At 41.0% G+C, this 72,089-nt stretch overlaps 2 protein-coding genes across 9 annotated transcripts; both read right to left on the reverse strand.

Moving 5' to 3' along the window:
* Nucleotides 1-4,401: 4,401 nt before the first annotated feature.
* synrg (synergin, gamma) lies at nucleotides 4,402-38,779 on the reverse strand. Of its 7 annotated transcripts, none has more exons than XM_028420594.1 (23): nucleotides 38,735-38,769; nucleotides 35,328-35,368; nucleotides 34,361-34,500; nucleotides 33,900-34,027; nucleotides 33,459-33,564; nucleotides 33,238-33,349; nucleotides 31,737-32,105; nucleotides 30,350-30,628; nucleotides 29,219-29,299; nucleotides 28,902-29,098; nucleotides 27,944-28,189; nucleotides 27,728-27,867; nucleotides 25,709-25,836; nucleotides 25,252-25,314; nucleotides 22,599-23,555; nucleotides 17,299-17,853; nucleotides 16,141-16,304; nucleotides 15,960-16,013; nucleotides 15,572-15,668; nucleotides 14,882-15,030; nucleotides 14,148-14,258; nucleotides 13,990-14,028; nucleotides 4,402-5,302 (listed from the first exon to the last, which is right to left on the reverse strand). In XM_028420594.1, the coding sequence occupies exons 1-23, from the start codon at nucleotides 38,767-38,769 to the stop codon at nucleotides 5,171-5,173; spliced, it is 4,323 nt and encodes a 1,440-aa protein (XP_028276395.1). In that variant the 3' UTR covers nucleotides 4,402-5,170. The 7 variants fall into 7 exon arrangements, with proteins under 7 accessions (XP_028276395.1, XP_028276401.1, XP_028276400.1 ...); XM_028420595.1 differs by having other exon boundaries at nucleotides 5,171-5,302; nucleotides 29,219-29,296; XM_028420599.1 differs by lacking the exon at nucleotides 30,350-30,628 and having other exon boundaries at nucleotides 4,408-5,302; nucleotides 29,219-29,296; nucleotides 38,735-38,779.
* A 5,975-nt stretch (nucleotides 38,780-44,754) lies between these two features.
* Nucleotides 44,755-57,427, reverse strand: hnf1ba (HNF1 homeobox Ba). Of its 2 annotated transcripts, none has more exons than XM_028420460.1 (10): nucleotides 56,796-57,427; nucleotides 55,068-55,267; nucleotides 54,632-54,899; nucleotides 54,315-54,550; nucleotides 49,986-50,140; nucleotides 48,913-49,039; nucleotides 48,649-48,831; nucleotides 48,188-48,306; nucleotides 47,857-47,901; nucleotides 44,755-45,796 (listed from the first exon to the last, which is right to left on the reverse strand). In XM_028420460.1, exons 1-10 carry the CDS (start codon nucleotides 57,167-57,169, stop codon nucleotides 45,776-45,778), a joined length of 1,728 nt encoding a protein of 575 aa, XP_028276261.1. In that variant the 5' UTR covers nucleotides 57,170-57,427; the 3' UTR covers nucleotides 44,755-45,775. The 2 variants fall into 2 exon arrangements, with proteins under 2 accessions (XP_028276261.1, XP_028276263.1); XM_028420462.1 differs by having other exon boundaries at nucleotides 54,327-54,550; nucleotides 56,796-57,426.
* Between the last annotated feature and the right edge of the window lie 14,662 nt (nucleotides 57,428-72,089).

Here is a 72,089-nt window from a genome sequence, read left to right on the forward strand (position 1 = left end):
TAACAGTGTTGCTGAAGACCTTTGATCTGAAGAGCTCCCCGAGGAACTTGATGTAGTTGAGTGAGTGGCTGGATGCTCTGATTTCCTCTAGTTCTCTCCTCAGCCGTTCCATTTCCTTGTCTTGTCCCTTTGCAGCCTCCAGGCGTTCCTGTCTCTCTTCAAAATGATTTGATTGTCCGTGAATCTTGTCAAATTCAGCCAAGCATTGTTGGACAATCACCGTTTGGAACTTCACAGAACATGAGCTCTTGACTTTCAGCAGACAGCGGCACATGTTAGCGTACTGTGCTGACAGGCTTGGGGTCAGTGTGGCTCTTTCAATGATCATATCAGCCACTGTCTTCAAGCTGTCCTCAGTGTCAAGACGCAGGTCCTTTAACTCGGACATCAAATTCTGATAGGTTCCAGGTGTCAGTCTGTTCAGGATGGACTGAACATGGCTGATGGCATCTTCTGGTGTCACAGGTTCTTCCTGTGGTCCATCAGGCTGTAGTGGATAAGTTTTCTTGATGTCCTTTATCTTGTGGGTTTCGGTGGCAGCTGGCTGCGGGGCTGAGGAGTGTCCAACTGCGATATGGTGGTTGCTCTCCATGGGCAGCCAGTTCCTGCTTCGCAGGTCTGCTGTGTTTCTTAGCAATGTTAAAACCCTGGAAGATGTTTTCCCCTCGTTCACAAATTCATCCATCCTGGTGAAGAATGAATCCATTCGTGTCTTCTGTGTGGACATCTCCAGTTCATTGCCTACAACGCTGAACAGCTCACACAGGCACTCGAGGGATTCCTCGTCTCTGTTATCCAGGAGTCTTCTGATACAGGTCTGAACAACAGTGTTGCTGAAGACCTTTGATCTGAAGAGCTCCCCGAGAAACTTGATGTAGTTGAGTGAGTGGCTGGAGGCTCTGATTTCCTCCAGTTCTCTCCTCAGCCGTTCCATTTCCTTATCATGTCCCTTTGCAGCCTCCAGGCGTTCCTGTCTCTCTTCAAAACGATTTGATTGTCCGTGAATCTTGTCAAATTCAGCCAAGCATTGTTGGACAATCACCTTTTGGAACTTCACAGAGCATGAGCTCTTGACTTTCAGCAGACAGCGGCACATGTTAGCGTACTGCGCTGACAGGTTTGGTGTCAGTGTGGCTCTTTCAATGATCATATCAGCCACTGTCTTCAAGCTGTCCTCAGTGTCAAGACGCAGGTCCTTTAACTCGTACATCAAATTCTGATAGGTGCCAGGTGTCAGTCTGTCCAGGACGGACTGAACGCAGCAAATGCCCTCCTCTGGAGACATCATTGTCTCCGATGGTGCCTCTTGCTGCACAATAGGTTTCGCAGGGTGTGCTACAGCTCCGAATTTTCTCGGTTTGACCATCTTCTCTGCTCTCTTTTGGGTAGATGAACCTTCTGTCTTGTTTTCAAAAAAATTTATTTATCTGGGAAATTTTTTCTCGGTGAGTGAAATGATCCAAGTTATCCAAATCCAGCTGATACTCTGAGTTATCCGATAAGCTGTCTGTTCTCCGCTGTGTGTGAATACATAATACTCGATGTGACCGTCTGACGTGCCAGATATACCTTTTGGCCCCGCCACGGATGACATCAGTTAAAAGATCAATCAAATGACATAAATTATGATGTCATCACAATGGGCGTGGCTTACACGTATTTATTTAATTATTTATATTCCCCGCCGTCATGTGACGTCACAAAGCGTTCGTGGCACCGTGATCAGAACCAAGCGTGTGTGCCAGTGGTGCTGGTGGGCTGTGATCACAAAAAGTCTTAAAGAAATGGATAAACTTGATCAAATGGATTGAGCGTCGTCAGAAATCCATTGTTGCCATCAGCAGAGCGCTCCAGACTGTACAGGAAGCTCTGTGTTTCCGGTAAGTAAGGTATCGCTGGCGTTAGCAAACGTTAGCTATGCTGACATTAGCACCTGTCTCATCAGTGTTTATAGACAGATTTAAATAGATCGCCTGCGTCGCCGACAAAGTAAAAATAGATCTTTTCTGCTGCTCTATAATGTTATCTATGCTGTGTCCACTGTTAGCTTAACTAATTCTAACAAGGTGCTGTGTTATTGGCGACTTGTTCTACAACTTGCAGTGCCAATATTTGTAGTTCGTGTAGTTTGTATCGTTTGCACAGTTTGAAGAGCTCCAGTGTCCACTGCAGTTTGTCAAAAGTATTCACAAAAGACCTGGAATGAAAGCTCAGTGTGTCCGCTTGATGAATGATACCAGTTCAGAAGTTAAAAGACTGAACTCCAGCTATAGGCAGAAATCGAAGCAGCCTTCTAAATACCCATGTTAAAATGTCTCTAGCTGTACCTTTGTAATATAACCCATTTCTAATTTTTAGTTTTAAGGTTATTGTGCATCTTATAATTTAGTTTCTGTAAAATAACATTTTCTTATTTTCATTTTTTTAATTGCTGACATCAGCCTTTGAATTTACATTTTTATAGTATTCTATAATGTAGATGTACAATATGCTGTGTTAATTATGACCAACTGTTGAAAATATATCAATATTCTTAAGTGAATTATGCTGTCGCCATAATTTAATCTCGTAAACATTAAATTGTTTTTCCAAACATGAATAAATGGAAAGCACAAGAATATTCTCAAAGGTGAAGGTAATCAGTTAGAAGCAGCTGTTTTTAATCAATAATGTATGACAGACCATGGGCCATGGAAAAACCCAAGTAGCAGCAGCAGTCAGTGCAGCTGAGTATCAGTTCAATCTCACAGCTCTCCCAGAGTGATCGCTTCAGCCGCAGACAATAGGCGTGAAGATGACAGGCATAAGGAGAGAGACGGGCTGCAGTTTGAATCACGCAGCTTTACTCAGTAATTGATTTGAGCATTTGTAATTTTCTGTAATCCCGGTGTTCAGCGTGAGAGCAGGAGAGGAATTCATTTTCTGCAGGAAATAAATTAAGGAATGGCGAGAGATAAAATGGATGTTGGAGAACACACCTGAAGAGTGTGAGAATGATAATGAGACTGGTTTCATGGAGCCACCCCCCCCCCCCCCCCCCCCCCCCAGACATCTCATTTGATTGGATGAGCTCAACCGCCAGCGATGGCCCGGCAGGCTTTGTCGTAGGAGAAATTATTCCATTTTGTGGCCAAGTGATGGAGATGAGGCCTCTCTGGCCTGAGAGAAAGTACATTATTGAGTGAGATGATAGCAGGAAAATGTGCAGCAACATTCAAGCATTTGGTAGAGGAAGCGTCAGTGGAAGGCCAAACACAGTAAGATCACAAAGCAGCGCAAATAAAATGACCAATTCACAGTTTTACTTGTGCTTGAACAGAAATCCTGGAGTAATTAATTCAGAATTGATGCTAAAAATGTATTTAACACAGACTAAAATGTAGCTACTGAGATTAGAATAGTTTGATATTTCACTTGTGAGAGGAATATAGACTCTGCCTTATAGTGTGCTGTCTGATGTGGTGATGAGTGGTGTAGTAGCCCCACAGGGCACTGTGCTTTCTCCATTCCTGTTCACCTCATACACCTCAGACTTTCAGTACAACTCAGAGTCACTTACAGAAGTTTTCTGATGAATCTGCAGGAGTATGGAGGAGTACAGGAGGCCGGTGGACAGATGTGTGGAGTGGGCTAGAGAGAATCACCTGCTGCTTAATGTGGACGAGACCAGAGAGATGGTGATTGACTTCAGGAGGAGGGGAACAGCTTCACAGCCCCTTTGCATCCTAGGTGAGGATGTGGAGGTGGTGAAGGAGTGCAGGTAACCTGGGAGTGACTATCAACAGCAGCCTGAGCTGGAGGACCAACAGCACAGCTGTGTACAAGAAGGCCTGCAGCAGGAGGCTGAGGTCCTTCAGCGGGTGCAGCAGCAAGATGCTGGAGACCAGTCTGTTGTTGCCAGCACTCTGTTCTCCTCTGGCTCTGTCATTGGCTGCATTTCAGGATATATGAACAGGTAATACAAACATGTTAAAATGATTAAGAAAACATCTTCAAATTAAAAACAACATGTAGTTAACTTTTCAGTGTAAGCGTCTTACAAAGGTACCCATAACCTGCTCTGGGTGACTAGTCGGGTCTGCGCCATGGGGCAGCCTGTGGCTATGAAGTGAAGAGAGAGGCTGCTAAATGATGATAATAAACCCAGTAAAAAATAACAATCCCTATTTTTACTGAGCTCTCAGTCCAGCATCAGGCTGCAGTCCTCTGTCTCTCCGCCCACAGCATTCAACTCTGTCTGGTTTGTCGTCATGGCCCAAATCATGTTGCTTATAGGTCTTGTATTGGCGATAAAGGCTCTCACTCCTTCCATTATTATCATCTTAATAGTGACGTATTGGGCACCCCTGGATTCGAAGATTGTTTTAAAGAGTTTTTAATCTTAAAAAAATGACTTAACACTCTGCGCACACACAATGGATTTATTTACATCACATTTCATTTGGTCATAAATACAATGCTACAGCGTGACACTGTAATATACAGAAAACTCTGCTGTAACTCCTTCTAGTTTTAAACTCTGCACACAACAGAACACAGAAAACCACAACGTTCAAGTCGAAAACCTTTCACCCGCCTTCCCCTTATAACCTATAAAATACAATTTAAATACATCAAGGGGTCCCGATGTTTATCCCCCAGCAGTGCAAACAGTTCATTCAACACAAAGCGTAAAAAGAGAGACAGCTTCTATCAGAGCGGTTTAAGATTTTATAAAAGATATTAAAACCAAAACAGCCACAGAGCTTCAAACGGAGCCGACGCACAAATATAATTCAAGTATTACAATAGTAGACTTATGATTCAACACGTCTGCTTCAGTGGGAATAGAGTCATGAATAAAATTCAAACAGAAGAGACATTATGATCTCCGGATGTGTGCAGACGTCCTCAGCCAGTGTTTTTGAATAGTATTGCACATCTAATAATTTAAATATGATTAATATTTGCAGTGATAACTTAGGCAGCATTAGTTATACGTGTACATATAACCTCCACAGCTGACCTATAAGTGATTTGTATGGATGAGGAAAATGAAACAATAACACCATGTAGAGGGAAAACAAAAGAGTGACAGCTGATTAAAAAACAAATACAGAGGGTTCCAGTGACTTTAAACGTCCTTCTTTCTGATGTTAATTAGCCCATGCCCTGTTGTTACCATGGCACCTCAGAGCAGGTCTGGCAGGATGAGGCCAGGGGGTTTAGGCTCCACACAGTTGATCCAAAAATTGGCACAGCTGGCGTGGTACTGGTGGCCCCCGTACAGCAGCTTGAAGTTGTCCGTCTCCGAGTTGAAGGCCTGTCCGAGTGAGAAAATATAGTGTTAGCGATAACAGACCTGTCTGTTCACACGGGGAGAATATGTCTGCTCCCACCACAGTACTAAAGAATAATTCTGCTTTATTACGACTACAAAACAGCATATGTCAGGGCAGGAACCAGCAGGCGTGGATGAATACAACTGTGATTAGGTCAGACAGCAATTATCCACAGACGGAGCTCCCTAATGCAGTTAGCAAAATGGGAGTTTCAGGTGGCTAATTAATGTTTATGTTCAAGCAATTCATGTAAAAATCACATTCAGGCTTTTTGCTTCAAGTCGTGTTCAACACAAGAGCAGCAGCTTTAAAGGGACAGTTCACTGAAAATCAACCATTATATCAGCACATTTATCTGATTTGGAATGAGTCGGTGGCCACTGGTGGTACAGATTTCTGTCTTCTGCCCAAAATAATATCAAAGCAGTATATGTACCAGGATTACTATGAAAAACTCAGTGTCTCTTTCCATAAATTATGACACGTTTAAGAAAACCCACAGACTTTGTTGTGATAAATTTCAAAGGACCTTTGGAGGATAATTAACAAACCAGCTCCAAGTCTAGGGGCTCACTCGCTGTGCAGAAGGCACCACGCATCCCCCCATGACAAGCATTACAGCTCAACTGAATACCCCATTAACGTTTACATCCAGTCACGCTGTCACAAGCACAGGGCTGTTGTCATGGGTCGGTGCACACTGGCTTCTCAGCAGTGACATCCTTCCTTAGGTAAAAAAAAATTCTATATGAAACTGCTCTGTGGATTTTATTAAGGTACCAGGTCATGATTTTTGGAAGGAATCATCACTACTGAGGTTTTTTTTTTTTTTTTTAAAATGGTATCTTTAAAAGTGCTTTGAGTTCCACAAGCAAAGTGCTGTCTGTATTTTATTGTAACCACCAAATCTCACACTAACAAAAGATGAACAGCAGTGAAGGCAACAGGATGAATATAAATATATGATCTGGCAGGTGTAAGTTCTCTAAAATTGTTAAAATTGTACACAAGAAAAGAACTATAAAATACAAACTTCTATCCGCATAAGTGCAAAGCATACGGCCACATGCTGCGAACATCTTCACATCTAAATGTGACTGTTTACACAGAGCCTAAAGATCGTCAGTCTTTGAATCAAAGCAGAGAATCCTGCACGCTGAGACACATTTAAGCTGTTATATAGACAGACTGGAGGCACCACAGTCTGCTGTTATTCCTGTGACTGTGGCGGAATAAATAAATACAAACCATGTGGTATTTTAGAGGGACCTGAGACGATGCAAAGGTAGAGAGCCAGGCATGTCTTTGCATTTATGAATTCAACATCCATTTAACCATTCCCACACTAAAAAAAACACCAAGAGATTTATCTCAATCAAAACAGACGAGCATCACAAAGATTGGCTCTGGCTGTGTGTCCAATCCTATGAAGCCATGTCAGTGGATTTTTATGATGTGGAGCTAAATGTAAGCTAATTCTGTAGAAAGTAAATAAATCAAGAATTTGCCAGTAAGTGTAAACACAAGAGCAGATATGCTAAGTTAGATAGCTAGTTAGTTAGCCACAACACTGAGACAGTACTTTGTTAGAGATAACATCAGCCAGCTAGCTGTAACACAGCCATCGATCATCAATCTGACAGAAAACAGGGCTTAGTGGCCAGACTGTATCAGAGATGAAGTGCAGTTGTGTGTTGAGCCATTTTCTCATCTGTTGCTGTTCAGAAAGTGACCCCCCCCCCCCCTCCCAACAACAACACCAGGGCTTGTATTTCCACTGGGTCCAGCTGTAGCAGTGTGTGTGTGTGCAATCAGCAGATGCTAATGTGTGTGATGTGCAGCTTACGAGTTTGCATCCCTGGTGAAAAAAAAATGGAGCTGAAGCCAGAGAAAAGGAATGAGTCATGTGCAGTGAATCATAGCCTCCCACACAGAAGCAGAGGGGAGACGCATGCAGAAAGCAAAAAAAAAAAAGACACACCGCCACAACACACCATTAAGTCAAATTCATCACCACCTGCCAGAATACAGTCTGCAGCACAGATGCTCTACTAGATGACGAGCTTTCTCGAGCACACCGAGTTACACATCTCCCCTCCTTGCCTTCTCACAAAAACTTTCATGTTAGAGCTCTTTTGTGCCCTGGCCTAAACTTGGTTTTAGGCTTGCCAATGCTGGAAATGAAAGGTTGGGTCACACAAAGACGAGCTGTGAAACCTCCTCATTCCACTGCGGAGCCCTCTCAAACTCTCTATCTCCACTAATTTCACCTGTCTTTCCTGGATGGCTGGTAATGCCACAACAATGAGGCCATTCAGGCACTCAAGCTGGAGATGTCAGATAAAACAGCAGTTCTGCTAATTCACCTGACCTTTGTAGCAGCATGTAAAGGTTAGACTGGTTCCAGACTGGGCTCAAATCTGAATACTATCTACCCTGAATGCTGATTTTTTTTGTTGTTTTTTGTTTTTACACTAATATTTTCATAAGAGACATAAATAAAACAAATGAGGCATAATTACCCTTAACTTCCTGTCACTGTCTTTATTCAATGCCTGTAAGCAAAGGAGCAGTCGGAAGGGTGAGGAGTGTTCATGCAAAGAGAAGCAAGCGTCCACACCGGCCGTTTCACCAATAGTGAACACATCAAAGAGTCCGAGCTATTACCCTCAGGGCTCCCACACACGTTCTGTCTCAGAATGCAACACATTCAGCCTCAATTGGTCTGAAGTATTGATTTAGGATTTCTGACTGAGTTTTACGTTTACAATAAAAGATCAGCTCAGTTTGTTAGACCACTGTTTAAGTTCATAGATGAATTTGGCCTCTTAATTTTTATATATCAAATTCCTTTAAAATGAAAGTGATCATTTAAATTTTAGTCCAGTTTGATCAGATGTTGTCAGTGAAAGTTTCTGCTCCATTACATCCTCACATATCTACAGATCTTTTGCTAGCTCAGCTCTTCAATACCATCTAAAACGGTTAACTGATAATAAACTGACTGCTGTTTTTAATAACTGGTTAATCCCTCTTGATTTTTTTAAGTTTTTTTTAAGCAGAAATTTGAATCATTTTGTAAAATATGTTTTCTTTTCTGTGTAGGAACCCTGCTACCCACACTAAAGCATGCTTTGACAGAGACGGGCAAACTAACATCAGATTTATAAACACTGAGGGAAAAACTGACAAAGCTTGAATTCAAACGTTTGTTACACACATGCAACTCGATCAATCCAGATCCTTGAGACACTTCATGAATCAGTATTAATACAAATAGCTAGAAACTTTAAATAAATTAAACTCCTTTCCAGTGCTTCTCCTTGTAATTGCCTGAATTGGCATTTATCATTTAGCAGAAGAGCTTAAGCATCATAAGTTAAACAAGTATCACTCAAAGTGAAACTGATTTCCTGGTAGACACCCATCTCTGTCTCCTGACCCGAAGAACGGCCAGCATCACAGAGCTGTTCATTAAACAGGAACAAGGTGAGGCTGACTGATTTTTGGCTTTATCTAAATACCCAAAAGGGATTTAAAAAAGAATTGAACTGAAGAGCAGCCACTTTTCACATTTCTCTGATGCCACGTCAACATCTCCACCCTTCTGTGCCTCTGGGTTGAAAAATAAATCAGCACCTCTTCACTGCAGGACAATGCAACAATCAGCGGCGTCTGCTGCAGCCAAAGCTGTTCATTGTGCTCAGAGGGGGAAGCTATTCTGCACTTGGCTTTCATGCATTCTTACCAGTGTGGCTCTGCCAAAAAATGTAATTAACCCTCATGCGTTGTTCGGGACATTTTTGTCCTCTGAGAGAAATTTTTCTGTTTATTTTGGCCATAACTTTGTCAATATGTGGACAAATTGAATCATTTTTCCTCAATAAGCTTAATTTTACATAAATTTTGTTAATATGATTTTAAAATTTTTCATAGGTCAACGGTACACTGTGGGCAAATTTTACCCCCTAATGTGTTGTTCGGGGACAAAAACGTCCCCTAACTTTAACGGTTTTAAAAATATATTAGATAAATATTTTTTTGAAATTTTTTTGCATAGACCTTTTAATTAACTTCAGTTCTAATCAACAGTAGTGAAAAAATCATTTTCCCCCAGGATTTTAACCCTTTAATCACCAATTTTATAAGGGGTGGTGCTGAAAATTGAAAAAAAAACACACAAAATGGCTCATTTTTAATAGAAAAGGTGAATGTGGACTGGATTCTTTTTAACCTTTATTATAGTCTTGGTCATGTCAAACATCAGTAAAAAAATTGACTTTATTGCATTATTAGTTTTTGCACAGCACTGGATTTTCTTTTTTTCTCCCATTTTGTCCCATAGACTTACATTATAAACACACTTTTTTTGACTGCACAGCCATGGCACTAAATAATCATGCATTCTTGATTGTTGGTGGTTTACCCTGTTGGTAGGAGGTAACATTTGTGATTTTTACAGTTAACAACTTAATTACCATATTAACCCTTTACCTGCAGGCCTGTGCTCATGTAGTGTAGTTTCTGGCTTGTATATGGAGTTATAGGGAGTATTTTAGCACATAATTGTGTGTCTACACACTGTGTGTGTATGTTAGAGAGGAAGAGAGCCATTTGCACACTGTCAGGGAAGGAAAGTCAGGAAAATAAAGTTACTAAGTAAGTGAAGTGTACCTAATTCAGACGTACAACGGCAATGCATAAGCATGTAAAATGAAAACATCCAGGAGTTCTGGCGTCTGAAGTTGTGGATGGGTAAAATAGCTGTTTTTTTTTTTTTTTTTAGCTTTCGGAAAACACGTCCTCCAGTAGAGTGACTTTACTTTTAGGTTAGTGTCTCAGTTGAGATCACTGAATTAGTCTAAGTGAGGTCTAAGTGCCCCTTTTCCATGGTGTGTTGCGCTCCACACGACCATACGTACATGTGCATGTTACTAAATAGACACCATAGATAGATAACTTGATAACATAATAAATAATCATTGACTAACCAAATCTAATCTACAGTTTAGTCCCCTACTAAAATTAGTATTAAAAGTAGTTTAGTAAAGTAAAGTAAAGTAAATTTGTTGCAGCCCTAAAAGTAAGTGCCGGGCCCTTTGATGCTGAGAGGTTCAGACTAAACAAAACAAAAACACTAGTGGACTTGCATGCATCCTCCTGGTCATTTAATGGTGACAAGAGCAGCAAGCAGCATGAAGAGAGGATTCACCTGTGCATGAGTGAAGGATTCACTTGTGAACGAATGAAGGATTCGCTTGTGAACAAGTGACGGATCTACTTGTGCAGCCTTCACAGCTTCACAGCCTGGCCCTTCATAGAGCCAGGCTGCACAATCATTTCCAGAGATTGTGCACAAGTGAATCCTCTCTTCATGTTGCTTTCTGCTCTTCTCACCATCAAATGACCACAAGGTCACATGTAAGACCACTTGCCTTTTTGTTTTGTTTAGTCTGCACCTGTAGACATCAAAGGGCCACACGTGCATAGCAACACTTTCTTTGTTTTTGTTTACTATGAAGACTCTGTGGTTGTGTGTACTCACAGACAACAAGATCAGTGTGCAAATGGCTCTCTTCCTCTCTAACATACACACACAGTGTGTAGACACACAATTATGTGCTAAAATACTCCCTATAACTCCATATACAAGCCAGAAACTACACTACATGAGCACAGGCCTGCAGGTAAAGGGTTAATATGGTAATTAAGTTGTTAACTGTAAAAATCACAAATTTTACCTCCTACCAACAGGGTAAACCACCAACAATCAAGAATGCATGATTATGTAGTGCCATGGCTGTGCAGTCAAAAAAAGTGTGTTTATAATGTAAGTCTATGGGACAAAATGGGAGAAAAAAAGAAAATCCAGTGCTGTGCAAAAACTAATAATGCAATAAAGTCAATTTTTTTACTGATGTTTGACATGACCAAGACTGTAATAAAGGTTCAAAAGAATCCAGTCCACATTCACCTTTTCTATTAAAAATGAGCCATTTTGTGTGTTTTTTTTTTCAATTTTCAGCACCACCCCTTATAAAATTGGTGATTAAAGGGTTAAAATCCTGGGGGAAAATGATTTTTTCACTACTGTTGATTAGAACTGAAGTTAATTAAAAGGTCTATGCAAAAAAATTTCAAAAAAATATTTATCTAATATATTTTTAAAACCGTTAAAGTTAGGGGACGTTTTTGTCCCCGAACAACACATTAGGGAGAAAAAAAGAAAATCCAGTGCTGTGCAAAAACTAATAATGCAATAAAGTCAATTTTTTTACTGATGTTTGACATGACCAAGACTGTAATAAAGGTTCAAAAGAATCCAGTCCACATTCACCTTTTCTATTAAAAATGAGCCATTTTGTGTGTTTTTTTTTCAATCTTCAGCACCACCCCTTATAAAATTGGTGATTAAAGGGTTAAAATCCTGGGGGAAAATGATTTTTTCACTACTGTTGATTAGAACTGAAGTTAATGAAAAGGTCTATGCAAAAAAAATTCAAAAATATATTTATCTAATATATTTTTAAAACCGTTAAAGTTAGGGGACGTTTTTGTCCCCGAACAACACATTAGGGAGAAGAAAAGAAAATCCAGTGCTGTGCAAAAACTAATAATGCAATAAAGTCAATTTTTTTACTGATGTTTGACATGACCAAGACTGTAATAAAGGTTCAAAAGAATCCAGTCCACATTCACCTTTTCTATTAAAAATGAGCCATTTTGTGTGTTTTTTTTTCAATTTTCAGCACCACCCCTTATAAAATTGGTGATTAAAGGGTTAAAATCCTGGGGGAAAATGATTTTTTCACTACTGTTGATTAGAACTGAAGTTAATGAAAAGGTCTATGCAAAAAAAATTCAAAAATATATTTATCTAATATATTTTTAAAACCGTTAAAGTTAGGGGACGTTTTTGTCCCCGAACAACACATTAGGGAGAAAAAAAGAAAATCCAGTGCTGTGCAAAAACTAATAATGCAATCAAGTCAATTTTTTTACTGATGTTTGACATGACCAAGACTGTAATAAAGGTTCAAAAGAATCCAGTCCACATTCACCTTTTCTATTAAAAATGAGCCATTTTGTGTTTTTTTTTTTCAATTTTCAGCACCACCCCTCATAAAATTGGTGATTAAAGGGTTAAAATCCTGGGGGAAAATGATTTTTTCACTACTGTTGATTAGAACTGAAGTTAATTAAAAGGTCTATGCAAAAAAATTTCAAAAAAATATTTATCTAATATATTTTTAAAACCGTTAAAGTTAGGGGACGTTTTTGTCCCCGAACAACACATTAGGGTAGTGTTTGCGAACAATGCATGAGGGTTAAAAGATGGGTTATTAATCTCATGCTAGTGGCACACAGACAAAATAAAACTGAATTAATTTCAGCCTGCGTAGTGGAATGAGAGGTGTGTTTGTGTGTGTACGTGGGTCTATTATCTGTTGTACTCCCAGCTTATGACTAATGTTTAAGCCACATCTGCTCGCAGCCTAAATGCCTCTCAGTCAGCCACATCTTGCCCGAGCCATCCGTCTGGCTGAGCGGCAGAGAGAAATCTTAGGAAACAATCAACACCGCCATCTCTTCATCTAAACTGCAGAGAGTAAGAACACTGTTAAGGTCCCACATCCATGAAAAATCACAGCCATCTTAAGCACGAAGGTGAACATACAGCCAGTCTACCCCAGTCATCACACAGTTGTTAGAAACACAGATGACTTGTTAGCTGAGATCTGCTGAAAGGTAAGCAGTTACCTCGAGATGGAGGTGACAGAATAGAAAATGAAACCCGCCTAAGCTGAGGTAACAACCCGTGTTACTTTAAAGAATCAAACCCAGAAACCCAGGGAAGCCAAAGTGACGACTATCCTCCCACTGATTTCAGGGCTGAACACTGTTATCACAGGACAAAAGCTGGGACACACACAACAACACAAGGAACAACTGTGACTGTTCAAGGCAGGTCTGTCAAGGTTTCACTTTCTTCACATCATGGGTCACTGACATAAGGACTCCTGACATAAACAGGGTCTGATGAGTCTTCTAAAGAAAGGGTTGATTTAGTCTCATCTAAGGTGATGTTCACATTACAAGCTACATTGTTCATTTTTTAAACAATTGCCCATCTTTAAGGTTCACATTCATACATTTGATTCACATTTCCTCAACAATAGACATTTGTGAGGCCTGTCAAAAGAGGATTAAATCTAGTTACACTCTAGTAACATTTAGCATATGGTCATATGTGAATGTGTAATTTCAACACTTGTAGGGCTCTGTATGTAATCAACAAAAACAGCTGGATACAGCATTATCATCAAACCAGTTTAACTAACTGGCACAGCCAACAAAGCCTGCCAGTAACAGCTGTCACTTCAGCTACAAAGTTTTGATCATTTCTGCCTGTAATTACCTGCACTGTGAGAAGGAAAAGCCCGACAGCCTGACAGGCACGGCGACTGTAACAAAGAACGGAGGGACTTCCTGGTTTTTTTCATGTTTGATTTTGTGTCTGTGTGAGAGAGGATCAGTGGAGAACCCTGTCACTTTGGCCCCCGGCAGGGTTCGTTGTTAAAAGGATAACCACCGCACCCCCCTACCCCCCCAACCCTGAGGCCTCTAGTGGGAAAGAGTGGATTGAGATTTGACAACCGTCTCATACTCGTTTAAACAGACGTCCAATAGGGCTGTCTTCTTTGTTCTGCAAAATGTTTCACATGTAAAGAAATGTTAGCCATTATCCACTGCGCACAAACACAACAGCATTTATGTAAAAAAAAAATGGATGCACAAACATGTTGTGTGTGTGTTTGTACGAACCTTGCTGCGAGCTTCCACATTGAGCAGACAAACCCCACAAGCCAGTTCCTTGGCATTCTTGATGCCGTGCCTCAGAATACAGGAGGAGAAATCTAAGGAGCTTTCATCAGGCTGCAAACACACAAGACACAAAAACAGACACACACACAATTTACTTCCTGCCACAAGGCAAAATGTAGTCAATTCTATCCTTATAATAGCCGCAGTGAGAACAAGTCTGCTTACAGTAAACATGTCTGAGCATCATCACATTTTTATACAGACTGTGCACCTTTTCTTTTAGGGAGGAAAAAAACAATCTGCTGCAATTAAACATTAGTTTTATTTATTTTATGCTTCTCTCCTCAACACACTTTGTTAGTTTTATCTTCTACAGTCTGAAAACAATATTCCTCCTGTGCTACTCTCTGTTTGTTATACAGATGCCAGGGTAAGTAAATCTATACAGTCCTTGTCATCCCTGTGGATCTGAACAGCTGCCTACCGAAACACTCCCATCCAAATCAATGAATTATTGATTTTACCATAATGGACTGACAATACCAGGTCCACTAACACTTCATCATGTTATTGGAAGAATCTGGATTGTGAATTGACCTTCAGTGTTCTATTATGTTGTGAATCTGAACCTGCATGTGAACGTGTCTGGGTGATAACAAGAGCCAGTGAGACCAGCTGTGTATTTTGTACATATCTGTCTATTGGCATATTAATATGTTTTTTGAGCATCTTACCACAAGCTTAGCCAGTGACATGAAGCCGATGAGGTTGTTCCAGACGCGGCTGATGTCCTTCAGCAGCTGCTGCAGCTTCTCGGAGCACACTGCTGTCGCCTTGATGCCCAGCTCCACACGCCTGGTGACGCGATACACTTCCACCACACCTGACAGGCAAAACAAACACATCAGGACAGCATGTTTTGTTGGTCTGTTTGTTCCATTATTACAAGGCACACGTTATCATTTATAGCTCAGACAAAGCAGAGGAAGAAAATAAGGGGGAAGGACCATCTTTTTCCTGTTCTTCCTCTGTCGGCCTGTTCCTTTCCTCAGAGTGCAAGGCCACACAATTGCTTTTTTTAATAGGCTCATTGAAAGGTAGCCCTATAATAAGGTTTACTAGCAGCAAAGAGCCAACTTTGCAGCACTTTGAGTTTCAGTTTGGTATATGTTGTAAGCAGGAAAACAGCTTTACAGGCGCTTTCACACAGTCTGTTCAAGGCAGGTATGTTTCACCTTTAATGTGTGTCATTGTTAGGAACTATTTTTGCATTTCCAAAGACACGACATGGGAACAGACGCACCACAAAAGACATAATGACATGCCCCTGATTATGCCAGCATGTTCTTCGATGTTTGTAAATGAGCAAAGCCATAAAGCATGCGTCATTTTTGCAACTTTATGTGTTGTGTGTGTTTCCTTACCTAGCAGGTACTCCATGCCCTGAGCAGACTGGATGACCTCGGTGCAGACAGAGGAGCTACTAATGCTGTTCAGGGTGTTGTTGGCTTTGGTGATGACCTTAATGGGAAAAGACAGAAGCCAGTGTAAGACACATTGTTTTTGCTCATCAGAATCATCGTTAGCAGTCAGCCTGTGTTTGGACTGTCTGTCTGACATTTGGAGGTTTCTGACATGTCCTGCAGAGGGTACTGACACAAACAGAGTTTGCTGTTGAGAGACACATGAGACACACTGTCTGGACTTGTGATGAAATATGCAGTAATTTATGATATTTGGGATTTTTGAAACAAACTAAAAATCATTCAGTCTTGCTTGTCAGTCAGACGCTGAACACAAAGGAATACAAACCTCCAGAGCACTTTCCAGACACCTTTGCCACTCGTATGCGTAGCGCTCACTTTCCTGCAACAACAACAGAGGAAAAGATCTCTCATTAACACAAAGGGACATTGTCCTATGTTGCAATCTTTAACAGTACTTGTGCTGAAACTGTTTACAAAGACACTAATGCGTACTGGGCCCTACTCACCTCCACTTCCCCAGTCAGGTCTTTGTACTTGTCTCTGATGACAGGCAAGGCGGGCTTCTCATTAACGGTGTTGGATCGGTCTCTGAAGGGCTGCTCTGGAGCTGGAGATGGTGGTGAGCGGCCGATCTCCTTTTCACCAAGACTGTGACTGCGTTTGTGGGAGCCTGAGGCAAAAACAGGGACAGAGAAGAGGGAGATTTCAGAGGGACAATCACATACACACAATCTAGCAGCTCATGGTGATGAGTCATTTTGAGATATGCACCTGTGTGTTTTGCAACCATTATATGTTCATTCTGTTGAGGCTAATTTCTCACAACAAGGACAGCGTGAGTAAATACTTACTTTGTGACAATAATTATGTACAAACGGAGGCACAAATATGCAGGAATTAAGTATTTACTCACAGACTGACAAATCCTGGCAGGATACCATAACAAACACATGCTAAGCCTAGACTGTTCCAGGGGGGGCTGCCAGTTAGTGAATGTGTCTATGAGGGTCACCCACACAGGTAAACCCACCCCCTGCTTCATCAGCTCCAGCAGAGATGTGCCTCATCCTCCCCACAGCTTTGCAAAGCCCCACCACAATCAGATTACTGCTCCACAGGGTGAAGATGCAGTTAGTAAAACCCCCTTCTTCACAAATTAAATACAGCACAGGAGGATGAATCTATGTCGTCAATATTTTTTATCACAGTGCAGGAAGTAGTAATGAATTATTTGTGGAGCATAACAGCAGTTTAAAAAATGAACAGCCTCTAAGTGGATACGCTTAATTTCTGCTCATAGATTTGTCAGCCTCTGCTAATCCATCTCACCAGTCACTGCCATTAGAGCTGAGCAGTCATCTCAACACCACCATCTAATGTCTGGCAGCTTTATTACACATCTGATTGGGCCAGTGTGTGGGCGTAGGCCAGGACAATAGGTTGAAGTGACTGGTGTCCAATACAACTACTTGGTTCAGAGGTTGGTTTATCTGTGAGGAACGTCATATACGCTGATAAACTAACCAACATGTTCTATAATCAGCTGATTTAAGGTAGCAACTAGTTACTGCTATTATAAATTAATCAACCCTTATTTTCATTGTTTGTTTAATAAATTTCTTTTAATTTATTTCTGCTTACAGAGAATCAAAATCACAACTTACCTTGAACAGACAGGTCAAAGGTCGCCAATTCATTCTTGATCATCTCCTCGCTGGACTTGACTTTGGCCTGAGTGCTGGCTTTCAAGAAGTCAGACTTGCCAAACTTAGGCTTGTCCCCCTGGAAGGCGCCAAACTCGTCGGAGGCTTCGCTCTGATTTCCCTCTGACCCCACCTCGGCAGTGGCAGCAGGTGAGTCGGACTTTTCAGACACCGTGCTCGCAAAGTCTCCAAAGTCATCCTCGTCGTCAATGCCGCCGCCCTGGTCACTTGGGCCAAAGTCAGCAAAGGCTTCAAACTTGTCATCAGCAGATGAGCCATCGTCTGTGGTGAGCGAGGGGGGGATCTTTGCTGCAGAGCTGCTCGTGACGTTTTCTGTGCTGCCAAAGGCCAGTTCCTTCCTCTGTGCCGGGAGCAAAGATGGAAGGGAAGCTCCCTCTAAGCCCTGTGGCTTTCTGACCTCACCAGGTAGACTTTCTTCACGGTCCGACCAGTCGTAGCTGGCCAAGGTGCTGAGGGCCGACGTCCCAAAGGGGTCAAATTTCATGTCGTCTCCTTCTGTAATGACAACACAGACATACCAGTGGTTCCTAGATATAGCACAGATAGCTGTCATGATAGGAGGAAGACAAACAAGCCTGGATCTGGGATTTCTGCTAGATTATTACTTTGTCACATATGTGCAGTTTGAGTGAGGGTGTTGAGAAAATTATATACGCACATTCTAAATCATATTCTCTCACCTACCTTTCAAGGTGCACACAAGATAAAAAGAAATACATTTTAGACCAATCTGTTCTCATTGATTTCTTCTTATATTCTGCACACACCTGACTGTAGACAATATGGCAGAATAAAGTCCTTTAGATACACTACTATATCTCCTGAATACTGCTGTCATTTTTTAAATCTTGGCAGCACCACAAATACAATTCAAATCACTGTTACAACACTCAAAAGAAGGCAACAATCCCCTCTAAACTATCTCTGTGATGAGGTGCCAAACCCTCGCTGAATTTTTTACACAATTAATTATCTCCTGGGAGAAAATCATGGCCTCAAAGTTGTGCTGACAAGTGGAGAATTTTTTTAACAGAATCTTATTCATCTTCTTTGATGGAGTTGTACATTGCATAGGAAGCATTCAGAAAACATTGGAAAGTGTAAATATTTGGGCAGATAACCTAATAAACCATCTGTCAGTCACAGAGGTTACCATGTGGTAATCTTTCTACTTTATACGGAAAATATGTACCGTACATGAAAAGGAATTGTCTTATTTGCGTATAAAACAAAATACCAACAACTAACTGGACGACAGGACAGGTGTTTCCGAACCAGCATTCACTTCTATTCACACTATAACTGCCAAAACGTCCTCACAGAACAGTGACTGATGACAGGGTGGATTTGCATGGGTGGATTCTATTTGATAAACGATCGCTTCCTATTTCTCCGTATAAGCTATGTTTATGCTGCTGCCTGCTTATTTTTTGTTTCTGTGGTCTTCACTGGCTTCGCCACAACACTCGCAGTGATGAGAAACAGCTTTGGTAACAATAACAGGAGTTGATCTCTTTATACTTAATGCAACCTGAAGGATTTTGTCTGAAGGCTGACGCTTTAACAACATCAATAAAAGATCCTTCCTGTCACTACATCTGCTCGGCCTCTTACGCTGTCTTCTGATCACTTTCTCTATGACTAATACTCGCTGACAGCTCCACAGCCTCCACAGATTTGTCAACTACCTTCTTATTTTTCAGGATAAAACCCTCACACACACACACACACAAAACACAATTTGTGAAATTGACAAGGATCTAGTGCTGTAAAGCCTCATGTCATTAGATCATGTTGTTACGCCTCTCAAAGGAAAGGAAAGGAGAAAATAAGACGGTACGCGTTTCAGCAATACCAACAGTAATATTTATTACGACAACATGAGTAGAGAGAAAGAGAGAAAGGTCACAAAGTACTGTGAAAGAGCTCTATCATTACAAGAGGTTTGTCAAACTAACACTTGTAAAATTAGATTTCAGTCATTTAGAATACAAGGGCATGCAGAGTCAGGAGAAAAGGAAGAAAACAAACAGCGAGAAGGTAAAACAAAGATTATCCGAGAATATAGAAGCAGAAACCAGAATGAGAAGGCACATTCACAGACTAGAATCAGTATTTCTGGGGAGATGACAAATTTTCTATTAGGATGTAAAGAAACAGGTTTTTTTTTTGTTTGTTTTGTTTTTGTTTTGGAAAAAAAAGACTAGAATACAGAACACCAGATTGAAAAAAAGAACAAGGCAGGAAGCATTAACCCTTTGAGGACCTGAGGGGACTTGCAGGGCCTCCCAAAAATCAATGCTTGTTTGTTTAGGAGCAGTGAGAGGGCTATCTTTGTACTTTAAGTATGAAACAAGATAATTACTAAATAAATGGGAAGATATTGTGATATCTGCCTGTAAATGTGATCTTGTTCAAGCACTCAAAGGGTTACAAAAAACAAAGAAAGGGCCATTCTTATAAGTGACATCCCAGAAAGGGCCTTAATTACATCCAATCAAAGTCAGGAATAAATTTAAAGAGACAGTATCCTTTTTCTCTTGCTACAGTGATTGTTTGTCAAAGCAGGCTTCTTATGATTCCTTAAATAACAGCTGATCATTTTTAACCATTCAGATCCATTATAACTTAAAATACTTGAATAGTACTAAACACTGTTGGGCTACATTTAATTTAGTTGGCAAATCACAAGATCTAGTCTTAAAATAAAGAGTTCATATTCCTGTAATAAAAATACACTATTAAATCTGTATACATTTTTCCTTAAAAACAACTTGCAATACTGTTATGCATAAAATGGTTATTTTGTATTAGGTTCTTGTCAATTTCACAAATTGAAAAGGCAGGCACACTGCAGCGGAAAGCAAGGCAGGAAGGGTAATACTAACGTCATTACAGTATGTTCTCAAAGAGCCAGACCGTAGAGCCACACGTGATTAATTCATGCTGTGATATCACAGATAACGGTAAAAATAAATAATAAATAAATAAATACAAAATAATTAAAAGAGTTTCCTTTCAAAAGGAACCTCTCAGAAAGAAATACTGTCTCTTTAAGATTACATACATTTCCAGAAACACAGTGCAAAAGCATGGTGAGGTGCTCAAATTGCTCGGCCTGCTACACTTTTAACAACAAGTTTAATCCTGAAGCTCTTAAAGAACAAGAGCAGCAGATAAATAAGAGTGAAATGGAAACAGTAGCAGAAAAGCTTCTTAGGAATGTTTAATGATATCAAAGAGGGCAACATCTTTGCCTGTTCTGCAGTCACTGAACAACTGTTTGGCTGCAGCTCTGTCGCCTATTTTGTTTGTACAAAGGGACCAAAATCTGACCACTGCACAGAAACTGAAATAAGGCAATGGGAATGTTCATAATTTCCTCCAGGCGAGGAAATGATTACGAGTTCCTTGAATAGTGATATGGTGCTCATTTTAATTAACTGGCTGTGTTGTTGTCAGGTGAGGACTTTCTGCAAACCGTCTCAGTTTTCACCTGACGACAACTGTGCAGGTAAAAGAATGGTCTGAAATGTTCTCCATGAAACATGAGTCATGACATGGAAGGTGAGATGCTTAATGAATAAATGATAAGTGGTGGAGAGAGAAGACGGAGAGGGACTGCTGACAAGGAGAGTCTGATTATTAAAGAAACTAGGTTGATTTTCTATAAATAAATAGCAAACAACAAAGTTTTAAAGGGACTGTTCACCCATTTCTATCTTTTTCCAGCAATGCTATTTATTTATCTAGATTGTTTTCATGTTGTAACATCCGACACTTCTTCCTTATCTTTACTACAATGGAACTAATCTTGGATTATGGTGCACAAAGAACCAAAAATCATGACCCAATAACTCAAGAAAATTCACAGACCTTGATCATGTAGGGACTATTTACTACCAAACTACATCCGGAGAAGACAGCATGGAGGTCTACGGGTATCGACTCACTTTTGGAGCCAGCCTCAAGTGGGAGCTGTAGTTCTTGGCACTCTATTTTATTTTTTAAATCAATCAAGCGCCACGCTTGATTAACCATGACAAACAGTTCTAGTGAGGACAATGTAACTGATGGTAACCTTGCTTCGAGATCTTTTAATTAAACTGTCCTGGTCAAGTGAGAATCTGCATCATGTTACCAGGTGTAGTTTGTTGAAAAATAATTGTGAAACTTTCAGAGGAACCAGGTCACGATTTCTCCAAACAAACACTGCTACTGAACACGACAAGTTAACCATCGTCCATCTGAATGAAGAGAGGGAAACTGCAGCCAATATCTCCAAAACTCTGCAGCTCACTCAAAAACTACCCAGGTGTATAAATAGCACTGCGGTCTACAGGTGACATGAATATTTGAGTTTGGGGTGAACTGTCTACATTATAACTCCACTTTTAAGGGCATAAGGTTTAGGAGAAAATCATCTGTACAGGGCCATTAGATCCAAATAATAGTGCATGACTAGTTAGAAAATACTGCAGGGTAACACAATACCTGGCAGACATGCACTCACATTCAACTGCTCTGGTCTGAAATCTGCACTGCATCCAGCAATAATGAGCCTAGGTTCCAGGTTTGCATGCAAAATTTCCTATTAATTGCACCATTTCATCTCCAGCTTGTCAAATCAATATAATTTGATATGCATTCAGCATACAAGAGTTAAAAAAGGTGAATTCACAGATAGTGGCTTTGGTAAAACTGCAGCCTATTGTGCGAAACAAACAAGAAGATCATCACTGTAACGCCCTTCTGGACTCATCTGTATTCAGCCGCAGCTTCTGTTTGCATTGCTCAACACATCAACAACACACACACACACACGCACGCTGAAGATTTCTCATCTGTGGACTATAACTGCCAACCCATCAGAGCCAGATGTTTATCACTTGTAAATAAATAAGAGATATGGGCCAGGTCTTTTCTGTCATTACAATGACAATATACGCAAGTCAGGAGGACGAACATGGAAATAAAAAGGGAGGAGGAAACTAAGGGATTTAAATAAATATAAAAATAAATAGATGTTGAGATGAATGATGAGATGTTGAATGAAGGATGTGATCTGATATCAAATTTGATATGTCTATCTTAGCATATTCATTCCAATGAGGACCTCATTACTTGCCCTTTGACCCCTTGTTTGTTGGCCACTGAGGAGGAGAGGCTGGCTGGCCTTGTAGTTAATACTGTGTGTGACTGTATAGAGCCTCACCAGAGCAAGCGCACAAGTTCCTCACCTGTAGCGGGTGGCTGGTGAGCCGAGAGACCTGGCAAATCCAGAGAGCTGTCTGACATCACGTGCTTTAGGTCGCCACCCATGTCTGACAGCTTCATGTCCAGCTGCACTGAGAGTGCATCCTCTGAGTCATCCTTTCCGACGCTGCTTCCGCCGATGGACGGCAGATCCAGGGACTTGACAGAAGCAGAGTCTTCCTTGGCCTGTTTGAAAGCAGCCACCTTGTCCACAAGAGTCTTTTCTGAAGCCCCAAGTGCGGTGCAGAACTTTGAGGATTGGAAATCGGCAAAGTCATCCGTATCACTCTTGGGAGAAGAAAAGGAGCCTCCGCCGCTCTCCTTGGTGTCGTCGTAGACGAGGCCTCCCTCCAGAGAAAGCTGCTTAAACACATCATACTTGTCTGAGCTTTGCTGAGGCAGCTGCTGTGTGGACGTATCCCCTTGCAAACCTACACTGCTCTCGCCTTTAGGCTCGCCACCAGAACTGCCAAATGCCATGAAGTCTGCAAAGTCATCCTGAGGTGCTGCTGCAGCTCCTCCTGCTGCTGAAGCTTGAGTGGCACCAGAAGAGGAGCCAAAGAGGGCAAAGTCACCAAAATCATCTGGCCCTCCCCCCGGAGGTTTGGCTCCACCTGGCAGGAGCACTAGAGAGGGGGGCACAGATACAGAAGGGAACGAGGTGGATTTTGTCTCAGTTGGGGCAGGTACAGAAGGAGCCATAGAAGAGAAAAGGTCCAGGTCGGCCATGTTGAGAGGATTTTTGGACTGGGAAAGAGACACTGCTGGCTGTTGCTGTGGAAGCTGCTGTAGAGATTGAGAGTTTGGAAAAGCAGAGGGGAAGGCAGGCTGAAAGATCTTGGCCTGATCTGAAGGGTCTAGTGGAGAGATGCTGTCGGCGGTTTTAAAGTCTGTGAAGCCATCATCAGCGCTGACAGACTTGAAATCTGCAAATCCTTCCCCTGCAAACCAAAGAGAACAAGAAAAGATCAGTAAAAAGTCAAAGCAGAGAGACATTATGGGATTCTAATGTAGAGAGGAGAAATTCTTAGCCATGAATCTGCCATTTTACAATCCTATGAGAGAAGAAACTGCTAGATTAGATGGCTCTGCTCTGTTTCTGGTAAACTTCCAGTCATCTGATGGGCTGTCAGCTGCAGTGTCCAAAAAAAGCACACATCACTGCACAAAAGAGTCTGTCATACAAAGACACTTTGAGAATACCATGCAATCAGTCATTCTGCAGAAAATGTCCATCTTAACAAGTTACTGTGCATCAGAAAACGTCACTGAATCAATGGTGGCTAACTGGTAACTGAGAGGATTTAAATATTTAAAATTACTCCCTTGAAAACAAAATTAATTTGACACACGTCAGATGTAGTATATGGAAATGTGTTTTTGATATCTAGCAAACCCAGAACTGGCATTTTCAGTTTGCCTTTTAAGGGTCACATATCTTTCAGCAAAGCAGGACAAAAAACAATTTATTTTATACTGTTGGCCAGCTGTGCCAGAGCTTAATGTAAATATATGAAGGCAGTCTGTATACAGCAGGAAAAAACACTATTTATTAGCACAACTCGGAAAGATCAATAAAATTGATTTACTTTTCATATATAAAAAAAGTTTATCACATTTACAGACTTTCATTTTTTCTGTTCTTTTTGGTTTACAGCCATTTCTGTCCAGACTCATCGTTAGTAAAAACATCTAAGGAAATTAAAGAAATTACTTTGTGATCATTTCGTGTTATTAGATGTTTGTGTGAAATGATCATAATTATGTATATACATTCTTTGTTAACTATGTCCACAACAACCTTTTACCACTAAACCAAGTTAATGTTTGAACTAAATTTAGGGATTTGCAAAGACAGAGTAGACATTTGGACACTAGTCCATACGCTTATTGGTGCCCTCAGTCACAGCTGTCTGTCTTGGAAATGGATCATGTGAAAAGGTGTAGCTGAGTCTACACCTTTTTCAAATTCACACAAACTAGCAGCAAAGATTGAATTAATTATAATATCATAAGCAATATTATTTTAATGATTAATCCACAGATTCAGCAGTAATATAATACTTAGTTAAGATGGATATTTTTTCCAATGAGAAAAAATTCAGGACAGTGTTATAAAATCTTTTGTTCATAAAGCGGAGCAGAATGATACTGATATACACCACACAGAAAAAGTCAGAATGCATTCTTGAGGTTCAGGAGTTGCTCTGTGGTTTAATATATGCATGGACTGAAATAGAGAATCTGTTCACACCGCCGGTGTACGTTGGAGGAGAGATAACTAATGGGCTTATTAAGGAGATGGAGCCTGACAATGCCAAAGAAAGGTCACTGCAAAGCATGACTTACTGGAGTTGTAAGAGCTGTCCCCATCGGAAACTGTTCTAATGAAACAGGGACGGGAAACACACCGATATCAACACTGCAGGCTTGCAGAACAAGATACAGTGTAAACAATGGAACAATGGCACCTGACAGCTTTACCCAAGTTATAACACTGTGTTTAATTAGAGGGAGTTTAACACTGACCCTGCTACACTCCGATCAAAACAACACAAGGAATTGTTTCTGAGGAGGATGCAACACCTCAGTGCTCAATGTCATTTGTAGAAGGAGAAGGGTGGAGGAATTTCTTACCAACTGGTTTCTTGTCTGCAGGTTGTTCCAGTTGCCTGAACACACTGTATTTGTCACCATTATCTGAATCACAACAAAGAGGGAAGAGAGGGTTAAGAATGAAAGGATATGCAATACTTTTAATGCAGTCTGCTGAGGCACAACCAGCATTTTATGTACTGTCTGAAGGCCAAAGTACTTGTAAGAGGTTTTCATTAAGACTTAAAGTTGCAGAGATCAACTGTCTATCTGCAATGTGATAAAAGGGCTCTGATAATATTTCACTGGAGTTGCACTATTCCTCAACTGCATCATAGTTAAAAAGGGTGGAGATACATAAAAGTGATGAGATGTCTGAGGTGTTTTCAATCAGTCTTTGCCCAGATATCTGTACATTAAAAGGTGCCCTGTGTTGCTTCAGACATCTGAAGATAATGTTCTTGTCTGATTTCACAGAGGGCAGAGGTATAAAGGGTACCTGAGGCAGGGGGTGCAGGCTCTGCAGGCTGATCCACAGACAGCTGCTTGAACACAGCATATTTATCAGAAGACGTTGCAGAGGTGGCGGAGGTGGAACCGGACACTGGCGTCAGCATCGCAGGCGTACTGCAGGGACACAGAAGCTACAGTCAGACATCACGAAGAGTGAATTTCAATGGCTGGTTTAATCCACATAAACTGCGAGCACATTTGGCCTATGCTCAGGAAGTTTGGGATAGGGATGGGCTTTTTGTTAGAAGCTTTATGTGACATTTTTTCTATTAAGGACACAAAAATACTAAATCAGACATAAAGACAGCTGGACTGGTTCTGTGCAGTAGTAAAAGAAAAACACCTGCCAGCACAAGAAAAAGGTAACTTCCTGTCTCCTGTAAAAACATAATATGGTGATTTAAGTTACTTTTTGGTGGAGAGCTAGTGGCAGACAACTATATCACATATAATAAAAATGTATAATATACTCTTTGATAAAAATCTCAACATAAAAATCTGCCATCTTTTTTAACTCATTCCTCACACATACCTTTAGCTTATACCTTTGAAAACATTTTAAAAGGCATTTATTCCAATCAAAACCATCTCAGTCACAGTGCTTGACTTTTTGATTATACATTTTTACATCCTATCTACTCCCCGTATTCTTACTCAAAATTAGCTGAATTTTAAGGACTGCTGGGGTCTATTTTTCTTGAGGCATTACACAAGAAGACTAATGTGATTGTACAGCCAACAGCTGGTTAATTTAGCTTAGCACAAATCATGATAAATGTCCAGGTGCCCAAATGGGTAATTTGTAGAGACTGTCTGTAAATGCCTCTGCTAAAAATTCTCCAGAACTTTCTGCTTCATTTTAATAGCATCAATCTTGGTGTAGGTAATGATCAGTAGCAGTGAGGTTCTCAATATGTTTTGGGGTGCAAAGCATCATTACAAAAGCACACACTAAAATCTTTTATTTATTCAGAGTGCAATTCTGACCCGGTAATATATGTACTGTTTCTTAGACCACTGCGTCTAGTAAGTCTTTGATTTACCGCAATACCAAAATTAAGAAACTACTGTTGAAATATGTTCATATAATCATGGCCATTTTTTGAGCACACGTTTGAATAAGATGGCTTTGGAAGTGCTCAGGGCAGATTTTGTTAGAGCTGGATGCAGCCAGCGTTCCCTGCGTTTCCACTGCTAAGCAAGGCTCACTGGCGCTGGCTTCATACATACCATACAGATAGCAGAGCAGTATCAATTTTCTCATCTGAATAAAATCGGCTCCAACAGTCCTTAAAAAACATTTCCTGATATGTTTAAAGCAAATGCTGCCTTAATAAAGGCCAAATGCAAATGAAATGCTGTATGTCGACCACACACACCGATATGAGGAGATGCTAGAATTATGTATCAAACTTGCAGCAAATGTTAGATTTCCTTTTCCTGCATCTGACAGTTCAGTTATGGCTGCAAGCTCAGGCTGGAAACCCAATATGAGCTTTTCAACCTCTCATTTAATTAGACGACAATCGCAGACTGTGGGGTTTTGTTTCACTGCTGAAACAGTCAGGACTGTGTGTTTTTCTGGACAGAATGAGAATTATAAAACACCCATGCCACTTAGATGTGAGATAGTTTAGTTCTGCTTTGTCTTTCAGGAGATAATTGCCCTTGGCCTACTCCCACCGTCGTTCTATGAGGAATGGAAAAGTAATATTAAGAAATGAGCTTATCTACTGTCCACTGAAATGAATTCATTAGGAGATGACCCGAACTCATTGTTATTCCGAGTAGAGCATTACAAGATATTAAGACAGTGTGTGTGACTGCAAGATAGTGAATGAGAATGAGACACACAAACCATGTGGAGAAAAACTCCACTATAAATAACCATCCAGAGCTGACAATTAAACACTAATCACTGCTAAAATTCATATCACTTCTTTAGAAAAGTAGTCAGAGTGCAAAAGATTACAGATATAATGAGAACAGCACTAATATAATGGACCTGTTTTGATGCTGAGATGCAATGGTGGTTGGAAAACTTCCTCCAGACTCCCGGTGGAAGTCAGTGAAGGCCTGGTCCCCTGTGCCTGCTTTTGGAGCCTCCTGGAAGTCCTGGAAGTCATCGTCGTCTGTTTTGGTGGCCTATATGAACATATAGTTGGTGAATAACAATATGTTTAATCTATTGTTGTAAAAATGTTGGTTTCTGTTTCTGTACCTGTGCAGGAGGGAAGCTTGCAATGAAATTTGTGTTTGTGGGTGGCTGAGCCGGTGCTGCGGGTGTCATGGCCATGACTGATGATGCTGATGTGGGCATGGCCATGGAGACCGGGGGCTGGGTCATCATGGGTTGCTGGTGCTGGGGCATGACAGGGGCCATGGCCATAGCCAGGGCTGGCAGATTGGGCACAGGTGGAGAAGGAAACTGACTGAGAATTTCCACATTCATCGCTGGGAGGCCACTCTGAAAGAGAGGAAACTATTTTACAGGATACAAGCATCAAAAATGTTTTTTTCCTATTTTAATGGTGTATTAAAAAAATGTGCTGTTTCCATAGAGCTGCAGGAATTTAAACTGTAGTGAAAACACTGTTAATATGTGGCATAATCAAGCACACTTCAGTTTCAGAGGGTTAAATCATAAGACCACCTAAGCACATCGGCCATTTAATTTGACGCCGTTACGTCTTCACTGAGCCATTAAAAGAAGACTGATGTTTACATATAAATTATTCAAAACGACCAAGTTCATTTTCAACAGATGTTACTGGCAGACTGAAACTTTTTTCGGCTCATAGGAGAATGCACCTTGCCTGTTTTTTATGGCTCTTGAAGATTTACATCACCAAAGGTGTCTTATTATTCCTCACATGGAAGCAGTGGCATGCAGTGTTTCGTGAGCTGCCTGCAGATTTGCATCCTCCCAGGGGTGGTGGTGACAGACCCGGGCTGAGGATGATAAGAAGCCTCCTGCCAAACTCGGCTGATGGGGACTCAGCCATATATTGGGCTTACAACGCTTCACAAGCTGCAGGCTGAGTCTTTCTCCCACATTTTCTACCTAAGCCTCTCTAATTTCAGTGTGCTGAGTTTTACAGCAAGGCTTTGTGGATGCCAGGGGGGATGATTAGTGAAGTCATTCTAAGTGGATAATTTGTTTTGATTCCTGTGTTTACCTGCGCCACACCAATTAGTGCAAGTACAGTATAAAGCTCCTCCTTGGTCAGCATGCCAGGTGTTGTGCGGTTGGCTGACGCCCAGATTTGCCCCAGTGCTTCCCTGGGAAGACCTGACGACATTAATATTGGGTAGAGCTTGGCTGTGTCTATCCCTGCTGGAGTCATGGTGAATTCAAGAACCTTCTTGAACATTTCTAAGAAAGACAGAAAAATGCAATTAATACAGCAAGTTATTTATTTTAACAAAACAAACAGTAATGTCAAAAATCATCATTCGAAGCATAACGCTGGATGTATGGTGAGTAAATGTTTACCTGGGACGAGGCTGTCATTGTAAACCCAGGCTGGCAGCATAGACTGAATGTGCTCTTGTTGTGGGTACACGCCAACACCTGCTGTCACAAGCACACATACACACACACAAAAAGTGTTAGCGGTTACAGCATAAGTCTTGTCCAGACATACGATTTGCCAAGCCTCTTGGCAGCTGAGCCCTGCTTGCATCAAACTCAACAAAATCATACACCTGATGTCTGGAAGGCTGGGTGCAGCTGTAATGCTCTCCTGCACTGAATCACAAATGTCCTGCCACATCAGACACCTATAAATCAGTCTGCAACTAACTTCCAGCTTCAAGGAGAAAAGAAAGAGAGACAGAATGCTGGCGTGTTAAAAAAATTGACCTAAATTATTCTTTCCTGAAAACAGACTAACAAACATTTAAGGAAAATGGTGTTGTTCATTCTGAGTGCCAAACAGTCTGCAAGACATGTGGTTTACTCTGACTGCCACTTTGCATGTAACACTCCTATCAGTCTTGGGCAGTTAAATGAATCTTATTACAAATCTCCCTGGTCTCCATGATGAGACCACTGTATTTCCCTCGATGACATGGAGGACACAGACACAGACAAACAAATAACAGCACCAAGGAGCAGCATGTAGCATGCACAATCAACCTTGGATTATGTTGGGCCCCAGTGACACCTGCCAATCCATGCGCGTCCCTGTTAAACCAAAGCAGCCAGCATGCATCAGAGGTCGTTCTCTGAGAGGGTGTTGCACAGTGAGGGAACAGACAGCAGCTTATTTAGTCAGCAGGTATTACCCAAGGACCTTGACAGACACAGTTTATTTCAGCAATGAGAAAGCCCCTTTAACAAAACTGAGGTAGAGAAATGGACAGAAATAAGAGACTTAATAAAAGATTTAAAGACATCAGGAAGGGCATCTCAAAGGGACCGCCACATCAGAAATGTTTTTTCATTTAAAAACAGGCTGCAATAGTAGTATAAGGGCCAGAATTAAGACCCAAAGAGAACAGATTTAGAGGTGCAGCTGGAATAGAAAGAATGACAAACATCTTCCTTGATTGTGTGTTAATGCAAAGAATAAGAGAGAAGAGGAAGAAGCTATAAAATCCAATGGACAGGCACTTCTCTCACCACTGTCACGACCGGTTTGAGTAGACGAGACAGTAGCTGATGCGGGGTTGCCTGGTGCTGACACCGGGGCTTCAGGAAGCTTTTCTTCAGTGAAGACAGAACTCAAGTCCTCAGGGGCTGCAGTCCAGTTCCTCGCTTTACTGCTGGACTGAAACTGGGCTGAAACTTTACCTCTGGGAGTCATTTCAGCCAAACTTTGCCTGGACCTAAAGCTAACCTGGGCCATCTTATCAGCAGTAAGATCACACGAGGAGAACAGCTTCTCTTCCAGGGATGGGCCTAGAGGGGTGAATGAGGAACAAGCTTCTTTATCTGGACTGTTAGGGCGCTGTGTTGGATCTCAGTATTGAAAGTCCTCTGCATGATATTTAACTGAAGCAGCACAAATATTTATTAAGGCTTCCAACTGAACTTATAAACCTACTGCTACAGAGCTGTTTATCTACAAGATGCTGGGGACACACTAGTCCACTTACTGGTTGTGATAATATACAGATTCTACCAAGGGCAGATGGGAAGAGGACCACACACTGGGATGTACATAATACTTAAATATGATGTATGGTTGCGTCGGAAACATAAATATATTTAAGCTTACACTGTGTTACTTGCAGAAAATTCTGTATAAAACACACAATTTTACACTTAATCTAAATAATTGTCCATCAAAATTTCAAAAAATGCCCACAATGTCAAAACTAGAACTAGGCAGGTATTTTCTTCTATTTGAGTGCGAAAGTCACAAATACATTATTTTTATGCAATCCTTCTTGAATAAAAAAAGCAAGATGAATTCTTCAGGTGTCTCCTTTCTTCTATCAGTGGCAAGCCATCCATTAGCCATCTAATCTGCTTATTCCAGATGCTAAACAACTAGGCCAGAAACGTCTCAGAGGATTGGGGGAGACACTGGATGGACGACTGGCTGCAGCAATTCTCTGCACAGAAGGTGATCTCTCTATGTCCTGTCATTCACAGCATCAAAACTGAAAGCTGTCACAGAGCAGCTGCTCATCCCTGAGATTACACATGACAGGCAGTCCTCTACTAACGGGTTCATTATCAGTGTTCAAATGGGTAAAACCTATAGAGAAACATTCTGTTTCAAGTGATGAAGCTAGTTTACTTTCATTATTCTGCATTTTGTTCGCTTGCTTTATAGTGTCTAACAGATTGTGAGGTTTAGGCAAGCAGGCCATCTGCAGTGCTGGCTACCTCCTCTCACATTGTAACATAGGCCAAGACCAACCCAACATCCAGGAGAAGCAAAACACTCAGCGTCAGCAATAAAACCAGCACTATATGTTTTAAAAGAAAAAAAGTCTAAACAAGTTGAGTATACATTATGCGGATAGGAGGGATGTCAACAAAGCAAAGGAAGAGTTACCTTGAAATGTAGATTGGGAGCTGGTGTTGACAGTAGAGTGTTGGGTGGCAGTAGGAATGGACACACAGGCAGGGAGGGATTGTGAGGAAAGGTGGAAGTTGGAGGAAGTTAAAGTGTTTACAGGTCCCTGAACAAAGTCACTAAAGTCGTCATCATCCTCAGAAAAACCTGTCTTGGGGACAGAGGATGACGGCTGGACATGGGCCTGAGAGGAGAGGCCGAGGTTGGAGGAGGTGGAGGAGAAGGAGAGCGGAGGGAAGGAGGCGGGGGTGTCTACAGGCCCCTGAAAGTCACTAAACTCATCATTACCCTCGGACAAAGCAGGGGGGTGGGAATGAGTAGTGACAGACGGGTGTGATGGCGATGAGTCTGCAAAAATGAAGAAATAATGATGATGGCACAAACACATGACACACACTACAATGGAGAACGAATTAAAGGTTGCATAATGCAGTGAGTGAGATAATGACTGTTTTGTGCAACACCAAAAACTGTAGCACTGCAGAAAACATAACTTATAATCAGACTCACTATAACACTATATCGCTGTAATACCGACGATCATTTACGCCAGGGGTCGGCAACCTTCAGCATTAAAAGAGCCATTTGGGCTGGTTTCCCACTGAATAAAGCTCACACAGAGCCACAAACCCCTAACTACTAATCTATACCTATCTGACGACTAAATTGAAGGTAATATTAATCTATATATAGGCCTAATATAGACAGCTATAGATAATATTTATCTGAACAAAAAATGCCTGTTTATATGTTATTTTGATTTTAGTGTGCCGTCATTAATTTCCTCCATGCCTCCATGCCGGCGGCTACAGTAGTCAACCTGAATTATGAAACACGTCGTTCAGGGTCCGATATAAAAATATAACGGCTTACTTAATTATTTCTTTCACCTCGTTAATGTAAGTTCTGCTCTGGAACTTCACTGCACAGCGTATCGTATCCATTTCAGGGCTGTAAGACGTCGCTTTGGTTTTCACAAAGCATTGAGCTCTGATCAAGCTCTAGCAATAAAATGCACGTACACTGGCCTAAGATTCATGTAGGAAAGTGGTGAGGATAAAAATAAAACACAGTTGGGAACCACTATCCATTATTTCAGGGTAAGTTTGTTGTATGTTTGGCTACAATTTTCTGAACTGCACAGAAATTAGGTAAAGAAAATCTAAGTTAAGTTAAGAAAATTACCACTGAGGTTCCTGTTTGTCAAACATACACAAAATAAGGCATTACTATGCAGAGATCGTGATTGTGACTGTGTGACTGTGTGAAGAGAGAGACAGGATAAATGTAATGCAATGTGTTTAACATATTACACAGACCCACAGATAATCCCAATTTTGGTTCATGTGGCTGCTAGCTGGGCAGTCCCAACTCTGACCTGCCTCTAATCCAGTTTTTATTCTCAGATGAAGGCGTTTCAGCACAGCTATAGAGAAACACACCAGGGAAGATAGACAGGGATAACAACTACAAGCTTTACCTGGCTTCTTTGTCTGTGATGACGGAGTGGGGTGCATCTTGGCGTCTCTGCTGAAGCCGTCCAGGTTGCCTTTGATTGCCTCCAGGGCATCGTCACGGCTCTTTTCTCCTGTCTAAGTAGAGAACAACAGAGTATTAAGAGCCCAGAGGGTTTCAAAGACATGGTAGTGGACATGCCAGGGAAACAGTGAGGTAAACAAAGGTGAAAAGAGAAAATCTCACCTTGGGTTTGACACTGCTGAGCAGCCTCAGCTTCTGTTTCTGCTCCTCGAATTGTCTTCTTTTCCTGTCTTCCTCCAGCATCTTCTGTTGCTGTTCTAGACGTTTTCTTAAGGGACAGAGAAGTACAGACTTTATATAGAGAACCAATAAACTACACTATATTCTTGATGCAAGGTGAAATATTACAATTGTGAAGTTGATCAAACTGACAATTCATCTTGGCACCAATTCAATCTCTGTACCAGATGTCATGGCTGCCCACCCAATGTTTGTAGTAACATTTCATTCAAAACCACAAACTGCACAGTGAGATAAGAGGTAAAAGTCCAATAAAAAAATGGGATTAGTTTCAGTTGGGGAACTCTAACCTTATTTACCTTCCAAAGAGCACGATTTGAAATTCATGCAAAAACATAATGATTTTAGTATAAAATGTCTTACTGGTGCTCCTCAGCCATTTGTTTCTGCATGTCAGCAGTGTACTGTGGCCCAGCAGGCCTCATGCCCATGAACTGTGGCTGACCCAAGAACTGCATCCCAGGGGTCTGCATCCCGATCGCCATCCCGCCCTGTACAGACACGTTCAGAAAGCTGCTTAAAAATCTCATTAGAATTCCTGCTGTCACACTCCTTTTACATTACATTTAATGCTAATACTGAGGGAAAGCAATGTAAGTCAGACTGGTGTTAATGGATTAAAGTCTTGAAAGAAAGAAATGACCAGGTGTAATAAATTTCTATTAAATGTACTGATATTTCAAACAGTAGGACGTCAAAATAAAACAATGCAGCAGTGTTCCAGTGTTAAGTACTCTTTAGTGCATTATCATTAGCAAGTTTATTAAAAGTGCTACAATGTAAATGTGGAACATCACTTATCTGACTCTCGCACATAAACTGACCTGCATAGGAATGGCACCTGGGGGCATCTGTCCCCCAAAGTTCATTCCCATCATGCCCTGCATGTTGGGCTGCATGACTGGAACCATAGGAAAGCCCTGCTGCTGCTGCTGCTGCTGCTGTTGCTGCATGGGAACCATGCCTATACACACAAACATCGTCATGGTTTAATGTAGACATGTAAATAACAGTGGATTGAGACATGACTCTAAGCATAATTTAAAGTACATGGAGGAAAAGTTAATACTTTGGAGTTCGATTTAAGAAAATAAAAAAATCTGAGTCTGGACATTATTCAATATAACAAATCAATTTCTTGGACAGCTGGAAAAAGACACAGGCTCAGCAACAACCAAATCTGTTTTTCTGGTGACTACTGTGACAGCTTGGAGCAAAACAAGAGGAAAAAAAATTGGAAAAGTGTGTGTTTATTTTCACAGATGCTGTGTAAGCTGACAACCAGAGCTGAGCAGCCAGCTCCTACTAGAGCCTCCAGACGATTCATCATGTTAGGGCTCAACTGGGCTGAATAAATGGCTTGTTTAGGAGGCCGCTCACATTCTAATTTGTCTGACTAAAATGACATTGCTAACGGGAGCATGTAATGACCCCTAAGAGACAGCTGTCCCAGTGGTGCGTGGATGGTTTATCAGGAGTGTTACTGCAAAAGGCAACGGCCTAAATATGATGAGCACACAAAGCTAGGTGATGGCACATCTGAGGCCCACAGAGCACAGTGCTGAACTCCAGTGTGCTGCATCCACACTGCAACCTCACATACCCAAACACAAGTGGTGGACCTTAAAGGGCAGGGACCACATATTAATAAAAAAGACTGAGGAAAAGCAATGCAGGCTAAAAACCAGTCTTTAGAAGACCAAAGGGCACTTTTTTGAACAGACCTACTGGCTAAATATATTGTAGAAAGCAGAGGACTGGACAGGTCATTTTGATTGCACAGTAACTCACCTTGTGGTGGTCCCAAACCCCCTCCAACAGGATACATAAAACTAAAGGAAAAAAAAACAAAGAAAAAGACAGAGCATTAGATTCAATGTAAAACAAGGCAATTGAAGCACGGTGTCTAATGCAGCAGTCTCTGCTTTAATAACAGACTGACAGCACATGAAATGCTGGCAGAAGATTGCGGCTGTAATAATATCTTTAAAAGCAAGCCATTTAACATCTATCATCATAACACAAATGCATGAGGCGGAAGAGTAGAGTTAAAATGGATGTTTGGCTGAGTGTGTCTGACTACGGATTATTTGTTAGAGGTTGTTTTTGTGCAAGTTTCTTCGACTTCAGATTTTAGTTCACATTTTGCATCAAGTGCATAAATTTAAAATGACACAATAAAAGAATGTTGGCTATGTATAATTATTATTTTTCACATGGCTATAAAGGCACAGATTACACTGCATCTGCACCAATTTCCACATATTTACTTTAGAGAATAAGAAAATAAAAAGCTTTTTCTGTAAGCTGAAAGGTTGGAAGGAAAAAGTCCACCCTGCATGGGCTTGTTGGTGAGAATGACTGATCACATCATAGCAGATACTCACAAACTGCAGGCTTGAGGAGAATTTTAAAATATTAAGCGTTTGAAATTTTAACCAACAGCAGCAACATTTGCCACACCAGATAAACGGGAGGGCAAGAAAACATGCTCAGTTTAGATTCCACAGGCGACTTGGATTCTGTCACTGGGTCTGTGCTGAGAAAACAGGCCTTTAAGAAATAATGAGAGGAAGTCTCTACAAGTTGGCAAAGTCTGTTCCTTAGCCTGAGCCAACCCACACAGGCCTTCAGCTATTTGACAAATAACTTATTACAACTCAGTTCTTCAGGCTTGAACTGACGATGCAGAGACAAACAGAAGACCGAGCCAGCTCCCAGTGACTCCCAGCTAAACTCAATCATTACTAATACAAGAGGTGACTGACACTATAATGCTGACAACTTCAGTAGACAACTGCGGAGCTCAACACTTCAAGCACTAGCTAACATAATGATCAAATCCCTGTGAAAACATCTATTTCTGTCTAATAGTGCAACCCGAAATAGAAATCCTTATATTTCCTTACATCTAACACACAGCCAATGACAAACTGATGAAGACAGTGGAGCATTTAACAGTTAAAGAACCTCCTTCATATTTACCTCATATTTTCCACTAGTGCAGCTGGTGTAAAGGAAACATCTATATTTTTGAAAAGTAGGAATAGTGTCAAAACATCTCTGTTGGTTTAAGCGATTCTAAAACATTTGCATCATATTGATGTAAATTGATGTGCTTGGTCCTCAGACAAAAAAATCCTTATCTAAAACCATGAATCCAAGGTTAGAGTCCTGATGTTATGGCTAGTGTTAGCGTCAGTGATGATGCTTGACTTGGAGAGTCTCACATCTGCTCCATGTAAGATTTGCAGCTTAAAAAGCTTTTATAGCAGCGCTGCAGCCCTGCACCCTACTATCCTGCAGCAAATAACAGGTCACGGCCGAGCAGATTAACATAGAGGGAGATAAGCAGTAATAGCAGCTGTGGACACCAGGCAGGCCAGTGCCTTGTAAAAAAAACCTGTAATCATGCAGTAGCTATGACCAGAATGCTGGGAGGTGGAAGAAAGCGTCATCACTGCTGACGCCAAAAGATTTTCGGCTTATTCTAAAACTGTGAAATATGAAACAGACCTAAAACCACTGCTTTAAAGAAAACATACTAGAACTTCTGCTACTTCTGTGTAGTACTATTTAAAGCAAAAACAAATAGAAGTGAGAATGATTTCAGATATTGTCAACACCCTTAATTAATATTCAGTCATTGCTGGTATTTTCCCGTTCTTCTCTTTGTCCTAAAACAATAAAAACCCACAGTTGGTCAAACTAAACCTGTTAAAACACTTTGTAACTGAGTTATTAATTTATTGATTTTTACTTTACAGCAAACATATCTCATATTGTCATACTGTAATGAACATTATTACAATCACATAAGCCTGTTAAAGACAGAGGAAGTGCATGAAGCACATAGCACCATATAAGATTGATTTAATGGATTTCAGCCACATCTTTTGGAGAAATACGACCACTGAAACTCTGATATAGTTACTCTCAAAGCTACCTGTGGACTGTTGAGCTGTGACAGTTCAGTACGATTTGTGCACAGCACTACTGCTCCACCTCCTGGCTACCCACACTGGTGTACAGGTGTTTGTTTGTTTTCTTGTGGCTGTATTATAAAGTCAGTCTTACAAAAAATAAATGGGAAAATTCACAAATATGCTATTTGATGTAACATCATCATCCATCATTGAAACACATTTTCAGGCAAAACAAAATATGAATATGAAACAAAAATGATGTATTTATTAAATTACTGCAAACAATGAATGACAAACTGCTTGCTAATAGTTTTTATACCTCTAAAGATGAGGCCTTGTCAGCAGTGGAGAATAAGTAGTACTGGCAGATCTTTTTCCTAACAGCCGTGCTCATTTACAGTCTTGAGGGTTTTGGGTTTCACCTGTCGGATCAGTATCACCTGGCCAGTTGGGATGCTTGTAGCCAGAGAGCATATATTTATAATTCATGCTGCTGGAGCTGGTCATGAAAAAAACATGAAGCTGAGCTGGTCTTTTCATCTCCTCTGCAGGTACCTGGACATCTCCAGTACATTTACAACCACCTACTCCAGTGTGCATGTGTGACAGGCCTGGTTATGTGATGTAGTAAAGAGATGTGGAGGGGAAAGGAACAGCAGCTGGTGTGGCAGATAAGAAAATATGGGCTAATTTAGCAGCTTTCTGACACTGATCTTAACGTCCCAGCTGATTTATCTGCTTAACTATTTAACAATGTACGAACATGGCAGTGAATACCACCACGTCTGATAATATAAGCAGAGCCAAGGCAGATAAGGCCAGATATTGTGACAATCAGGCCTGTCTACATAGATGCTAGCATTTTTAACAATGCTACACGAGAAAGGTGTACATTTCCTTTCTAAATATCGTGACATATTTGTGAACAGCGTAAGCACTGGGGATAATATCGATCACAGAAGACATGACATGTGACATTTGTTAAAATATGAACACTGTGGCGTTAGTTTGGTCCACTCTGAACAGGGACAGGCACAGACAGAAGCAGCTAGCTTACAGTTAGCTTTCAGAGTAACATAACGTTAGCTGAGACACCTGACAACCAGCCATCTCATCTCATCATCCAACCTCGACAACAAAACCTGCGTCCACCCGCCATGTTAGAGGAGCTTCCGGGCGCTAAATGTAAAGCTGTGCGGTCGTCACAGACGAATCCCTCTAGAACAAATGATTTTTATTCTCGACAAAGTCAATTTTAAAAGGCTAAAATACCTGCTGCCTCCCCCAGATCCTGGCCGCAGCGCCATCTTGATAACAGCAGTCACTAGTATGAAGATGACGTCAGCGGTGACGACGGTGAATATGGGTAGGCTGTGCCCAGAGAGAAGTCTGTCAGGCACAGCTGCCTGCGCTAACAGGTTTTCAGACAAAACAAAAGTTTATTAGGTCAGACCATGAGACTACTTCTGTAGAATTTCTGTAGATGATTAGATAAACTTCTAGTTTAAGATAAACGTGTCAAACATATTTAAATAAGGTTTTTAGACTGTACAGGCCAAACTTAGAGGTCACCAATGTAGCATCAAATCCCCATTCTAAATTATTGCTTACTGCGATACATGCATCCTACCAGCAGGTGTCAGTGTTTATCTTTGTTACAGCTGAGTTCATACGAGGGCAAAAAACATTAATGAAACTAGAGAGAGACTAGCTAGTTAATGCAAAGTTCTGTTGTGTATGTCTCAGTAAAAGTAGAGCCAATCACATCTCTAAAACAAACTCCTCCTATTCTATTTGATTGAACATTTTTTTTTAATTATTGTATTTTTTTGCAGAACATTTTATTGACTTGCCTTTCTAAAATTATTCAGATAAGTCAATAAGGTGTTTTGGTGATGGTCTGCAATATTTTACCTCCAACACATGCATCCAGCTGCTGATGTCTAGTCCAGCATCTTTACTGGCTGCCTGAAGTATTGAGTGCATTGTGTTGTCCTGACAAAGCGATTTACTTTCATTGTTACACCGATGATGAGGTGGAGCAGCGAGGAGAAGCCTCAGTGCCATTGTCTCATAGTGGCTGTTGTTGTAAAAGATTTACAGCTTAATGACAGCACTGTAAGACAGCGGATGACAAGCCCCGCTGCTATCCATCACCTGGGTTGCCCTCTCTCCTCATGCCTCAGCCACCCATTCAGCAGCAATGATTCACAGTCGGCGTACACGACAGAGGCAGAAACACCTGAGAGAGACATGAGCCAGAAACACATGAAGAATTCACCTCCTGTTTTTTAGCAGGTGCTCAGGAGCAGCAATGTCTCAACATTTTTTAAAATAAGTCTCACCGCTGCTTCTCTTCTGTGTGAGTTTGTATGAACAACAAACATTTACATGATTATTTTTACTACTTTCAGGCAAACAAAAAGAAAATATATGAAGAAAAAGGGCTGGATATTAAGATGTGATGTCTCCAGTCAGAACCATATATGGATGAAGACACTGATGTTGTTTCCTGTTAAAACTGTGGACTTCTATTTGTGTAAACAAACATGGCTGACATCTTTTTGTATTCTCTGACTTTTGTATCTTTAACTTTACCAAACAAAAGGAAACAGATCTAATCAATCTGTCATAATTAATTAAACTGTTTTCTGGATCTTGTTACAAGTGTTTGTATTATTTTCTGATGCTCTTATTGCTTCTATTGAGACCCATCAAAGACGAGACTGACGAGGCCTAATCATGTCTTTGATGGGTTTCAGAGCGTGGCCTCCCTCCCTGCTGTGTATGCTGGGTTTAGCTGGAGGCCAACCAACCCTCTCACTCACTCAGTCAGTCAGTGGACCTGGACTGGACGTGGGCAGCCCCCCTGCAGTGAGGAGGTCCGGGGCAACACAGGGTGAACATTAACCCAGGTCTCATTCTGGGCATCCCAGTATTCCCCATAAATCATTAACTCACCATCAGCATCAAGACTGTGACAGCATCAGCATGACAACATCAATCTGTCAGGATTCCTCTGAAGCAGAGACGCTCAGCCTCACATGCAAATACACCGGACTGAAAACAGGCTTCAACTTTCAACCTGGGAACACCACATGAGGTCCTGAATTTATTCTGAAGGTTTATGTTTTCTTTTTTAAATAGGGCTCATTTACAGAACAATCCTGTATGTTTACAGTAACAAAGACCTGAGCCTGTTTCTGAGGACAATGTACAACCATCATCATATCAGATAATTATCTTCATTACAATTAACTGATTATCAATTTAGTACTGGGCACATATAAGTCTACTATGATATACAGTTGTGTTGTCTATGTATAATGTAATATTGTGAGGACACTGGCACTGATAGTCTTTCCTAAGCAGCAGATGGAGACTAAAGGCAAAGTTTAAAAAAGTGAGTGAAAAAGGCTTATAAGGTATATTAATACATTGTTATGATCAAAAACATACATACATACAGTGGACTGTAACATACCTTTAAAAATGACACCTTCATTCTGATTCTGATCATTTGTGGTGTTTTAAACAGAATTTTGAGTAACTGCATGTCACAAAAACACTTTACATGCAAAACAACTTAATAATAAATAAATAAATAAATAAGCTGCACTCATCATTATTATTATTATTAATGATCATTTTTTAATCCTTTTTTTAGCTTAAATGCCTCTCCACTGATTTTCCAGGTCTGATATTTTGTGACATTAAATAAAAGTTTTAAACAATCAAATGAACAATGATCAATTGAAGTTGAGAAATCAAATGAGCCCAGATCAAACGCACCAGTTGGGCCTGGCTGTCACTGTAGGTGGTACTGCTGTGGCTGTGCGGTGAAGGGTCCTGATTGTTGCTCCCTGATCTCCATGACTGTGCAGCAGCACAACAGAGGCCCTTCTTGACGCAGCTTCTTGATGGAGGACTCCCATCAGAGCGGCTCCATGCATGTGTATGTATTTCTCCATAGAGAAGTTGGCGTAAACTCTGGTCGCAGTGACCAATTAGCCCTGGCAGAGCTTGGCCTCCTGACCCTTGACCCCTGCTGGGTAGTCTTATCCCTTAACCCCTCGGGCCTCAGCTGGAGTTGATGTAGTGTCCTTTCTTTTGGCGCTGCTAAACACACGGCCACATTCAGCCGACAGCTTCCACTTTCTGTCTCTTTGTCCCCGCTCCTCTGTTCCCCGTGTTTCAGCTCGCTTCTCCCGTTGACCTCTGCAGTCCTCGGCCACTCGGAATGTGTTGGTTGACTTCCAGCACAACAGCAGATAGTTTTGATTCTCTGAGGGAGCACGATCTGCACGTCAGAGCGGGATTTCTTTCCTGAACCTGCGTTCATTGCCGTGTTTCTGTTAGAGGGGCCTTACCTTAAAAAAGAAGATCCCTGACCTCCCCATCACATCAGGGTCTTTCAATATACCACCAGAAGCAATGTGACATTTAATGACTACAATAAGCAGAAGTGGATCTGATCCACACACATTAACACTGGTCGAAAGCTTTTTTAAATTATTTTATTTTTTAAGGTTTTCTGTAGATATCAAGATAATATAGTTGTTGTAAATTCTTCCAGCCGTCTTCAGCTTCGATTTAAAAAAAAAAAAATTTTAATCACTGGTGTTTCATTCATGTTTTATCACATTTTATATATGTATTTGTATCCATTTTGCTGAGCAGGTTTTTATGTAGAGTTCTTTAAAATGTACACAAATTATAAAAGGTCACACATAAACTTAAGTAAAACTACTTTCAAAAACGAATTAAATCAGTTATAAAAAAAAAAACAATTTTTTTCTCCAACCTAATCCTTCATGACAATAACAATCTTTTAACAATACCACCTTGCCACCTTCTTTATGTATCATTTTCTTGAATATCTCACACTTGACCTGAACTTTGGGACATGTGTTCTAAAACTCACTGCAATAAAGCCATAAATAAAGCTACTAATATTCATACTGTTGCCACCGGCACATGTATCAGTGACACTGATATCATTTAAATATGTGTATTTATATTTCTCCTACATGTAATATGGTCCATCCAGCTATTATATCTGACCTTTTAGATGATCAGTGTAATTAAATACATGTGTCGGGGCAACAGATGGCTGAGAGCAAAAAGAACTAAGAAAACTAAATATTTAAAATAAATAAATAAATAGAGAGAATGTGCCAGATCAATACAATGTTAAAGTATGACCTAATTAGAGAACAAATGTAAACTGCAGCCAGTAAAGACTTTAACATTCATTCAGCCTTTAAATGGATCCCGTTTGCATTGAGAGCGCAGTGCTGACCCTAATGTGATGTTTGGAGTCTTTAGTGTATTTCAAACTCTAACAGATGCTAATGAGCCTCCCTGTATTTCAGTTTCTTTTGGAAAAGAGACTAAAAGAGACGCAGTCAGATCTTTAGAGGCTTCCTGGGTCTCAGAATCAAAGGCCTTATTGAAAACCAAATGGAGCAACATCAGTGGATTACAAGGCTTTCCTCAGCAGGGCTCCAAGATGGACGCTGCAGGTCAACTTGGGGATAGATTGTCGTATACATCACAATCCTAGGAGTTTGATTTGAAGTTTTAAAGTGGCTCAACAAGAAAGTTTTGGTACTTTTTATTTTTACACGGTCCAGACTTTAGTTTGTTGTCCACTAAGTTGTCCTTTTTTTTTAGTCTTTTAAAGTTTGTTTTGTTTTGTATCAAGAAAGCCAAGAAGCGGCAATAATCAATGTTCATTGAACCCTTGTTGTGTCAACAAGTAATCACATGATTGACCACGGTAAATCTGATAAAGCCACAGAGACTTATCAGCTGATTCAGTTCCTCTCTGACTGAAAGATGAAAAGTATCATAGATGTGTGATGTGTGTAGATGATGAAGAACATATGGGACCATCATCAGGTGGCTCTGTAATGCTAGATGTGTGAAAAATAAACTTTATGTTAACAAGTTGAAATGGTTAAGGTAATATTATTGTGAAAATTTTCTCATATATTCATTCAAAAATTCAAAAATAAAATCTATAAATCTGAATTTGAATCTATGTCCCTGTATTGTGAACAGAGTCTTTTTATAGTATACGTCATCCCTTTACTTTAGAACGTTGCTATTCACAGACTCATACAGCTAATTAACAGCTATCTTAACTTGCTTATTTACCAATGATATAACTGAGAGTATAGTTTACTATTGTGCTATCATGGTACAACCTTACATCTGCCAAACAAAGCAGATTATAGCCACCAAACAATGTAACGCGGCAAGGTATGAGCTACACTGTATGGCTCCGTTATTGGCTGCTTTGTAATGCTATGTTGTTATTAATACTCAGAATAATGAATAAGGTGTCTAATAGAATTATACAATGCAGTGATCTGGACCTAAAATCAAGCAGTGTTTCGTGTCATTACACACATTATAATACCGACTATATCTTGTATTTTTTCCACTGCACTGAATGCTGGAATAAAGTGTGCTATCACGCCAGGTTCAATGAACTTATTGCTTGAAATTAAATGTGCACTTTAGATCTCTGAACTTTAAAGAGGCTGTTTTATGACACTGCAACATCTTTGTTGAGGTCATAAACTGGGTGAACTACAGTTGTCTGCTGCTGAGAGCCTCTGTTAAAACACATATTTTATATCATGGAAACATTTCTGCAGATTTTAACCTATATGATAAATAAAGCTGCATCAACGTAAATGATATAAAAAGAACCACAACCATGTTTTCATTTAGGAAAAAAAACTTTTACTTGAAATACCAATATTTTCTCAGAAAGTATAAATAGTGATTTATGATTGATTTCAATTTTATACAAAAATAATACATTAGGAGGAAAAAAAATCACGTCCTGCCACGCAAATATGAGTGCCCTCTGATCAGATGGCAATAGATATGCCTATAACAGTCACAAACCAACATAATAATAATGTAATAATGACCTAATATTGAACAGGAGACTGAATCTGTCACACTTATTAACAAGGAGCTGGGTGTGATGATCAAATTTGGTCCCACCATACTTCCAGCCACTGAGCCAACACACATCTTGGGTCTCTGTCAGAACAGTAATACTGTCAGCGTGGGCGTCTGAGCCCACAGCAGCTGCTCCTCTCCCTAACATTTCTCAGCCTTTCAGGATTCCTGTGTGATTACAGCCGCTGCTGTCACAACATTTGCTTTTTTCATGTTTTGTTTTGTTTCTGAATAGTTGTCATTCTGCTCAGGATGAGGAGAAAAACAGTGGGGGGTCCGTCTGATGAGGAGTTATTAACAATATTTGTCCTATTTCTTTCTTTTTCTTTTTTTTTTTACACATTGTTGAAGGAAGTGGGAGAGATAAAGGGAGGGTCAGTCCCATTCCTGAAATTCACCTGAACCTGTGTGCAAACAACAGCCAGAGGTTTCCATGGAGGGAAAGGGCCGCATTTAAAGCTTGTGATTCAAGACAAGGTTTAAAGATACAGCAGGTCTTATCCTTTGGCATATATCTGTCACACATACACCCATCTCCGCTCCTGTTCCAGGCAGCTTTATCAACAGTATATGATGAATAGTGCATATTCATTTCCAGCCTCAAGTGTGTGTTTGTGCAGGATCCAGCTATACAAAGCATTGTATTACAGCTACATTGCATAGTCCTTTCAAGATTGTCAAAGTCAATCACAGTATACACAACTCGGGATGATGGACAGTTCGCCATCACTGGCACTAAATTCGAGTACAGTAAACTGAAAAGAATAACATGGAAGACTCCTTTTAAAGCCCAGAAAAATGCATGCACAAAAATCAATGATTGTGATTGTCACACACACAGTCTGCTCACGTGCACGGCGATGCACTCATGTGTCCCTCAGCCTTCACAGTGGCATGTCTCTGTCTCTGTTAGTGTGTCTTCATATTTCGGACCTTAAATCGCAGTTTTTAAGTCTTCCCATTCAGGTCCACAGAGTTCTTTGTTCCTTTGTAATGTCACAACAGAGGATGCCTATGTGCATGTCTAAACAAAGGGGGGCATGAAAATACTGTTTTCAAAGATTGTGTTTACAAAAAATCATACATCCTTGTTGATCATTGGTGTGCCAGAAAGACGGGGGATCCAGGCGTTCAGGTGCTCTTTTTTTCTCTGTCCCTGTTTCTCATTTTCACCGCTTTGCCCGCTGGCGTCACTCCTCTTATGTTTGTTGACTGACTCATCATCCTGCACGCGGTTGCGGGTTATTAAGAGTTGTCATGGTTACCGCGGTGAGAGGGTGGAAATATGTGCTCCGGTTGCTGGGCACCGAGGAAGTCAGGTGGACGCTCTCACCAGGCTTGAAGAGGACACTGAGGAGAGAGTAGGAGAGAAATGTCAGTCACAGTTACATAAAGCAATAAATACAATCTGTCTACTGAGACACAGACGCAGACATACAGTACATACGTGTACACTCACAGGGCCCTTTGTTAGGAACACCTGTGCTGTCTACATTTTCAGGCAAAATCAGTGTGCATCACTGCAATGAATTTTTGAATGAAATTCATGTGGCTTTACAAATTATGTGTTTGTATTGTTCGCTGGTAAAGTTAGGCTAGCAGCTATTACATCCACTCACACATAGTAGGCTACCCAGCACTTCAACAGCTTGCTGTAACTTAGCTACATAGTATAGATCAGGTGTTGGTTAGTTTGTAATGTTAGACGTCTGCAAACAGAAAGCTAGTTAAGGTGTTATGTTAACATTAGCGTGTGCTGCACTATGAAGGAGCAAGAGGCGTGACCTTTATTTAGATCATGAACATGTACACTAATACAATATAATGTAACAGGATCAATAAATAATTGCTAATAACTGCTAATTTTAAACAGATGAAACACTGACACATCAAACTTCAGGTGTAAGATTAGTGAAGAATCCAGCTGTTAGCTCTGTTTTTGGTGAACTACAGCTAATAAGATAAATGACTATAACCACTTAAAGTACATTTTGCTGCCAGTATTTATGTGCTACGGATACCAGGCCATTGAACGTGTTGATATCTGACTAGCATGGCTACTCTTACTTCAGGGAATGACTCGATATACCTGTTCCACCGTCATGTACCACACCTGACCAAATACATTCCTCATCCCTCTTCTCCTGAAAAGCCCCGTTCCCACTGAAATGCTCTCCTCTATTTAGATTGTTTGTGGAATTTATTTTTCTCCTGCCTCAGAAGGGGTGGAGGCCTGCTGACCTCAGTGTGACCCCGCGGCCAGCAAACAGCTTCACCTGATAAAAGCTGACCTGCTGCAGCCTGGACCCGAGTCATTAGACGCTGAGCTCTGAGCAGAGGTGAGTTTTAAACAGACTCAGGTATAATGGAGGGTTCTTGGTAAACAAGCACTGTTATAAAGCCTGAGCAGGCTGGTCGTGTCATGAGGAGAAGGCTTCCCCGTCCAAATAGAGACCTGATAAGAAAAATACCTGAGAGAGCTTTTGAGCTAATTGCTCACTAAATAAAAGGGCTTCGTGTGTGCTACAGGGTGATGCAGGTGAGCAGTCAGGTACCATTATTTTATTTTATCATACTCCTTACTTCTCAAAATTGATTTAACATAAGTTTTTATTTTTATATTGTTTTATTGAAACAGAACAGAACAATCACAGCCTTTCTTAATAAATGGAATATTTCTGGCTTTTGGACAGGACATTTGATGTATGTGATACTGCACATTTAAGTTAATAATTAAGGGTTAGTTTAGCCTTTATCTCGACATACATCTTATATATTTGCACTATTTTTTGGAGGATGTCATGTCAGTCTCTGCAGAGAATTCTGTGTCAATGCCTTTTACTGCACAGATGACACACACCGCTCTCAGCGATCATCCCATCAGGCCATCAGCCCGCACTCACTCTGCCTCAGCGTGGGAAATTGAGCGTGTGAAAGCACCGTGGACAACATTTCAGGCTAGAGCGATCACCGAGAGCAGGGAGAAGTAGGAAAGAGGAAGAAGTGTAATTACCAAAAGAACTCTCCACCCACACCCAACATATCTCCTCTCCAGCCTCACTGTAGCATGGAGGAAAGAGGTAGCAGCAGAACCTTGATTAACAGGTCTCATTTCCTGATCGCAAACTCTCACCAGGGAGAGGAAAGTAAAAAAAGAGGGGAGCATTAATCAAGAAGCGTTCAGGCTGAGGGAACATGTGATTGATTAGACGGCTGTTTAAGGGGAAATAGGAATTCTGAGGAGTGTCCTAGCCATACATCCTTCTTGTCTGTTAGTAAACGAAACATCAGCAGCAGCCCGAAACAAAAAGGATCAGCGTGCACAGCAATAACTGACTTGAAGAATTAGATCAGTGTGTGTGATTTCACTCATTTAAGCTGCGTGACTGAACTGATAAAATTGTATTTACCCAGGAGAGACCCCCAAGTTGCATCATCTTGTTTACAGGAGCATCCTAATGTGACAGGAATCAAACAAGTCAACACACAATCATAACACACACACTCCTCCCTGCTGTGATCTGCTTCTTGTTATCAGTGTGTGCTTTGATTGAGCCGTTTATTAGATACAAGGATGATTTTTTGCACTTTTTTGCAGAAACATCACACATTGATGCTGATCATCATGCAAAATCCCCATTATTACTTAGACTTGGACCTACAGCAGGCGGACAGAAGTCAGAAGGTGTGTGTGTGTAACTGTGCTGTGTAGATGTGCTGTGATGTGGGTCAGAGACTCACCGTCTTGCTCGAAGACATGGAGCTGAGGGTGCTGATGCTGTTGGCGTCTGTGACCACCATGGCTGAAGGGAAACGTGATGGATGGGAATATTGTGGGGGCTCCTGTTTGTGAGAATACACTGCAAAGAAAAAAAATACATTCACAACTGAATTGAATGAAAACGACAGAATCAGACTTCAAACCTTAAATTAACCAGCATTAAACAAAATATGCTTAGTTAAATGTAAGAATCAGAATAATAATAAACACAAATGTGGTCAGTAGTGTAGGGAAAGTGTAGGTATGAAGGAATATTACAATTCTAACTACTTTGTCATTCCTGGGTTCAATCTGAACAAAGACACCTCTGAGGAATGAAATTTAAAGGACTCACAAACACAGTTTTAATGAGGAGCGCTGCTATAACTTTACACTGGAAATCACCACACAGAGAAGAAGACTTTAGAAATGTGTTACTGACTGTGTGAGTGTGTGACTGCAGCCATGAACGGCTGCTGGCTCATGTGGCTGGGAGACTGCTGCATCAGGCTCTGTTGGTGAGGGCTGTGAAGCTGCTGGGAGAACTGCACCGGCTGTAGCGCTGCAAGGCTGCCCGCCACACTGTTGATCACTGGCACCGTCTGAGACTGTGATGTGTTTAAACCTGGAGAGATGAAGCAACATACCAGTTAGAGCTTGTTGGCATTGGGGGAAAAATGTAAATGTTGAGGGATGCTGGACTCACTCTGTGCGATGGCCATGACTCCAGACAGAGGCATAATAAGGTTCTGTGTCTGCTGATGGCTGTGATGGGAACTGTGGATGTTTGTCAGTGTGCTGACTGGAGGAAGTCCTCCACCTGAACCTGATATCTGTGGAGAGTAGAGGGAAATAAAACTGTTTTATTGCTGTGTTATTTGTTTTTCTGCACACACTGAGGTATGAATCTGCTATGCACATAAATTCATGTTCAAAGCGAAACAGATGTTAGCTGCCAAACATCAGACGTAAATGTTGACTGAGTTCAGATTCTTTTGTACGATACATTTCTTGTGTAACTCGTTCACGGCACACAAGCAAACACTGATAAGAGGGAAAATGCTGAAGGAAAGAAACAGCACAAATGTGACAGAAGGCAGAGAGTGAGTTTCAATTGCACATCCAGGGGTTTGTGGGTTAGAGGGGCTGTGTCTATTTGACTAATGCAGCAGAGGAGGAAAGCATGAACTCACATGTGTATATGAAAAGTCTGCCCCTATTTCGAAAAAAGCGCTACAAGGAAAAGGCTAAAGTAGACTAACAGAAAAGTTTGAGCACAACATTTATGAAAAGCAGATTCCAAACCAACTGTGAGGAACTTTGTTTTTTTTTGACAGTAGATTACACATCATATATCAAACGTACTCCAGCACCAGGTACCTGCAAGGTTTCCTGGTCACTGATCAAATATTGGACTAGGGCAGAGGGGAGAAGCAGAGGCAGAAAAAGACTCGTGAACAATCTAACGGTGGCGTCATTTCTCTGGCACACTCAACCTGCGGCTCCTCTCTGCGAGGCATTTAATCAATAAGAACAGAATGTTTCTTTGTCAGGTTTATTGGCTGAGCAATGAGCATGCCTAGTGTGCTCTTGTCGAAGGCTGCCTGCATGTCCAGTAGTGGCCTGGTCCCTCCTCCCAAACAAACCAGCACAATGTGCTAATTGTTGGCTGCAGTCGCTGAGGTCCATGGGAGAGGAGGATTAGGACCCTGCTCTGTACGTTTGCAGGCTGGGCCTTATCTAATCAGAGGCCACGAGGGCCCAGGTGTGTTCACTCACCATTTTGGCGTCAGGTGACATCAGACTGTGGCTGTGGTCCAGTCCTGCCGGAGACACCTGCTGGAGCACCGACTGGCTGGTCGCCATGGCGTTACTGCTGTGGTGACTAATGGAGGAGGAGGAGGTGACCTCACTGGGGCCTTGGCTGTAACGCACTGAAAGACAGAACCAGAGAGAAAAAATGTTAGTTTAACTAGCCTCAGCTCACAGCCACTGTGTAGCTACAACTACTGCATGTATGTAGGGCAGAGAGGCCGCAGTGGAGGCCTCGCTCAGCGCCACTGTCACTCAAACTAACCAGACTCAGTCTGCTCTTTGACTCAGACAGGAGGGAGGGCAGAGCAAACAAACACACTGACCTGTTCACTGACACTATCTACGCAGCTCAGCCAAGGCCATTCACTGTGTGCATGCACCCAACTCCCATCACACTTACACACAAACAGTACTGATGATGTTCCTCAGTGGGAAGTTTCACCAGTGATGGAGGAAGTCCTCAAACTCACAGTATGAAAAGGAAAGTGCTCTTTTTGATCAAACATAGCCCCTATAGCCCCTATAGAACTTTTTATATATAGTCATATCAAGTGCTATTACTATGTATTTCATGGTTTTGGTGTGTCTTTACATTAAATTACATAAACATGACACATACAAAGTCATAAGAAGACAGGACACACATTGAACAACATACAATAACATGCATAGAACAACAAAATGTGTGATGTGAGATATACCTAATATCTAACACAAAAAGCCTAAAATATAGAGTATAAACATGACATACATGTATATAGGGTTAAACATATTTTTGAATTTTAAAGGACATGTTATGAAACCCTTAAATGTGAGGACAAGACGAACACTAAACTCGTAACTTCAGTTGTATATCATTGGATCCGACACATGGTGGACTGAAGGCGTAAAGGGGTGCAACAAAAAAGTTAATGGCATCACTTAATCTCATGTCTAGACTACTTGCTGTCTCTTAATGGAGGCCCTAAGGAATGCATTACACCCCCCTCACACACACACACATACAGATTCACACACACAACAATCCAATGCCTATTTGCTGATGCAGTCCCCCTCTGATACCAACAGAGTAAACATTACACAATTACAAGCAATGTCAAACACATTCTTATCCTGTGGTTTCAGCCTCACAAAGAGAGAGAGAGGGGAACGTCCGTCCCTTAGTGACAGTGAAGGGACAGACTCTTGTTTGCATTCAGATCTCTCATCTTCCTCGAGCTCTGTGTCCCTGACCCGGGTGTGACTGACAGCCCCACCAAAGTTGGCCTGACATGACAAGAAGTATTGATATGCAGCCATTTTGAGATAAAAAAAAGAGGAGAGGCACTGACAGTAAAGGTGACCAATGATGGGAGGGGACAGATTGATTTCTTTATGGAAACAGGATGTTCAAACAATGCAGGAGTCTTTGTGAGCATTGTAGATTTGACATTTTGAGAAACTGCATGTTAGCAGCAGACTACATAATTTTGTGGTTTACACACATTTAACAGCATAAAAGCTTCTCATTAGATCACTCATTTAATTTAACTATCATCAAACATATTTAAACCAAGCACATTTACGATAATGCCCTTCTACAAAGCCACAGCACCATATTTCATCCACTAGACTCCCTGTCCTCCATTTTGTACCGCCACCACAGACTTCATATTGTCTCCTGCAACATACTATCAACCCCACAACACTCAGCCGTGCCTTGTAAACACTGCCACAGAACAATAAAGCACTCCATTGGACTCATGACCCCCATTGCCACACAATAGAAGAGGACTCATAAAAAGGCAGTTATCTCGAAGCCGGGCAACCTCTTTAAGTGTCAGAGGGAGAAAAGGATGCTATTCAGGCCAGTTCTGTTTTTTGTGGGTTCAGCAGCAATTCTAGCAGCAGGGAACCTCAAAGTCTGTGGGGTTCTAGAAAGATATTCTGAGCATGTTAATCCTTGTAATTTTTTCCTAATTCTGCCTTAAAGATGATACAAGAGCAAAGATTAGGTTTTGGCACAAGGAAACAATGAAGAAAAAAAAAGTTGCTCAGTGGGAGCAGGGGGAGGGCGAGAACCTTTGAAGGGGAGTGGTAGTAGGGATCTGCAGCAGGTTTAAAAGGCTCTAGCACCCTGTGTGACCCATGTAATATCAAAGCCTGCCTCCCCAACCCCAGGCAGTGCTCATTGTAGTGCCACTGCATATGACAGACCTCCTGGGTCTCTGCAGGACGTAGCCAGTCTCCTCTTTGTAGAGACAGAGCAGTGGAAAGTGCAGAGCTAGGCCATCCTTTCTGTGCGTTTGTGTGTGTGAGGGGTTTCAAGCTAGCCTGAGGTGACGGAAAGCAACAACACAGCCCACGGAAAAACACCCCCATACTGCTCATCTGACGCAGAACTTCTGAGTCTGCTGGTTTGCTAACGGGCAGAACGACACAGCTTAGCTGACACAGCACTGATTCAGGATTATGCCAAATTACCAGAGTTACCTAAAATGCTCAATTAAATAAAAAAAAGCTCCTTAAAAGTATTTATTTCATATTGTGTTGTTAGTGATGCCTCAATGTCATCAGCTAAGCTAAGCTGAACTGCCTTACAAACAAGCTTGTTGATAAGCTAAAGGTAATCCAGAATTTGCCATACATTTATCAAAAACGTACATACTTCTCCAAGGAAATTCAAAGAAACCTCCTGCTAAAACAAGACTGGATGAACCATGGGTATATATTGTAGAGGAAACCACAGGTGCCTGCTAACAAAATCTGTTATCTGCCTGAAAGATCGGTTTCATTTCCAAAAGCAAAAAAAAGCCACCTCAAAACTGCACGTTGCGCTGTTTGACTGTCTATCCAGTTGTGACCAGCTGATCAACGGACCAAAACCAAATCAATAAAAACTCCCAGAGAGAGAGAGTCTCTTTGAAATGACCCAGCAGTGACCTCCTTCGTATGACTGAAGGTGTGGTGGCGGTTTAAGGAGAAGGAGAAGAAGAAGGAGAAGAAGGAGGAGGAGGAGGAGGGGGGGGGGTAACCAGCTTTCTCTATAGGCGAAAAAGAGGGTCATCAGTCCTGTCTGGCCAGAAAAGAGCCAATACCTCAGTGGACAGCTCCTGCTGCTACAAGTCTGCGCCCAGCTTCAGCAGCTATACCGGTACCAATAAAGGGGGGGTGGGTGGAGGTGGGGGGGCAGCAGAGATAAATGAACCTAGGTTACAGTCACTGCAGTCTTCTAATACACCACAGACAATGGGGCCTCCTGCTGAGGCAGAGTATAGAGCGGAGAAGTCAGAGGAGCCCCTTATCAAAGGCCTAGGAGATGTAGTAGCAAAGGATTTTAATTGTCCATTAAGCATGCATAATACAGGCCGTGCCCTAGCAACGCAATGAGACACCCCACCGGGATATTATTGTCAGGTCAGGGGCTGACACTGAAAAACAGCTGATGCTGTCGGCAGGATGTCAGCAGGACACCTTGTAAGCAGCCAGCTGAGGGGTTTTGAGGGGGAACAGTGACCTTTCCTTTACTGCTGACCCCTCTACCTGTGTAGCCTGAGGTCAATGCCTGGTCAGGTGTTCTGAGCAGCAACGAAAAAACTAAAGCAAACAGGCAATCCACAAGTGGGACCAGTTTATCCAAAGGTAAAAGAGCAAGCCAAGGCAAACAATTTGTTTTCCCTTCAAGGCTGGCCTCGTGTTCGAACATGAGAGGACAACAATGGGCTCTGAGTGAGTCTCTCAAATCACAGTTTTATGGCAGGTGAGTGATGGCACAAGGGGGATAATGCTCTGTGAGGCCTACCAGCTTTGTTTTTATGTTGTATACACCAGGTAGACTCAGTCAATACTAATTAGTCTGAATGCAAACATCAGGTCAGGGTGAAATGGTCAGAGCAATAACGGACTCCTGCGTCATTAGTGACCTGTAAGGGTGGAGGAGATGTGGAAATGATGGCATTATGTGGAGGTGATGTGTCTGTCCCCCCTCCCTGACCCTGGCCTGACCCTGGCTTGTCACAGGACTGTTGCCCTTTGTGTCATGCCTCTCTCCATGCTGACTTTGGAGTGGAGATTGCAGGTACAATGCAGATTGTTCTCAGTGTGTTTTCAAAGATCAGAATAACAATGGCATTTGCTCAGCTCACTCACTCACACTCATTGATCACTTGTCCTCTCTTTCTCTGCCTCTCTGATCACATCAGCTGTACCTCTAACCTTCTCTCACAGTAGTTTCATGCCAAACAAAACTATATCATCCACCTTTGGAAGCAAGTGTGTCCCCAACGCACTGAACCGCATGCAAAGCTACTCCACCTGGCATCTTACTGGGAGGTGAAGCGCTGCTCTGGGGATGATGTGGCGAGCTGTGTGTCAGCAGAGGGTTGATGCCATGGGTCGGTGCGGAGATGGCGTCCATGGCCAGCTTCTGCCTAAAGGCTTCCTCCTTGCGCCGGTTGGCAAACCAGTTGTATACTCGCACTTCGGTGACAAGGTTAGATCCGAGGCCCTGAGCTTTGGAGGGGGAGACGCCTCGCTGAAGACACTCAGCCCTGCAGGAAGCAGCACAGAGTTAGGATGAATAATGTTTTGTGAAGGTTTTTGTAGCCAAGTAGAGGAAGATGTTTGTCTACCTGTTGCACTCCTCTACCAGAGCCTCTCTCTCTTCCTTGCTGGGATTCTTCTGGCGCTCATAAGCCTGGTACAGGATCTGCTGGGATGCAGGCCCCCATTTGAAGCGATTGCGCCTCATTTTCTTACAGGAGGGTTCGCTGCTGACATCGTCGCTGGGCTGACCCATGCCCTGACTGGACGTGTTAAACTCTGGGAAAAAAAAGGCCGGATCCTGATTGCCTTTGTCTGTCAAACTGCTGCCAGAACTGTGCGCTGCCTGGTTGAACTCTGCAGAAATCAGAAGAAGAAAGTTAAAATAAAACTGTTTTTTTAGGGCCATCCACTAATGACGACTCGATATCCCTCACAGGTCTGAATACCAAATAAAGCGACGTGCATGCTGCCAACTACACACTACACGGCCAAAGACTGTGAGAAACTCAAATATTAACTTACGTCGGAGAATTTCCTGCTGCTTCCTGACATACCAGGTGTACAGGGCCGCTCGTTTCTGCGTTTTCATGGGCGTGCCTTTGTTGAGGTGCTGGGAGAGGTGAGACTGGTTCAGTCCTGTGAGGTCCACCACCTCCCGTTGGGGGATGTTGTGCTGCTGCATGTAACCTTTGATCATGCGGGCAGCACGCCATGGATCCTCTCTGGGTTCAGATAAAAGAGAAAACATTTCAACACTTAACTGAATATACAGGGAAGCAGGAAAGAGAAATATTCACTCTAAATCAGATTTGATGGCTCAAAAAGCTTCGTGTGAGAGCAGGAAGACATTCAAATATGTTGTATCCATCAAACACACAGCCTCTCCTTCCTTTAAGCTCTGTTGCTTTGAGTTTAAAGGGTTTGGAACAATAATGAGTTTCCTTCACAGCCCATTCAATAGGCTGTAAATATTTTTCAAAGGTTAGTTCAAGTGGATTCAGGCTGAGAAACTTGGACTTATAGTTTGTCACAAAAACTTCCCAATATCACCTCAGAGAGACAGACTGTAGGTTTTGTTAGATTTAGTAGAAATCTAAAAGTAATTTTTACAACATTGCATAAAATCATTTAATTTAAATAAAAACTAACTTTAAAGTAAAAACATCTTTAGTGCAGTTTTCTAACATAATTTGGAAAAAACTTGTTACAACAGAAAAAATAAATACATTTTACATTTTTTTTTTAAATTAAAGCTCTAAGGATATTTGAGTTCTTAAATTAGAAAGAAATCTTTTCTCACTATGAAACTATTCTCTTTGATTTGATCCATTTTAAAGTTACAAGAGCTGCACGTTCTCTTACCTTTAAAATTAGCTTTAAAAATCCCTGAAGAATATTCTCAGCAGCCAACAGAATAGTATTAATTTTTTCTAAAAACAATCGGAGCAATCAGAGTCCAGCAGCAGACACATGCGGACATTTCTAATGACATCAAATCTACACGCGTCTGTTTGTTTTAGAGAATGTGGAGGCCTACATGCAAGTCTGCGGGTTAAGTGGGAGATGTTAGTTTATAACTTTTGACAATGAATAACCAGATCTCCATTCACTATAATCACACGCCACTGTGTATCTTTCAGTTGATGATTTATAGAATAAAATTAATAATAACTTAAGTACACGTGGGTTAGTTTTGATATTCTTCCGGTCCTGTTAGGGAGACCAGACAGATTCAAATATTAGTTTTATGATGAACTGGAGATAAATAAAAATAAATGGCGTCCGGTTGAAATTGTGTTTTTTGCCCCTGATGACGCTTATTACGGAAAAAATTAAATACAAAATATAAACATAAAATAATAATAATAAAATGAATAAAAATGTAATTGTTGTTATTATTATTATTATTATTATCATTAATAATATTATTACATATTATTATCATGAAGAGTTAGCTGTGTAACTGCGTTGCCGGCTTTTTATCGGTGAGAGGTGGAGTATAGTTAATAATAAATAGATCTTAGTTCAGCTGATATTTTCCAAAGGTAAAGAAATAATAATCTATGTGGATAATTAGTAACCAGAATGGTGGCGGGTTATTTTAAATTTGTAAACAAAGAAATAAAAGTGTTGTGCCTCTTCTCTTTTAAAAGTTTTAGAATGTACCAAAATAAGAGAATACAAGTTTAACTTTTTACTTCTCTAAATTGACTACATTTGTGAAAACTTTGTAAAGTCCTGGGAACTCACGCCAACATGCGCTCCACCTCCGCCCTCTGCTCCGCGGCCTCCTCCGTGTTGAGGGACTGGAGCTCCTTCAGTATCGGCGGCGTGTCGTAGTCGTCCCCGTCCTCAGAGCCCTCGTCCCCGGACAGCTTGCCCTTACTGTGGCCGTTTGTGAGCGTGTGGAAGACGGGCTTGGAGTCTGCGTCGGCCCCGTTCATCTTGCCTTCTTGTCCGGGCGACATGGGCAGGCTCTCCAGTTTAACTCCAAAGCCCGGCGGGCTCGGATCCATGTCGTCGAGGGCCTGGATCAGAACATCTTTAGTAACTCCTGAGTCCAGCAGGGCGCTGAGGAGCTCCTGCTGCAGGGATGTCAGCTTCGATACCATTTTAGAGAACATTAAAAACACAACATACAGGCCTGCTGCGGTGTGGAGCAGAGAGGGAGAGAGAGAAGCTCCTGTTCTTCCTCTCTGGTCCACAGCCGAGGGGAGTTTACTGACACCTGCTCCGAGAAGCTGCTTCACTTCCCTGTTGCAGGAGGAGGAGGATGGAGCTGCTTTGCCATGATGCTTTCTGAGAGCAGGGGGATATAAAACATGGTAATGAGTGGGCCGGCTGATGGGAGCCTTATGTAAATCCAACAGAATCAGGCCCGCTGTGGGCCGAGGGAGATGTGTTTACTCTGCTGCACTGCCGCTTTTATTGGCTCCCCTTATCAGCAAAACTTTCATGGACTTTGGACCTCTGTTGTATGCGCCATAAAGACTTTGAAGGAAGGCGAGCTGCACATATTCACATCGCTGGATAAGTGCTTTAATTCCATAAAAGCTCAGGCAAAAGGACAGCGCAGAGACTCATGAATGTACTGGGAGTTTATTTATGTTTTTAACTGAATATAATGATGGTAGGTGTCGTTAATGAGGTGCTGTAAATCCATCTGTTTGTTTCTCCTAATGAAGCCTAATCATCTAATTAGGTTATTAAAAGAATTGACACAGTTTGATCAGCAACAATTACTTTATTCTAATTTTAATTCATCCTTTTCTTGCTCTATAATGCGGTGTCACAAAATGCCTTTAACAGCGCCACTCCTCTTATCTGCGCACATTCTACACAATACCAGCTAAATTACCTGGCTTTTATTTTGACCATAAATAAATCATTCAATTCACTGCAGCAAACATTTAATCATTAGTGATAAGAAAGGTTATTAGAGATCACAATCAGGCCACCTTTACAGCTCTGCATCTAAATATTCTGTGAATAAAACACAAAGAAAGATGAATTTACCTGCAGCAGCGATGAAGCAGGTGCAGCCAGGCAGGAGCACGCTACGTAACAACACACTGTAAACTTATTTAAACACAAGTACTTCAGAAAACCACACACTGCATGGAGACGGAATATTATCAATACTGTAATTGATCACAAAATAAAACAGATTCTATTAGTAGTTACAGAACGTTTAATATTAAACTTATTAAGTGCATTACTTCGTTTTCAGGTGCGTCTCAGCTGCTCTGGTTCAGGTATAGAAATAAACAAGCAGAATAATTAAATGTTCTCATGTACAGTGTTCATTTTGAACGAGCAATTCAAATTCTACTTTATACACCCATGCTACACTACAGGTGTATTAAAGGCAAGCAAGGCTCTTAAAATGATTTACAGAAAACACATTAGTAACAAAAATAAATAGAAGTTAATTTGGAAAAAAAGTAAAATAAGCTAAAATAAAAAAAACTATAGACGAAAAAAGTAAAAAGTAAAAAAAGGAACACTTCAAGTGATCTGTTTTTACCACAGAGTAAGTGGAGCATTAAAGCTTCTCCAGAACAAGATATCTGACCATGATCTGAGTGGTGTTGGGTGATCAGAAATAAGGAAATATATAGTTTACAAATACTTTGATTACATATTAATTACACATGAAATTACAGTAATTTAAGATCATTTCCAGAATATCTTCACTCATTTTAATCTCAGGCGTGCACCACTGCAGATTGTGCCAAGTCTGCTTGTGGGACTTGTAGAAAAACAGTTTTTCTTTTTATTGTGCCAGAATATTAATGAAAACTTATGTTGAAAATGTTTTGACACTATGAAGATACCAAACACTTTACCATAAAAGGTTAATGGAGGCATGGCCTCTTAAATCCAAAGTCTGGTTGCACATAGAGGTGAAACCTTAAAAAGTTTGTCCAAAAATTAACCAAAATTCAGAGAAATTCATTGAGACAAGAGAAAACTTTCACTTCCGAGAAGCTGAAATTAGAGAATGATTGTCATCCCGCTTGCTAACATGTTGATGCTAATTGACGAAATATTAAATTAAAGCAAGCAAACAGGCTTGTCTGTGTGATTCGGTAGGTGTAACGTTTCTTTTAACATCAGTGTATTAAATGAGATGTTATCTCTCTGTGAGGACATAGGTTACATATAAATACTGAGTTACTTAATAAATATCACTTACTGAATTACACAACAACAAAAAAGTAAACACACACACTGCAGAGCTGCTTCTCTGTGAGAAGAAGTGACAGTTTACAACAAGCCAATTATTGGTCAGACATAATCTTTCAGTGTAGTATCAATGTGGTTGATCATTAGTAATGCACAAGATTGCCCTATTAGCACACATGATGTCGACTTTCTTAAACAGAAAATGAGAGCGATGATCCGCCGGTGAGGTGCAGGTGAATGTCATGAGAACACAAATATAAAGGTCGTCAAGAAGGCCCTTCTGAGGAAGGTTAGCGGTTGTATTAATGGATCTTTTTGCTCTGCGGTTCTTCTAAAGTCTGCTGTAGCCTCTCTAGGTGTCGTTACACAGATTACTCTGCAGGCTTATCTGCAGCTACTATTGTTGTATAAAGTTTTTGAGATGCACACCTTAGCTGCCCTTCGCCCCGCCGTGTAAAGTACCAGCCGCTGTGTTATGTGGGTGAAGTTAATAACCCAGTGGAAACAGATAAATTACAGACTGTCTGCAGCTCTGTCATCTGTGCTGACAACTTAATGACTGAAGTGTTGGTTTTTAGGGCCCGAAAGAACCGATTGATTTTTGTTAATAACAGAATAAACGGGACATTTGTTGTCTGACACCAAACGTTTTCACACAAGTGAGCATGTGAAGCTGAAGATACATGTTCTAAATGTAAAATATATTTTTTGTCTGTATATATTAACAGGTGCAAAAACACACACACACAAACATACACTTTGTCACTTTCACATGTCACCATTTAAAATCAGTCAACCATTAACAACAAATAATAACAAGCAGCAAAAAGAGTTTATCCAGTACACAGATCGTCACGTCTCTTATGAAAGCAGGCTGTGCACTGGACTGTGGCGAGGAACACATACTGCCCATCAAGGCGATACACACACCTGTGACACACAGGTTGAGCAATAATGGGACTGGGATCGTCCGGATCTTGTGGACAGTCCAGTGGTTTTCTGTGAGTATACCTGTACATGTACACCCACAGTCACATTGAGCAACATCTGTATAATGCAAGTAGCAAAGATCTCACAGGTGCTGTGAAAAAATGTTTGATCATTTTTAAAGATCAGCAGCAGCAGACTAACTGAACTCTGCGCTGCATGAAAGTAAGTTGTTCTTTTACACATACTATTTTCTAATGATACAAAGTTGGTTCGAAATCATTCTAAAGTTTCTCCTTCAAGCTAAAGTGCTAACAGTGTCGTTCCCTGAATAGCCTCTTGGCTCACCAGGTTCAAGTGATCAAGTTAGGAGCAGAAACAAAAAATGTTTGCAGAAGAAGTCTTTGTTTTTGACCACTGTGAGGTTTAAAATCATGCAAAATAAAGTGTGTAGCAGCTTTGAGTAACAGGTGGGTGCCAGCACAGATCCATACAGTCTGCGTAAGCATCACACCTAACCCTCAACACTATGTGCTGACATGGAATTGCTCAAATCATGACATTTCCTGTGCTCTTTCTTATTCCTGCCTATGAATGAGCTCAGTTCCAGTGGCACTGACTTTCCTAACAACATGAAGCAGTCTGAACACTACTCCTCACAAATATCAACATGCATGCCAATCTCCTCTATGCAGGGGTCCTGTCTGAAGTTGTTGATTTTGCCAGAGTTGCTGGAAATAGAGGCATACATTTCTCTAATTTATGCCCACAATACATTGGTACCACACACAGGTTCTTTTTTTATTGCCCTAGTTATGGCCACGCTCTGAACCTTAATCCACCTGGAGTTGGCTTCTTCTCATTTAAACAAGCTGCTGTGACTGTTATGTTGGCTCAAGGTATGCTTGGCTGCTTTCTGGTGTCTTCACTGACCTCTCATGACCTGTCGTTCCTCAACCCACGGCCCGGTCAATGCACAGACCGGAACATTTGGAAAGTGGTTAGAATAAAAAGGGCAAGGGCTACGCTGTGTGTGCGTGAGGTTCAGGTAACCAGTGGCCACGTACCGTTCCACAGACTGATCTGGACCTTACCCTCCACCTGAACCCTCCGACCGCTTGGCTCCTCTGCCTTAAACACTTAAGAAGTCTGTTGTCTGGTCCTGTTACTGTCAGACAGACATGACTGAGTTTTGTATAAAAATAATAGTCCAGAAATGTTTTCAAGCTGTTACCATCCTAATAAGTAGTCAGCTTAGCATAAAGACTGAAAACCGCTATCTTGGATCTCACTAAAGTTACCACTATTACAACATCTCTAAATCACATAAACAGAGATTTGTCATTTTCCTCTGGGCTACTGAGTCCAATAGTCACATAAACACTGGTTCTTTTGATCACCCTATAAATATGCTGCTTTTCTCTTTTCATTGCATCCATTTTATTGCATATTAAAATGCATTTCCTTTAGTTTTGTTTTGTGTTTACACTCTGCATGGTCATCACACAATGTCACCTTGATTGATCCATATTGAGAAGTTGCTTTTCAGAAGCTCAACCTGATGTGTTGCCAAGATTCACAATAAAAGCTGAAAAATTCTTTTCACAGCTAACTGGACCAGGACTTGTAATCCTCAAGCCTAAGTGAACAGAAAAAGAAAAAAGAAGTTGAAACAAAGCTCCAAGATTAAAACTAAAAAAAATGGGAGCATTCGGGAATTAAACTCTCCTTGATGAAAGTCCTGTTTTCTTGTGTTAACTAAGCTGGGATCATCTTAAAGCAATGGATTACCCAAAATTAATCAAGTTAATCTATCCATCAGCTGCACCAAACCACAAGATAAAGAGAACAAAACTAAACAACTGGTCAGTTCTGCAGGTAAGCTGAGTATTAAAGCAGGAGCTGACCCCACCAGAAAGTGTGAACAAGAAATGTATTATGAGAACATAAAACCTCTAGTTGGTTTAGATGCCAGTTCCCATCTTTTTTTTTGTCAGGGCCTCATTAATCATGCAAATCATCTGACTATGTAATGATAACGACATGCTGTTGTCATGTTGCCCTAACAAGGTTATAAATCTATCAGGCGTTTCCACAAGTGCTTTGATTGCATCACTGTTTCTGTTCATGGGATGAAGCAGCAGTTTGATCTTTATCAGTACAATATGATTTCATCACCACTCCCACAAATCACAGCAAGATGGCTGACCTGCAGACACACGCGCAGAGAAGGTTTCAGTCAGGAGCTGACTGATACAAGTGAAGATAAGCTAGAGGAAAGTGATGGAGGATGCTGGCATCCATCCACTCCTCCCAGTTCATAAACATGACCTGCGGGTGATCCTGCACTGGGAAAGCTGAGGAGGCCTGTGGCTGCACGTCTGAAGCCGTGTGTCATAGTGACGGTGTTGGCTTTGTCAACAAGCATTGTAGCAGGGTGTGTGTGTATGTGTGTGTTTCTGCAGGTTTGAATCGAGCCAGACTTAAAATTCTTTGTTTGCACTTCAGACTGCACAAGGTGTGTGTAGTCAGGGATTGAGCTTTTCCTCCTCTTTTCTTTTGTTAAATCACATCAGATCAGAGGAGCTTTGAGGTTTGGCTGTTACTCACTGCACCGCAAAGTGGTCTCTGTCTCAGCGATGTTTGGTTACGTCTTAACGTCTCTGACATGTAGTATTTTATTGTTATTTTCTCAAAGTGACAAATCAGCTGATAAGAAACAGCAAACAGACACAACAGATTTGGGATTTTCCATCCTCTGAATGCATACACTAATGTGATGCAGTTTTTTTGTCTGTAAGGGCAGCATGACCCCTTGGATCATGTACACCCCCTCTCCCCAGGAGTAAACATACTGGTACTCCCACATTTTGACTGTAACTAAGCCAAAATAGAGCTAATATATCCTGTATTCTTGTATGAAAATACTCCCCTTACTCTTACAGCAGGTCATGACACCTGCAGGTCAGTTACAGATAGTAGTATAGCATCATCATCATCATCATCATCATCATCGTCATCATCATCATAGTCTGTGGAGCTCCCAGGTCTAAAAAATTACCTGTACTCCAGCTATTAGCACCACCTCTGCCTAACCACCAGACAACAAGATTAGTGCTTTGCAGCAATATTCAATAATAATTTAGCTCAGTCAACAGAAATTTATAGGAACTACTGAGGTGTTTGACTTGACAAGTCCTCCAAACTGAACAATGCAATACACCATTTGTCCTTGCTGTCTCAAACAACACATCCCTATTCTGCTCTTCAAATGAGTTTTAGAGTGGAGATTTATCTCAGCATGCACCCAGAGCTGTGCACTAACTTTGTGTCCAGTGAAAAACATTCCTAACGTTCCCCCCTGTGTCTCCTCTGAACTGACCGGCTGACCCTGAGTATCTGCTCAGTTTCTTTTGTATACTAATCTATACTTTTTTCCTAATTTTTTATGATGTGATGATTTTTTTAAAAGTATCAGATACATGCTGAGGTAATATGTCGCAGGAATAAAACCATGTTGCACCGCTGTTATTGTTGCTGTAGTGATGATGATGATGATGATGATGATGATCTCCTAGCTGCCGACCTCCCAGCTGCTGCTGCTGCTCTTCACTGCTCTCAGCTGGAGGTCAATATTGACTCAGGAATTGAAGCAACAGCCACTTTGTACATATGAAGGGGGCAGAGATGTGATCTCTGGTATCAGGTGAAAACAAAAAGTCTGGTAACGAGAAACAAGACCAGTACGAAAATAAAATAAAGAAATATACTCAGTCACAGCAACGGTTTGAAACATGAACGATTCTTCTGCTATATCAAATGTATACAGATTAGTATTATCTTATGTCTTTGTATTCAAAGGTAAGATACTAATTCCTGAGATACACAGATAAACAGGGACTTCCTGTACTTCATGAAAGCACATCTGTACCCAGTCATGTCCTTCACTGTGCAAAATATGAAAATGTTCCATCTACATCCAAAGACAGTCCACATTTATCCCTTAGTTATCTATTAATGACTGTTTAACTGGTCAACTCCTGGCAGATTTGCATGACTCCCATGAACTGAAGTTCCATACCAGTGCTTCATTTTGCATAGTTCTGTGCTGAAGGCATAGATATATAGGAGGGCTTTTGTTTCAGGGGAGGTGATTCTTTGATCCTTCTGTTGAACTCCATGCTGACCCCTAGTGGATAATCAGACAAACAGCAGCTGCTGCATCACACAAGTAGGACACTCATGGACGGCTAAATTCATGATGTTTCTCTGTGTTTCATCATTCTCAAGCTAAAAAGTTAAATTCAAAGTGTAATTGCTTTACAGCGTGTACCCAGCTAACAGAGTACACACAGACTCTCTTCTACAGTCACAGTATGTTCAGTATCACCTCTGACCTTGTTTTGACAAACTGTGCCAGCTCCATGAAAGGTGTGTCGCCGTGCAATAAATCTCCCAAGGAAAGAACATGAGTAAATCAGATCCAAGCTGTTAGCTGCGATACTCAGCGGGAAGTCAAATATACACACACCTACAAGGAAGAGTGTGTGTGTGACAATGTCATGATAAGACTTAAGTGTACAGAATGTGACAGAGAGACTGGAATGCTTTCATCTAAAGATATCTACTGGCCTTGTTAACATCTTTGAAACGCCTCACACTAAAAACGTTTTCACTTTCGCAACAAATATATAGTTGTCACCACACACTGTGGTTAATCACAGATTACACACTGTATGTCTTATTAAGTACAAATGCATACAGTCCTGCATTCAAAAGAGTTTTAAAGTTTATTTTTTGCATCATACATCATATATTTTTTAAAAAGATTATGACCAATAAACATCTGAGTAGGAATACAAATATAAAGAATAATCAAACTGAGGTTTCATGGACCAAACAATGTTATGTGTATTATGTCTAATAACCTGGCATCTTTGTATTTTTAAATAAATTATGCATTAATTATGCATTATCCAACTCGTCTCTCATAGTTCACACTTGTATTGATGACTGTAAAGAAATGCGTGGCCAACGTACAGGCTACATGTGATTTTGATCTACATACATGGCTGCCTCTCTGCTCTGTGTTTTGTTTTTCTTCCTCCTTGTCTGCGCCCTTAGAGGTTCAAAAGTAATTACCTGCTCGGCTTCCTCTGCGATTAAACGGCAGGTTCACAGCAGCCCAATTAATGCAGAGGCACGCACACCTGCCATTACCAGCTATGAGAGGTGGAATGTTCTGGCTGAAACCCTGCAAAGCAAACACAACACACAACATAGAATTACACAACATGAGCATAAACGTGAAAAATATGCCTACGCAAACCCATAAAATCAGTGGTCTATGGTAACATTAATTTAGACCCTTACTTATGTGACCATTTTTCATCACCCTGTTTCACTAGTTAAAGCATATACACATAGTAAATCAGCTCCGCTCTCTAAACAATGTAATGCTACATACTTATCAGGGATGAAAAAGATGCATTTAATATTATTATTAATATAATGTACAACCTCTTCTTGTAGAGAAACACTTTTTTAGATCTATTTTAATATTTCTTTTATTTTGCTAATAAAAGACATTTATGCTGCATGTTTTAACAAAAATTTGTCTTACTTTGGTCAAGTTTAGTTTCAAAAGAAGTGAAGGTGTCTTTCTTATAGGTCAGTACTTCAGTACATATTTTAATGTATAAAAGTAATCAAATAGAAATGCACAAAATAAGCACAAACTCTATGGGGACAGTTATAAAGCAATTTAAAATGTATTTCCTTCCTTTCAGAATGTTTTTCTGCTACTACCCAACACCCATATATTTTTATTTTGGCCATAAACTCAACACTAACAGGAAAATGTGACAGTAGCAACAATGACCTTTAGTGTCAAGATTATTTTTGCTGTCAGCAATTTATTTGCCTGCTCTGTCAGATGCAGTAGCAGGTTATCTGTCCAAGTCTATGAGCTCTTTTTATTTCTTTTTTTTGTTAACAGTTAATGTGTAACCGAGTGTGAGAGGAATCAGCACATTTCCTTTTACCTCATACACAGATCAATGTTGGTGTGGCTTCACTGCTGAATGGGATCATTGTAACACATAGCATCCTGCGAAACATACAGTCATACAGTAGGGTGTTTTTACAGTAAACTGAGGAGAACTTCATTAGAATTCATTATGAAACCCCTGTCATCTGCCTGTAACTCAATCATGTCACCTTCATTTGTGGTCACATTGTGTAATGATGAGTTCCAATCTTCCATTACCTATTCTTACTGTAAACATGAACTCTGATAGGAAAGGTGTCACAGGAGCACCTCTGATTCTGCTTTGCTTATTTAAGTCAGCTTTTGAACAATTAAGACTCTGGCTCTGTGCCACCTAATGAGAAAGCCAAGTTATCTATTATTTCATGAGTAAAGAAAAAGGCTTCACACTCAGTCAACCATGGCACCTGTCTTGTCCCCCTGTGAATACTTAAAGCACCTACAGTTACAGTAAATTCTTTATTTAGCCATCAGACATGGGCCTGTGCTGGTAAACCTGATCCCCCAGAAAGCTGCTTCATATCTTGTTTTGTTAGATCAGTTTGTTATTCTGGTGAAATAAATGTGGAAATGTGATCCTACTTTACACAAAACCTGGTAAATAGTTACTGGTAGGGATGTCCCGATCAGGTTTTTTGCCCTCTAGTGTGTGTGTGTGTGTGAATGAGTGAGTGTGTGTGTGTGCATGTCCATGTCCAGAGCGCCACGCTAGGAGATTTTACACACGCAGCAGCTCATCGAGGTCTCGAACCCAGGACCTCTCGCACCAAAAGTAACTGTCATACCCCTACACTACAGGACACAGAGCCACCCTCTGGCTATGTTCACTTCTTTCATATAGTTTGATAATCTGCTTTAAACACAAAGCATAGTTAGTTAGTTGTGCTTTCCTTATTTTTAATTCTTTCATTTATTTGAGGCCTAAATATAAAAAAACGTCAGGCTATAAACTAGCATAGCTTCACACCACCAGCTTAACATACCTGTAAAAAACTTGCATACCAGATGATGCATATTGGACTGTGTGAACTGCCACATATTTGTCACAATATGTTGGCATTCTTCATTATTACTAAAGTAAAATAAGATTAAAATGTTTACTCTTTTCAAAGGACCAGTGTCAGTGTATAGAATTTCATTCATTAGCATAAATGAGTGACAATTATATGAATTGCTGTGTTTTTGTTTGCTTACAATGAGCCCTTCATGGCCACCATGTTTCTGCAGTATCCAAGAACAAATTTACAAAACAATGGCTGTAGAGAGGGTCTTTCATATTTATGTTAAGGTGGTAGTCATCAACATCAATCAGTAACATCAACAATAGATGACACTAAAAACAATTTCACACTGGTTTGTTAAGAGATACAAACGTTGCTAGCCACTGGTCGACTTAAGATGCAAACAGCCAATCATATGATTTATCCCATTATTTAAGCATAATTAACTATTTCTGCCATATCTGTTACGTATTTTAAGTATGTTTCTTAAATTCCTGCCGTCATGTTGATTACTGTATGTTTAGAGTCTAGGAAACTTAACCTAGCCAAAGACAGAGATTTTGTCAGTGGATCTGTAGTCAGACAACTCCCCCCCTCACCACCACCACCCCCCCCCCCACCATTGGACTCTGGCCCTCTGTCTCCACGCTACTCTGCTCATCCCTAAAATTAATTCATCCGCACATCTCTGTCCCTAGAACACCACATTAACCCCGACCACAGGAGGCATCCTGATGGAAAAAAATGTCCCTTGCTGGCATCACTGTGACATATCAGTTTGACTTTCCACCTCAGACCCTCTGCCTGCTCATTTCCCACCCTCACATTCAGCTCGTCCAGGTTTTACCTTCATTCTGTCTTGACTGTTACACTGACTGTCATCACAGTCTCACACAGTAACACTATTTTCAAGACTTGAAGAAACAAGGCTGCGTCAAAAACACCTGGACATGTAATGAAACCATTTTCACTCATTAAACATGTCTGTTGCAGTTGTGAGGAAGACTCATTTCAGAAGGTCACGCCACATTGGCTGCTTTCTGGAGGACAGAGAAACTGTAATTGTGGGCCATTAGCTGTTGCCCAAGACTAGTCATGCAGGGTTGGTTTGTAGATTGAGACATGGTGACTGCACAGTCCCACCACTTGGATCAGTGTCCCCTACCTGTGTGACTTCCCCACCTCCCGACCTTCCCTGACCTCCATCATCCTACCCCCACCCCTCATTCAAACTCCCCTCCACAAACACACACATAGACACACTGTGTATTCAAACAGACCTTGAGTCAGGGCCAGCAAGACCCAACAGCAATCACATAAAACGTCACTTTTATAACAGCTTTAAAGATTCAGTCAGGTCAATCTAAATCCCATCAGTGACTGTTGAAAGGCACCTGCACCACAATGCTGTGTTCCTGTGTTACATCTCAAAACCTGTGCTGTGACTGTGAAGTGTTTCTTGTAAGTCAAAGTATAAACAACAAAAGCTGGGTCAAGGATTTTGTACAAAAAATATCAGGTTCCATTCTAATTATATTGCTTTCAATAGTTAAAAATAGTAACCCTGACAGCGGTTTAGAAAAACGAAGGTAATAAAATTAACCAAACTAAGATACAATAAACTAGACACAACTAAACTAAGCTAACCTGGGCTTAGCCAGGCTAAGACTAAAACTCAACTATCCAACATGAGTTAAATAATGCTGAAATGAGCCAAAATTAGCTAAGGTAAGATAGGCTATTCTATTAAACTAAACTACAAGCTTAACAAAATTAAGTCAAACTTGGTTAACCTGAATTATGACTAATCACAACAATTATAATATAATAATTAAATTAAACTCTCTCTCTCTCTCTCTCTCTCTCTCTCTCTCTCTCTCTCTGTGTGTGTGTGTGTGTGTGGAATGATGTCCTCCTTGGCAGAAGATTTTAAACCTGGACACATGTTATGTTTCATAGTGTATGAGGCCCCTGCAGCGACACAGAGAGGGTGCAGTTTCACAGTCCCTCTTGTAAAGCGCTGCCCTGCTTTATGAGCCTATTGCCCAACATCACATGGTCTCAGTGCTGAGATATGATCTGAGATAAGGCGAGAAAGTACTGAAACTATTTTAATCACTCATTCCATACGCCGCATATCTGGGTAAAAGAAAGGGACAGAAACAGGTTAAGGCTGAGTTTTGAATTGAGTGTGACAAAGACAATAAATAAATTCTTAATAAAAGAAAAGGCTTACACATTCTTCATTATTATTTGTTCATAGATATGTGTTTGATGAGAGGATCCAATCACACTTCTTTGGAAGGTATCGATACAGACCTGAATCACTGAGATGCCCTCGTTGCATGCAGGTTTTATAAATCATGTCTGATGATAAGGTGATTACCTTATCCTTGACAGCAGCGCACAGCGAGGGCAGTAAAGGAGCAGGATTACAAGGTGATGGTCCATAAAGGGTTTGGCTCAGATAAGGTGGTTTGTGGGAGTGAGAGGCTTCAGGTCAGAAGAAACCAGATTTTCTAACAGCTGGTCGAGTCAGCTCTGATGCACATTACTGCCACATGCACATTACTGATCATTATGTGATTTTTTTTATTTAGACCTTAAGCATAAAGTTTAGTTTAACTAGGAGCAAACTTTTGTTTATGTGTTTTCAGTAGTATCTGAGCAGACAAGGTCATAAAAATGTTGCGGCCCATGAAAGGCAGCCATTTCAACCTTTAACCTGCTCCTCACTTAGTCATGCAGGATGTTTGCCAAGACATGAAATGTCTTTAAAACAGAATACTGTGTACATGTTTGCATTTGTCTGATGTTTTTATGCTGCTATGCAATTAAAAATGTGGATTACCATTTCCTGCAGTTTTACACCATCTGGTTAACTTTACATCTCCATTTTTGATGCCAGCAGTCATAATGAAATTCCTCCCTGCTGAGGTCCACCTTTCTAATCTTCAGAATGGGTTTGTTAAGGAGCCTAATGGCATATGAGCAATACCACACCTGAGCGAAACCACACGGGGTGACTGCTTCAGCAACTTCCCGCAATGCAAAGCAAACGTCCATGGCTGCAGTCCATTCAGAGGAAACCATTAGAACAAACTGCTCTCAGGTGCAGCAAAGCAGACCGGGCATGATCATTTATGAACCACATCACCTCTGAGTGCCCCCCCGCAAGGACAAAGCACAGACTGTGCTTTGTCCACCAGCTTCACGACTTTAGCCACAGCTAAACAAAAATGTATTTTTGTCAAATGATCAGTATAATCAGTAACCAAGTTTCCCTTTAGTATGTTGGGAAAATCCACTTTTTCTGCAAAACTTCCTGCTGCATTTCATGACTGCCTGATAATGTGAATAATTCTCTCATTAAAAGCGCGAGTATTAACTTTGGAACAGAGTGAAGCAGAGCTGGGAAACTTTGTTTGCCCTAAAGTCTGTGGTTTCAAGCACAGAAATAAAACGTTATGTTGGATATGTAAATCCTAACACCATCAAAGCTCCTTTAAATTTCCAAGTTGAATTTATTGTCAAACTACTGTGATGTGTGATGACCTGTTTTATGATTTACCCAAGTTCTTCTATCCAAACTGTTTTAGATATGTTTTACTCCACAGTTAAACAGATCCAGCATGTCCTCCACAAAAAGAAGTGAACTGTTTCCCTCTTGTGGCTGAAACCTGGAATTACATTCATCCATCCATCCATATTAAGAGGTTACAACTCAGTGTGAGACTGCATGAGGGTTATGTAATGCTGTTTAGTGCCTAAAATGCAGTAATCTATATTATGTAAGTAGAAGAATTTACAGAGCATATATACACCGTTTAAATTCCTGACAAAAATCTTCATGAAAATATTTAACTGTTAGTGCCCTGGTGCATCACATTCATAAGTCTAAACCATACTGCAAGGCAGATTTTAAATTAGGATTCAAGGCATGGAGGCACAACAGAGAGAGTGAACACAACAATGCCTGGAGATTTTGGTAAGCAGCAACTGGAGAGCAGGATTAATAAGAGAGTTACACATGGGACACCTCAGGACTTTAGGCCTGTTCCCCATGGCAAACAGAGATCAGGGGGCTCCTCCGGCAGATCATGAAAGTTGGTTGAGCATTGAGCATTTTAGGCAGTTAACACTCTGATGGTGAAAATGGCAAAAGTAATACAATAATGACCTGCTACACCTTTTTACAAATTGTAGGTGCTCAGCTTATAGGTCTGAATGAAACATGCTGAAACAGCTCTGTGGAAGTCAGCATCAAAAAGAATGCCACAATCATTCCATGTGTACTGTATATGAATAGATCTCTCCTGTCCTCGGAAAAAGAAAAAGTGCCTGGTTTCTGATTTTTACTAACTAATACACATCAACATAGAGGGACACATTTTCATTATCAAGGATAATAACACCGTGTCCTTCAACCTACACATCCTGTAATTGTGGCCCATGCATCCACTTGCTGCCATTAACACATGAATGTCCCACATTTTTTTTCTGATTTTCTCAACATCACTGATGCATGATGACTGAGTCATTTGCCTCCTTGTTATGCTAGTGTTAAGTCCGCCCACTGGTCATCTCGCAGTCTATGAGGCATCTGTACAGCACAAACATTCAAGCACACACATCAATGACAGCTGCACGCTCCCCAACAAAAGAGGACAGTATTTTCAGCCAGAGCCAAAACAACTGTCTGTTTTGAGCAATTCAGGTTATTCAAATGTTTTTTCACATTCAACCTGGAAAGAGCTGAATAGACCTGAGTGGGACAAAAATATGTTTCAGCACTCAGAGATCTGGATTTGAATGCTTGAGGATGGTGAGAGATGATGGATTTGAATCTGTTTTAACAAAGTTAATATGTAGAAAACA

Source organism: Parambassis ranga, chromosome 13 (genome assembly GCF_900634625.1).
Source record: "Parambassis ranga chromosome 13, fParRan2.1, whole genome shotgun sequence".
NCBI classification, from domain to species: Eukaryota; Metazoa; Chordata; class Actinopteri; family Ambassidae; genus Parambassis; species Parambassis ranga.

Coding starts and splice junctions, on each gene's coding strand:
- synrg (XM_028420594.1), bottom strand. CDS start 38,769: ATGGCGCTGCGGCCAGGATCTGGGGGAGGCAGCAG. Junction 33,565..33,899: donor CAAATGGCTGAGGAGCACCA/GTAAGACATTTT, acceptor CTGTCCCTTAAG/AAAACGTCTAGAACAGCAAC. Junction 27,868..27,943: donor CAAGCTTCCCTCCTGCACAG/GTACAGAAACAG, acceptor ATGTTCATATAG/GCCACCAAAACAGACGACGA.
- hnf1ba (XM_028420460.1), bottom strand. CDS start 57,169: ATGTTCTCTAAAATGGTATCGAAGCTGACATCCCTGCAGCAGGAGCTC. Junction 55,268..56,795: donor GAGGTGGAGCGCATGTTGGC/GTGAGTTCCCAG, acceptor ATCTGAACCCAG/AGAGGATCCATGGCGTGCTG. Junction 50,141..54,314: donor ACCTCCCAGTAAGATGCCAG/GTGGAGTAGCTT, acceptor TCTGTCTTTCAG/TGCGTTACAGCCAAGGCCCC.